Source organism: Rhinoderma darwinii, chromosome 6, assembly GCF_050947455.1.
Source record: "Rhinoderma darwinii isolate aRhiDar2 chromosome 6, aRhiDar2.hap1, whole genome shotgun sequence".
Taxonomy (NCBI): Eukaryota; Metazoa; Chordata; class Amphibia; order Anura; family Rhinodermatidae; genus Rhinoderma; species Rhinoderma darwinii.
In genome coordinates, this window is record NC_134692.1 from 106,219,119 (window position 1) to 106,280,066 (window position 60,948).

At 42.8% G+C, this 60,948-nt stretch overlaps 1 protein-coding gene across 1 annotated transcript; it reads left to right on the forward strand.

Annotated features, from left to right (window-relative positions):
• Nucleotides 1-29,816: 29,816 nt before the first annotated feature.
• LOC142656402 (lipopolysaccharide-induced tumor necrosis factor-alpha factor homolog) lies at nucleotides 29,817-60,416 on the forward strand. The gene is made up of 5 exons (XM_075831328.1): nucleotides 29,817-29,885; nucleotides 38,435-38,503; nucleotides 44,637-44,729; nucleotides 47,379-47,505; nucleotides 60,105-60,416. Exons 1-5 carry the CDS (start codon nucleotides 29,819-29,821, stop codon nucleotides 60,211-60,213), a joined length of 465 nt encoding a protein of 154 aa, XP_075687443.1. The 5' UTR covers nucleotides 29,817-29,818; the 3' UTR covers nucleotides 60,214-60,416.
• The last annotated feature ends 532 nt before the right edge of the window (nucleotides 60,417-60,948 follow it).

Below are 60,948 nucleotides of genomic sequence, written 5' to 3' on the forward strand. Positions count from 1 at the left end.
TCCATTATGGCGAGCGTGGTGGGTGAAAAATATCCTCCGGTTTATTTTGTTATTTGGATTCCATTTGGGAGGCTTACAGGACGAATGGGGGAACTGCTTGGCTAAAATATGATGAGCAGTATAGACAGCGGATGGCGGTACGGGCATTGTTGCATTGGGATCATAAGGACATAAACCTATGATGCGCCTTATGACTACTCCCAAAGGAGCTGGCCAGGTGGGCAACGTAGAAGTGTCTGGATTGAGTGATTCTATTCGTGCGTCACCCGGCGGATCTAGATCAGTGGGTTTGTACGGGGCTAATAAAAAGGGGTCTGCTGACTGTGTTGGGCCCCCCCCCCCCATCACTATGTGCAGCTACATACACAAACCCTAACATTACTACAGTGTCCTGATAATGAATACACATGACCATCCAGCCTGGACGTCATGTGTATTCAGAATCCTGACACTTCTGAATCTTTTCTTTGAGATTTCCAGCACGGGAAACAAAATCTCGTTTAGCTCCGTAATCTCGCGAGATTTCGTTTCCGTTGCTGGAATCTCGCAGAAAAGATTCAGAAGTTTCAGGATTCTGAGTACACATGACGTCCAGGCTGGATGGTCATGTGTATTCATTATCAGGACACTGTAGTAATGTTAGGGTTTGTGTATGTAGCTGCACATAGTGATATAACTATATCGCTAGTGAAGTGTAAATTAATGGAGAGGAGTGCATGATGCTGATAGGTTAGCGTCATACACTCCTCTGTACAACGCCCACTTGGTCGAAAGTAAAAATACGCCCACTTGGGCATTAAGAAAGCTCATTAGCATAAACCAAAATCGCTCATAACGTTGTGAAAATAGATCGTTTTTTTAAATAAAAAGCATTACTGTCACCTTCATTACAGCACCCATCTCCTTATGTAGGAGATAGGGCACTTATAATGTGGTGACAGAGTCTCTTTAAGTAAATAATGATATTGATGAGTCTATGAGTCCAGTATCTTATACTTCGTTGAGGCAATGCGTTTGGTAAGGATGGTGGAAAATGGGCGCTGATGGCGAAGGTGGATGTGAAAGCTGCGTTTCACTTTTGCCGGTACACCCGAAATCCATGCCCTTGAAGGGATGTTCGTTTGACTGCCATTTTTGCATTGATAGATGCCTCCCTATAGGATGCTCTATTCTTGTGCGTACTTTGAGGCTTTCAGCACGTTTCTGGAATGGGTGTTAAGGGAGTGGACCAGCTCAAGAGCAGTCATCCATTATCTAGATGACTTCTTTTGTGTGGGTCCGGCTGCTCAGCCGACATGTGCCCTGTTATTGCAGACGACAATTGATATTTTTGCAGATTTTGGTGTTCTTTTAGAAATAGAACAGGTGGAGGGACCGGCCACTACTCTTTGTCTTTTGGGAATTGAACTCGATTCTCAGGCAATGAAATGTAGGTTACCATGGAACATGGGAATTTTTTTTGTAGACGTCTTGCGCCAGCTACTGCAGGGGTTCTGCGTCCCCACCATTTTATCCGTCGTACCCGACATCGTTTACAATGTTGGAGGGCCTTTTGGTTAATTGGATGGGGTATCCTATTCTGATTATGAGTGTATTTTATCTAGACTTGCATTTCCTTGGGCCTTTTATGCTGCCTTTTCGGGTGGGGGAGTTAGTTAGTCCCTCTAGACGGGTACAGCGTGGAATTTAGTTGAGAGATGTAGTTTTCCGTGAGGGAGGTTGGGGAATTATGCTATACCATTCAAAATCAGATAAAAGGAAAGGGATTTGAAATTTGTTTGAGTGGTATTAGGGATGGGATGTCGTGTTCAGTGGGTTGTTTCTTGAATTTTATGAAGGTGCGTCCTCACGGGTTTTCCTCATTCCTGGTGCATGCGGATGGTTCAGCTTTGTCCAGATTTAAATTTATTTCTGTTTTCAAGAAATGTGTTCAGGGGTTCGGCCTTTCTCACCTGGACTACAACTCCCATTATTTTCGCATTGGAGTTGCTAACAAAACTGCTGATTTTGGTCTGGACGTTGCATCAGTTAAGAGGATTGGTCGTTGGGATTCAGGTAGTTTCCGGTCATATGTTAGGCCGCACTTCTTGGAGTGTTAATGAATTATTCAGAGGGGCGTGTATGTCTCGGGCAGTTGTTTAATGGTTTTTCTATTGCTTACTTTTTCCTTATTTTCATGTTCAGCAAAATGTGTGGTCTGGATTATTGGCCATTCTTATATTGATTGGGCAAAAATGTGGGCCCTCGGGTGTACAGATGGTAGGTATTGGTTTTGAACAGGGATGCAGTGGATTTCCTTTGGTTTGGTGTGCATGGGGCTGATATGGGATCAGGTAAGGCTTTTGTTCCAGGATGCAATTCGGTCTTGGGTTCCCATCTAGTATTTTAGTTGTGCATGCTGGTGAGAATGATATTGGGTGTTATCCTATGTGGAACAACATTGGAAGTATTATTTTTTACGTTTTTTGGATGCCCATTTTGATTTATTAATCGTTTGGTCGGGAATCATTCAGAGAGTAAAATAGAGGACTGCGATGCCTGCATCAGCACTGAATATGACCAAGAAAAAACCAAAAAAACAAGATGGTGGCTAAGTTTGTCCGGTTATAATGGGGGTTTCGTTGCTGTTGGAGACTAAGGGACTAAGGTTCCATTTTGGCTCAAGGAGGGCCTGGTGCTTGGTTTTCAGGTGTGGTGGCATGTGAAACCCAGCCTGTTTTGGCCTTCAGGACCCAGCCAATTTTTTCAAATCTGACATGTGTTACTTTATGTGGTAATAACGTTGGAATGATTTTACCTATCCAAGCGATTCTGAGATTGTTTTCTCGTGACATGTTGTACTTCATGTTAGTGAAAAAATTTTGTCGATAATTTTGGTTTTTATTTCTCAAAAACACCACAATTTAGAAAAAATTTGCAAAAATTAGCATTTTTCTGGCTGTGTCCATTTGTAAGTATGGCCTTTTTCGGTGGTTTTGTATATGTCCCCTTGTTTTTATCGGTTATGTCTGTACATCAGGAACATGCTGTTCCATTTAAGGAGTTAGGGACTCGCAAGTCTGGGGATCCTTGTCGTGGATTGCGAGCTTGCGTCCTTTTGGCCAAAATGATTACTAATACCCCAGGTATTTTTCATTACTACGTATATTCGCTTCTCTTAGACACAGCCGGGTCTTTGATGCTGGGAGAGCATGGTGTGTTGTTGTTTGGCATAGCAAGCAGGGTAGCCCGCTCTATGAACTTTCAAGGCGTCACAAATAGGCTTCTACCTGGCTATACACTTTGTGCCTCATGACGTACACACTATCCCTCCATGTTTCACACACTTGCACCCCATTATCCATTTATTTCTATTGAGGCACTTCACTCATTACTGCCCCCTATATTTCACTTATAGTATTACACTTGCACACACACTATTCATTTATTATTTCTTACTACACATTCCATGCACCACACACCACTCCCCTCAAGACCAGTGGGAGTGGCTATTATTATTTAAAGCACCTGCTCACTCCTTCATCAGTGTTTCTGACCTGGCTGTGTCCATATGTAAGTATGGCCTTTTTCGGTGGTTTTGTATATGTCCCCTTGTTTTTATCGGTTCTGTCCATTCTTATATTGATTGGGCAAAAATGTGGGCCCTCGGGTGTACAGATGGTAGGTATTGGTTTTGAACAGGGATGCAGTGGATTTCCTTTGGTTTGGTGTGCATGGGGCTGATATGGGATCAGGTAAGGCTTTTGTTCCAGGATGCAGTTCGGTCTTGGGTTCCCATCTAGTATTTTAGTTGTGCATGCTGGTGGGAATGATATTGGGTGTTATCCTATGTGGAACAACATTGGAAGTATTATTTTTTACGTTTTTTGGATGCCCATTTTGATTTATTAATCGTTTGGTCGGGAATCATTCAGAGAGTAAAATAGAGGACTGCGATGCTTGCATCAGCACTGAATATGACCAAGAAAAAAACAAAAAAACAAGATGGTGGCTAAGTTTGTCCGGTTATAATGGGGGTTTCGTTGCTGTTGGAGACTAAGGGACTAAGGTTCCATTTTGGCTCAAGGAGGGCCTGGTGCTTGGTTTTCAGGTGTGGTGGCATGTGAAAACTTAACCCCTTCAGGACCCAGCCTGTTTTGGCCTTCAGGACCCAGCCAATTTTTTCAAATCTGACATGTGTTACTTTATGTGGTAATAACGTTGGAATGATTTTACCTATCCAAGCGATTCTGAGATTGTTTTCTCGTGACATGTTGTACTTCATGTTAGTGAAAAAATTTTGTCGATAATTTTGGTTTTTATTTCTCAAAAACACCACAATTTAGAAAAAATTTGCAAAAATTTGCATTTTTCTAAATTTAAACGTATCTGCTTGTAAAACAGATAGTAATACCACACAAAATAGTTACTAGTTAACATTTCCCATATGTCTACTTTATGTTTGCATCGTTTTTTGAACGTCCTTTTATTTTTCTAGGACAAGGCTTAGAACTTTAGCAGCAATTTCTCATATTTGAAAGAAAATTTCAAAAGGCTATTTTTTCAGGGACCAGTTCAGTTCTGAGGTGGCTTTGAGGGCCTTATATATTAGAAAATCCCCAGAAGTCACCCCATTTTGAAAACTGCACCCCTCAAGGTATTCGAATCAGCATTCACAAAGTGTTTTAACCCTTTAGGCGTTTCACAGGAATTAAAGCAAAATAGAGGTGAAATTTACAAATTTTATTTTTTTTGCCGAAATTCATTTCTAATACATTTTTTTTTGTAACAGAAGGTTTTACCAGAGAAATGCAACTCAATATTTTATTGCCCAGATTCTGAGGTTTTTAGAAATATCCCACATGTGGCCCTAGTGTGGTAATGGACTGAAGCACTGGCCTCAGAATTAAAGGAGCACCCAGTGGATTTTGGGCCTCCTTTTTTTTAGAATATATTTTAGGCACCTTGTCAGGTTTGAAGAGGTCTTGTGGTGCCAAAACAGTGTAAACACCCCAAAAGTTACCCCATTTTGGAAACTACACCCCTGAAGGAATTTATCTAGGTGTATAGTTAGCATTTTGACGGCACAGGTTTTTCGCTAAATTTATCAGAATTAGTCTGTAAAAATGAAAATCTACCTTTTCTGAAAAAATATAGAAATTTTTAATATTTACAAGAGATAATAAAGAAAATGCACCCCAACATATGTAAAGCAATGTCTCCTGATTACGGCAATATCCCATATGTGGTATTAAACTGCTGATTGGACCCACAGCAAGGCTCAGAAGGGAAGGAGCGCCATTTGGATTTTGGAGCACGGATTTTGCTGGATTGGTTTTCGGTTCCATGTCGCGTTTGCAACACCCTGGAGGGACCAAAACAGGGGAAACCCTCCAAAAGTGACCCCATTTTGGAAACTACACCTCTCAAGGAATTTATCTAGGGGTATAGTTAGCATTTTGACCACACAGGTTTTTTGCAGAATTTAGTGGAATTAGGCAGTGAAAATGAAAGTCAACTTTTTTTTCTGAAAAAGCATAGAAATTTTAAATTTTTACAAGGACTAAAGGAAAAAAGAACCACAACATTTGTAAAGCATTTTCTCCTGATTACGGCAATACCCCATATGTGGTAATAAACTGCTGATTGGACCCATGGCAGCGCTCAGAAGGGAAGTAGCGCCATTTGGATTTTGGAGCACGGATTTTGCTAGATTGTTTTTCGGTGCCATGCCGCTTTTGCAACGCCCTGGAGGGACCAAAACAGTGGAAGCCCCCCAAGTTACCCCATTCTGGAAACACCCCTCAAGGAATTTTTCTAGGGGTATAGTGAGCATTTAGACTCCACGGGTCTTTTGCAGAATTTATTAGAATTAGGCGGAGAGAATTAATATCACAATTTTTTTCCACTAAAATATAGAATTTTCTCATTTTCACAAGGGATAAAGGAGAAATAAACAACCAATTTTTGTAAAGCTATTTCTCCCGGGTACGGAAATACCCCACATGTGGTCATACTTTTTTTTTTTCATTAGAAATGAATTAACCCTTTCAGGACTGATCCATTTTTTGCTTTCTTATTTTCGGTTTTTACTACCCGCCTTCTAAGAGCCATAACTTTTTTCTTTTTCCATCAGTGGAGTGATGTGAGAGCTTATTTCTTGCGTGAGGAATTGTAGTTTCTATTGATACCATTTAAAGTACCATAAAATGTACTGGGAAACTGAAAAAAAATAGGAAAATATAGGAATATAGGAAAAAAATCAGATTCCATTTTTTGGGGTTTTCGTTTTTACAGCTTTCGCCGTGCGGTAAAAACGAAAACTACAGTGATTTTGGCGGTTTAAATTATTTAAGTTTTTTTGCGGTGTTCACCGTGCGAGTTAAATAATGGTGTATTGTAATAGTTCGGCCTTTTACGGACGTAGCGATATCAATTCTGTTTATTTTTTTACATTACTTTTGAAGAAAAATGGGAAAAGGTTTTTTTTTTTTAACTTTAAACTTTTTTCTTTCTCTCTACTAATAACTTTAATTCTTCTACACATTTTATTAGTCCCCTTAGGGGACTTGTACTAGCGATCATTGGATCCGCGGGTACAATATGCTGCGATACTAATGTATTGCAGTGTATTGTTATTTTTACAGACTCCTGTAACAGCGCGATCGCTGTTCCTTTCCGTTAGTCCCGGGTGTCAGCTGTAATACAGCCGGCTCCATACATTAACCCCCGCACCATGACGTGCTATTAAGTCATAGTGCTCAAAGGGGTTAATGCACAGCGGATGGTGTGAATATTGCAATTTTCCACTGATATGCCATTTTAGTGCATATGTCGTGCCCAGTTTGTGCCCCTGAAGACAAATACCTCATAAAGCGTTAAGCGGGTTCTCCTGGGTATGGCGATGCCATATATGTGGGCACAAACTGCTGTTTGGGCACGCTGCAGGGCTCAGAAGGGAGGGAGCGCCATTTGGCTTTTGGAGCGCAGATTTTGCTTGGTAGTTTTTCTGTTTGCGGTTTTGCTGGTATTTCAGTTTATAATGTGGGGGCATGTGTAATCTGTGCTGAGAACATCAGGGCATAATAAGAGGGTATAAAAATGCGGTAAATAAATAATAATTCATAGATATGGCGCCGGTGTCGCACTGATAAATGGTGTCGGATCTTATCCGCTTTTAGAAAACACTGCACATTTTGCATCACAATATTCTGGGAGCCAGAACTTCTTTATTTTTTCACCAACGGAGCTGCGTGAGGGCTTATTTGTTGCGGGACAATCTGTACTTTTCATTGGTACTATTTTAGGATACATGCGATTTTTTTGATCACTTTTTATTACATTTTTTTGCAAGCCGGGTGACCAAAAACAAGCAATTCTGACAATGTTTTTTAGTTTATTTTTTGCGGCGTTCACCGTGCACTATAAGGGCGGGTTCACACGTGGCGGAATTTCACTTAAATTCCGCTGCGGACACTCCGCAGCGTTAATCCGCAGCGGAGCCGTTTCTCCATTGACTTTCACTTTAATTTAGCAGTGTTCGTTTAGACGCTGCGTACAATTCCGCTGCGGAGCATAGGCTGCGGAGCGGAATGTGGTGTCCGCAGCATGCTCTGTCTGTTGCGGAGCAGTGGCGGACTGGTTGCGGACTCATTGCGGAAGTTCTCCATTCACTTCAATGGAGAATCGAAATTCCGCAATGAAGTCCGCAGATGTTATGTGTGGTGCGGAGCGTATTGGTTTTACTACCATGACATTTCTTCATTCTGGCTGGACCTATGTATTTCTAGGTCTACAGCCAGACTGAGGAAGTCAATGGGGCTCCCGTAATGACGGGAGCGTTGCTAGGAGACATCTGTAAATAGTCACTGTCCAGGGTGCTGAAAGAGTTAAGCGATCGGCAGTAACTGTTTCTGCACCCGGGACAGTGACTACCGATCTCAATATACATGTATCTGTAAAAAAACATATAAGTTCATACTTACCGAGAACTCCCTGCGTCTGTCTCCAGTCCGGCCTCCCAGGATGACGTTTCAGTGTAAGTGACGGCTGCAGCCAATCACAGGCCAAGCACAGGCTGCAGCGGTCACATGGACTGGCGCGTCATCCAGGGAGGTCGGGCTGGATGCCGAAAGAGGGACGCGTCACCAAGACAACGGCCGGTAAGTATGAAAATCGTTTACTTTCACTAGGGAAAGTGCTGTCCCTTCTCTCTATCCTGCACTGATAGGGAGAAGGGAAGCACTTTTCCCGCAGTCCGCAGCAGCTAGTCCGCATCAATGTACTGCACATTTTGTGCAGATCCGCAGCAGAATCTGCAACGCAGATTCTGTGCGGCATTGATGCGGACAGTTGCGGAGGAATTCCGCCACGTCTGGCCGTGCCCTAAATGACCATTATATTTTATTCTGTGGGTCGGTACGATTACGGCTATACCATATGTATATAGTTTTTTTTATGTTTTGCAGCGTTTGCGCAATAAAATCACTTTTTTATAAAATAATTTATTTTCTGTGTCACCATATTCTGAGAGCCGTAACTTTTTTATTTTTCAGTCAAAAAAGCTGTGTAAGAGCTTGTTTTTTGCGGGACGGGTTGTAGTTTTTATCGGTATTATTTTCGGGTACATGCAACTTTTTGATCACTTTTTATTCTCTATTTTGGGAGGGGTGGTGACCAAAAAATAGCGATTCTGGTGTAGTTTTTTATTGATTTTATTTGGGGTGTTCATCGTGCGGGAAAAATAACATTATAGTTTTATAGTTGGGGTCGTTAAGAACGCGGTGATACCAAATATGTGTACTTTTTTTAACGTGTTAATTTTTTTCCTATAATGAAAGACTTATTATAGGGAAAAAAACGCAGTGTTTGTTTATATAGCTTATAACTTATTTTTACTCTTTTTTTAAAACATTTTTATTATCTTTTTTTTACTTTTTTCACTTGTCCCAGTAGGGGACACTTAGACTTGCAGCTTTGATCGCTGCTAGAGTACATTACACTACACACGTAGTGTAATGTACTCCAACTGTCATTGTGACGTAACTGTCACACTGACAGGAAGCCTCGGAGGACCGGCCGGAGGCTGCTCCTCCGAGGCTTCCGTACATGGCAACCCGGAGGTCATTGTCTGACCTCCGATTGCCGTGACAAGCATCGGTAGCCCCCACGATCACTTTGTGGGGGCTGCCGATGTGCTTCAAACCACGTAAATGCGGCGACAGCAATCCGTCGCCGCATTTATGGGGTTAATTGCCGAAATCAGCGGCGATGGTCCGCTGACCGGCAAGGCTGGAGTGTCAGCTGTCAGGGACAGCTGACCTCCCGGTTCCCGGACACTGTCCGTTAGGACAGTGTGCGCCGGGAACTACTCCGCAATAGTACGTCTGGATGCGGGAACTAACCCCTCTGCAGGACGTACTATTGCGGAGCAGCGCGGCAAGAGGTTAAGGAGTCAAGTTTTCATGTTGTGGCGGGTCCTTGGCAACGGTATGTTATTTTTATATCTTGCTGTCTTGGACACAATATATTGGTTTTATTTTAAAAGTTATGATGGCGGTGGATTTGGGCTTCTCTAACGCGCGGACCCTGGGAAGCGTGGGGTTTTTGAATACCGTGGTGACGCCACCGTAGCTTATATAGTCACGGCTGTCACGATGCAGGTGTGGACCCACTGGGCCGTACCGTGTAGCGGGATGGCAGCTGGCCAAACAGGTATAGTACAGAATCTATAGTCCAGAAAGGTTACCTGAGGCAATGTAGACAGTAGCAAGGCAGGCTCGGCTGGGACCAGGCGGCAGATAGACGTCAGGCGTGGTGTAGCAGAACAGGCGTGGAATACAGCTGAACACGACAACAGCTCAGCATGGCACTAGACCAGGATAGCACGGGATACAGGATACAGTAGCATTTTGGGCTTGATTGCAGACTTCCATTATTGCAGACTTCCTGCAATTATGTGTGCACTGGCCCTTAAAGGAACAGTGTCATCGCAAATAATTTTTTTATATGTTAAAGATGTTAGTGCTTTAATAAAAACGTTTATATTCATTTGTGTGTTTGTGTTTTACTGTTTCTTATTTTTACACTTTTTCTTCCCTATGGGGGCTGCCATTTTTTGTTCCATTTCTGTGTGTGTCGATTAACGACACACACAGACATGGAATACGGCAGCCACAGTCCCATAGGGACTGCGAACGGCTCCCGTCCCATTGACTGCCGTGTACGGCGTCTGTGTGGGAACTGCGCATGCGCCGCTCCCACACAGTCCTATTCGAAATTGGCGCCGTCCGGCGCCATTTTCCTGTGGACCGGAAGTCGCGGCCGGACAGTAATATTACTACTTCCGGTCGCGGCTTCCGGACTTGTGCACATGGAACAGCGGCAGCAAAGGGAGCGGACGGGCCGGAGGGAGCCGCGGCGGCAGGAGCAGGTAAGAGATTTCAATGTATGTTAGTGTATGTGTATGTTTCAATGTATGTTAGTGTTTGTATGTAAACCTACTACACTGTGGGTTACCTCAAAAAATGGCGACACACAGTGTAGGAGGTTAAACCTTTCAAACCCCTCGTTTATCCCGGCACTAGCCAGGATAAAGGAGGGGGGGATGCTGAGAGCTCACTAGAGCGAGGGCTTTTAACCCAATGTTGCAATGCTGCAATTTGGGAACAGCCCCATCTAGTGGCCAAAAATGGGTAGTATTATAAATTAGAAATAATTTATAATATTTCCTGGCTCGTGCCAAAAAAAAAAAAAAAATTTGAACAATGTTTAATCACCCACACACTAAATGTTTAATTTTTAAAAAAAAAACATGTTTTTCTGGCAACACATTCCCTTTAAAGACCGTGCACGCGCGCTCCCTCCGGGAGACAGTCTCGATACCAGGAAGTGAGTGCCGACGCCTCACTGGGGGACGACGCTGCAGGGAACACACATGTCCATGGCCACGGCCGTCGAGGGGTAAGTCAGAACGACGGGCCGTGGCCATAGACCTTACAACGGCTATTGGTTTAACCCCTTAATGACCAGCCTATTTTAGACGTTAATGACCAAGCTATTTTTTACGTTTTTCAATCGTCGCATTCCAAGAGCTATAACTCTTTCATTTTTGCGTCGACATAGCTGTATAAGGTCTTGTTTTTTGCGGGACAAGTTGTATTTTATAATAGCACCATTTTAAGGTACATATTATTTATTGATTAACTTTTATTAACTTTTTTTGGGGGGGAAATAGAAAAAAATCTGAAATTACGCCACTCTTTTTTGCGTCCTAAATCTACGCCGTTTACCGTGTGGTATAAATAACACAATAACTTTATTCAGCGGGTTGTTACGATTGCAACGATACTAAATTTGTATAGTTTTCGTATGTTTTACTACTTTTACACAGTAAAAACGCTTTTTTTTCAAAATGATTTGTTTTTGTGTCTCCATATTTGAAGAGCCGTAACGTTATTATTTTTTCGCCAATGCAGCTGTATGAGGGCTTTTTTTTTGCGGGACGACTTGTAGTTTTTAGTGGTACCATTTTTGAGTAGATGCGACTTTTTGATCACTTTTTAATCAGATTTTTTTAAAGTCAGGATTCACAGAAAACAGCAATTTTTCCATCTTTTTTTATTTAATTTTTCACGGCGTTCACCGTGCGGGTTAAATAATATTATAGATTTATAGTCAGGGTCGTTACGGACGCGGCGATACCAAATATGTGTAACTTTTTTACTTTATTTTGGTCTTTTCATAGTAAAGCAGTTTGTAAGGGGAAAAAGTGGGTTTTTCATTTTTTTTTCACATTTTTTTTTTATTAACTTTATTAAACGTTTTTTTAAAACTTTTTTACTAGTCCCACTAGGGGACTTTAATATGCGATTCTGCGATCGCTATTTTAATACACTGCAATACTTCTGTATTGCAGTGTATTATGCCTGTCCGTTTAAAACGGACAGGCATCTGCTAGGTCATGCCAGAGGCATGATCAAGCAGGCATACACTACAGTAAGACCTGGGGGTCTTTATTAGGCCCCCCGGCTGCCATCGCAGACACAGACACTCGGCGATCGTATCGCAGGGTGTCGGTGGGAGAGAGAGGGAGCTCCCTCCCTCTCTCCAAAACCACTCAGATGCGGTGCTCGCTATTGAGCACCGCATCTGAGGGGTTAAACGGGTGAGATCGATACTAATATTGATCTCACCCGGCAGAGCAGGGACGCTCCCAGCCCTCAGCTGCCTCTAGCAGCCGAGAGCAGGGAGATTTGACAGCTCCCTGCTCTGTTTACTTATTCCGATGCCGCGACGTAAAAAGTCTATGGCATCGGAATAAGGCCCGTTAGTGACCGACGTAGAAACACGATGGGCCGGTCACTAACGGGTTAAGGGTATTGCTTTATTTATACTGGATATTGTCAAGGACTTAGCCACTTATTGTTAATATGTTAACTATGTTTATAATATGTTTATACTTGTTTTTTGATATCTTACAGGTTATGTTAAAAAAGAAAAAAGAGAACACTTAATAAAGCGGTCACAAGAACCTTCCAATTTTACTTATCGGTGTCATTGTGTATTTATTAGATAGGAGGGTGTTTGTATGGTCCCTTGTCGCCCATTGTGCCTTCATGGTGTTCAGTGCACAATACCCTGTCCCTGGTGATCTAGTGATCCCTGTCTCTCATGATCTACTTCATCCAGTCCGACCTTCCTGTATGACGCGGCAGTCCATGTGAACGCTGCAGTCTGTGATTGGCTGCAGAGGCAGTCACATGTGATGAAGCGTCATCCCAGGAGGCCGGCCCTATGACGTCATCCAGTCCGGCCTTCTGTTATGACTTTTATCCCATGTGACCGCCACTACAGCCTTTGATCGGCTGCAGTGGTGACATGAGATGAAACGTCATCCCAGGAGGCTCGACAGGAGGAAAAAGCAGGGAGTTCTGGGTAAGTATGAACTGATTTTTTTATTTTTTATTTAATTAGAATTGTATTTTGCGAGCGCCGACTATGGTCATTCTTCAGAGTTAGTCACTGTCCAGGGTGCTGAAAGAGTCACCGCCGATCAGTGCAGCCGCCCATTAACTCTTTCAGCACCCTGTACAGTGACTAGCGCTGAACAACCATGCTCTTTCAGCACCCTGGACAGTACCATGCTCGGAAACGGAAACCACACGGATAACAAAACGGGCACACGGATCCGTCAAAAACGGCCGATAAAACTGTGAAGGAAGTGTGCATGAGGCCTTAGAAGTTCATTATTGTTATCTGATGTGTGTTTTGAAGGCCGTGATTCCATGACAGAATTTTCTGTTGATTTACTGTATATAGTAATTTACTGCCATCTAGTGGTAACAATTAATATCTATGATCATCTTATTATTTGTGCATCATCATCACCTACTCTACTTGAGATATCTAAAAATGAATATAGTGTTATTGTCATCTTTATCATGCTATAATTATTGTAGCTATGCAGATATAATAATTTACCTTGGAACAGAACAACTTTTTTTTTTATTGGTAAGGCTGCATTCACACGACAGTGAGAAAAAAATGGCCATTAAAAACTGATCAACTGTCAGTGTGTCTCCAAATTTTCATCCATGTCCAGTCCGTATGTCTGTTTTGCATCTGTTTTTCATGGGTGTTAAAAAAAAAATGATGAATTTCATTTGTCAGGCTCTTTTTGTCCCAACACCCTGAAAACACCCAAAGGGAGGTCACATGTTCACCTAGACACTATTTACAGCCTCCCTGTAGATGATGCCACTCAGCCTCCCTGTATATGCCACACAGCCCCCTGTAAATAATGCCACACTGCCCCCCTGTATATGATGCCACACAGTCTCCCTGTATATGATGCCACACAGTCTCCTGTATATGATGCCACATAGCCTCCCTGTAGATGATGCCACACAGCCCCGATGTAGATGATGCCACACAGCCTCCCTGTATATGATGCCACACAGCCTCCCTGTAGATGATGCCACACAGCCCCCCCCCCCTGTATATAAAACGCCTGAATTACATCCGTAAATAGGGCGTGTGAACATACCCTTACTGGCAGAGAATAGGGCTAAGATAATAGCAGGCCTAGGAACAAAAAAATGTACACTGTCCCTATCTTCATCCTGGATATTCAATCCTGTTACTGATCCTGTCCACTTAGTGGAAAAAAAGCACAATGACCTGTCCCTACAATAACAGACCCTAAACAGAACCCTAATTCCAGCTATCTACTGGGTTTTCACAAACTGTCAGTTCTGCTTTTCTATCTTCTGTACCTTTTTGGCTAGCGTCATTAAAGTCTTTGTACTCCTTCGCAAACCAATTTGTTTTTATTTCTCCGATTAATTTAAAATTAAATCAACTTTGAAAACAGCCTTCATTAATATCCTGCTGTTTGTGTCTACAGCTCCTATGCAGACCTATGCATCTCCATGGTAACAGACAACAAAAAAAACTGTGTAGTCAGACGCTGCAGTCATACTCCAGTGTATCTGCCCTCTACTTCCTCCTGACATACACTATATGGCCAAAAATATGTGGACACCTGACTGTCATCCAAAACAATGGCGTTAATATGGCATTCACTTCCCTTTGCGGCTATAATAGCCTCCACTGTTCTGGCTCTACACAAGATTTTGGAGTGTGTTTGTTGGAATTTGTATCCATTCAGCCAAAAGAGAATTTGTGAGGTCAGACGCGGATGTTAGACGAGAAGGTCTGTTGACAATCGGTGTTCCAATTCATCCCTGCCTCCACACCAAAATTATAGTCACAATTACCCCAGCACTCACGAGAAAGCAAGAAAATATATTGCAAGTTGAATAGATTCATTTTTTCACAAAGCTGTATATCATACACTATTTCATATGTAATCAGCCTTTTTATATGAATACATATACGATTCTTCACTACATTTTCAGGTAATTTTTATTCTATCCTCTACTCTGCCGTTATTTTATGGTATGGTCTTCCATCTGCTGCAACTACACTTTTGGATTTGCATAGCCAAACCTCAAGCCTGGTATAAACTGTCAATGTTAGGAGTTTCATCATTGTTTAATCATGCAATATTTCCAATATGAAGATTTCTTTCTTTATTCCTATGCACCGGATGTTCCTACTTTATGGATTTCTGATACATTATGCCATATACATTTTATGGATCTCTATCTCTATTTTATAGACGTCTATTTTCATACGAATACCATGATTATTTCTGATTTAAATACATGTACGCTATATTAAAATTAAATATTTATTTTCCACAGCGACAGTGATATAGGCCGTGGATTGGCCGAAACTTCATTATTAAGTCGCTTCAACTCATGTATTCATAAAAAACACTGATTACATATGAAATAGTATATGATAAACAGCTTTGTGAAAAAATAAATCTATTCAACTTGCAATATATTTTCTTGCTTTCTTGTGAGTGCTGGGGTAATCGTGACTATATATATATATTGGGACTTCATCCCAACCCCTTTGCACCACACCGTCAACATAGGTGTGCATCCATATACATTTTTTCCACACCAAACTTGTCAAACCGTCTTTATGCAGCCAGTTTTGGGTTATTACCTGTAATTTCTAATATCCCTGTTGTAATTTAGTTTATTATGACTAGAGATGAGCGAACTTTTGAAAAGTTCGGTTCGGCTGGTTCGCCGAATTTCTTGAAAAAGTTCGATTCGGACCGAACTAGTTCGGACCGAACTAGTTCGGACCAAACCTGTAATTCAAGAAAGCCCATAAAAATCATGTATGGAGCTCCCGTAATGACGGGTGGCTACATGTGTGCACCCGGCATTACGGCAGCGCTGCTAGGCGACGTCAGTAAATAGTCACTGTCCAGGGTGCTGAAAGAGTTAACTGATCAGCAGTAACTCTTTCAGCACCCTGAACAGTGAATTCCGATCACAATATAGAGCAACCTGTAAATAAAAAAAAAAAGACGTTCGTACTTACCGATAACTTCCTGCTTCTTCCTCCAGTCCGGCCTCCCGGCCGTTGCCTAGGTGACGCATCCCTCTCGACATCCGGCCCAACATACCTGGATAACGTTTCAGCCAATGTGACTGCTGCAGCCAATCACAGGCCAATCACATGCTGCAGCGGTCACATGGACTGCCGCGTCATCCAGGGAGGTCGGGCTGGATGTCAAGAGAGGGATGCGTCACCGTTGCCTTGGTGACCCGTCCCTCTTTCGGCATCCAGGCCGACCTCCCTGGATGACGTTTCAGCCAATGTGACCGCTGCAGCCAATCACAGGCCAATCACATGCTGCAGCGGTTACATGGACTGCCACGTCATCCAGGGAGGTCGGGCTGGATGTCAAGAGAGGGACGCGTCACCGTTGCCTTGGTGACGCGTCCCTCTTTCCGCATCCAGCCCGACCTCCCTGGATGATGTTTCAGCCAATGTGACCGCTGCAGCCAATCACAGGCCAATCACATGCTGCAGCGGTCACATGGACTGCCGCGTCATCCAGGGAGGTCGGGCTGGATGTCAAGAGAGGGACGCGTCACCATTACCTTGGTGACGCGTCCCTCTTTCGGCATCCAGCCCGACCTCCCTGGATGACGTTTCAGCCAATGTGACCGCTGCAGCCAATCACAGGCCAATCACATGCTTCAGCGGTCCCATGGACTGCCGCGTCATCCAGGGAGGTCGGGCTGGATGTCAAGAGAGGGACGCGTCACCGTTGCCTTGGTGACGCGTCCCTCTTTCGGCATCCAGCCCGACCTCCCTGGATGACGTTTCAGCCAATGTGACCGCTGCAGCCAATCACAGGCCAATCACATGCTGCAGCGGTCACATGGACTGCCACGTCATCCAGGGAGGTCGGGCTGGATGTCAAGAGAGGGACGCGTCACCGTAGCCTTGGTGACGCATCCCTCTTTCGGCATCCAGCCCGACCTCCCTGGATGACGCGGCAGTCCATGTGACCGCTGCAGCCTGGGATTTGCCTGTGATTGGCTGCAGCCTGTGATTGGCCTGTGATTGGCTGCAGCGGTCACTTGGACTGAATCGTCATCCCGGGAGGTCGGACTGGAGGAAGAAGCAGGGAGTTATCGGTAAGTAGGAACTTCTATTTTTTTTACACGTTGATGTATATTGTGATCGGAAGTCACTGTCCAGGGTGCTGAAACAGTTACTGCCGATCACTTAACTCTTTCAGCACCCTGGACAGTGACTATCTCCTGACGTCGCACACCGGAAAATCAGTGACTCATAAGCCGGGTTCGGTCAAAACGTGTTTGGCCGAACCCGGTGAAGTTCGGATTCGTTGCAAACCGAACTTTTCACGATGTTCGGACCGAAACCGAGTTCGGTTGTCCCGGTTTGCTCATCTCTAATTATGACATATGACATTATAAAAGCTGGACTTGTTGCTATTCTATGCTACCTTGCATGCTGAAAAAAGAGGATCTGTTTGGAAAGTTACAGAGCACTTCTAGTGCCCAAGCTTCATCATTTACATTCATAGGAAAAAGAAAATACAACTTAGGCTTCGTTCACATCTGCGTCAGGGCTCCGTTCTGGCGTTCCATCGGAGTTTCCCTTTAGAACCGAACCTTGACTCACACTGTGAATCGCTGACACGTCCGTGTCGGCGATTCAGTGTGAGGAGACACAAATGAAGGGAAAGTAGTGCTCCATAGATCAAGTAGATCAAGATGTCGCCCAGATAAACCCCCACGCAGACATACAACAGATCCCGGAATATATCGTTCACGAATTCCTGGAACACAGCTGAAGCATTACACAAACCAAAGGGCATCATGAGATATTCATAGTGACCGTCTCGGGGGTGTTGAATGCGGTTTTCCACTCGTCACCCTCGCGGATACAGATCAAGTTCTTAGCACTCGGAGATCCAGCTTAGTGAAAATCTTGGCTCCACAAATACGGTCGAAGAGCTCCGAGATGGAAGGAATACTTGTTTTTGACAGTAATCTTATTTAGACCACGATAGTCTATGTGGGGCCAGAGGGATTCATATTTTTTCCCTACAAAGAAATATCCAGCTCTGGCTGGAGACGTTGACTTAGTAATAAACCTCCTCTCTAGTTTTTTTTTTTTACATATGCCGACATGGCTTTGGTCTTTGGCAGAGAGAGAGGATATACCCGTCCACGAGGAGGTGAAGTCCCAGGAAGCAACTCAATTGGACAGTTGTATGGGCGATGCAGTGGCAATGTCTCAGCCACCTTCTTGCTAAATGTTATGGAATAACTGGTTGAGCAATTCCCAGGGTAAAGGTTTATGGAATTGGTATGTGAGTGATTCCCCAAAGGCTGCTGGAAACTGTCAGGAATGAGCGTATAAGTAAATCCACAAACCCAAATCCGTCACAACTCTGATCAACAGAGTCTAAGGCTACTTTATGGTTTTTGCCACAGTCCGCCGCGAGGCAGTTTGGATTTTGCAGCATAGAACCCAGGTTGCTTTAACAGAGCTCGGTGTTGGATAGAGGTTAAGAGGTGCAATGCAGGCAAAACCAGAATAGACAACAAGACAGAGGGTAAAAAGAAAGTCCAAATAACAAAGCTAGGGAATATCAGGAATTGCAGAGGTCAAAAATAGCTAGGAACAGAAAGTCCATATCAGTAAGCAAAGGGTAATCCAGAGACAAGCCGTGGTCCAGTTCCAAAAACTCCACATAGTCAAAGGTACAGGGTATAGTCAGAAGCTTGATCAAACACATGCAGCAAGAAAAATCACAAGCAGAGAAAAACAGAACCAACCCAGCTTTAAACACTTCACCCTTGTAAAGGATCTGCCAGGCACAGCTTCTGTAGCAACGCCCATAAGTAATCAGTCTGCACCTGCTTCTATGTCTGTGAGACTGACTCCTTCTTCCACCACTCAGGATGGCAGGCTTAGGAGTGGGAGAGCCTATCGCAGGCTGGTCAGATGGAGCTAGCTCCCGCCCTCTGTCTATTTATACCTAGCTTTCCTGTTCCTCCTTGCTTGTGATTCTTCTCGTTTGGTTTCCTGGCCCTGCTGCAGCTTCTTTAACTATTTGTCCCTGCTTCATATTGACCCTGGCTTACTGACTACTCTCCTGCTCTGCGTTTGGTACCTCGTACACTCCTGGTTTGACTCGGCTTGTTCACTACTCTCCTGCTCTGCATTTGGTACCTCGTACACTCCTGGTTTGATTCGGCTCGTTCACTACTCTTGTTGCTCACGGTGTTGCCGTGGGCAACTGCCCCATTTCCCTTAGCTTCTGTGTACCCTTGTTTGTTTGTCTGTCGTGCACTTATTTAGCGTAGGGACCGTCGCCCAGTTGTACCTTGTCGCCTAGGGCGGGTCGTTGCAAGTAGGCAGGGACTGAGTGGCGGGTAGATTAGGGCTCACTTGTCTGTTTCCCTACCCCTATCATTACAACCCTTCAATCAGATAGGAAGAAAGACAGAGATGTGGGATAGGCTCAACAATTCAAACCAGAACGGCCCAGAAGCTAGACTAGTAGTCATGGTAATCTTAAAGGGCGTTTCCAAACAACACGTCTGTATAGCAGGCATATGGCAGAGATAGACCAGTGAGTGACTGAGGCACTGGAGGTTGCACGGAACAAAAAACAGACAGACAGTTGAGGTGACAGTGAGGTCCCCACTGAAGAATTTCTCCAATATTCCAATTTAGCACTGGAGCGTGCTTGCGAAGACAGGGTAGTCCCAACAGAATTGGATTAATAGCCACAGGTAAAACATAGAAGGCTATTTGTTCAGAGTGTAGAGCACCCACTTGTAACTTCAATGGCTCAGTGATGAACAGAATTGAGTCTGGCAACGTATAACCATTCACGGAAGCCATCGCTAGAGGTTTCTTTAGGGGAGTCGTGGGCAAGTGGAGGATTTTACTGAAGATATGGGTTCACCTAGAGTAGTGTCTCCTATCAACCCAAGGTGCTGAAGTTTCCCGGCATCTCAGGACACCGATGCACAAAGTGACCCTTTCTCCCATAGTACATATACAAGTTAGAAGCGAGTCTGTGCTGCAGCTGCTGGTCCGATGTTCTGACCTGGTCAACCTGCATAAGCTCTTCAGAAGCAGAAGTGGAAGGATGCCGCAGTGGTCTTTGAAACTTAGGAGCCAGTCTAGAGAACTTTCTCTCTTGGAGGGCTTCTTGGCGGCATCCTGGAACCTCAGGTCTATGCGGGTGGCCAGCAGAATCAGGGCATCCAGAGAAGATGGGAGATCACGACCTAACAACTCATCTTTGATCCTACTGGCTAATCCTTGCCAGAAGGTCGCCACCAGTGCCTCATCATTACAGGCAAGCTCTGCTGCGAGAGTACGAAATTGGATGGCATATTCTCCCACAGTCTAACCTGTCTGACGTAGAAAGAGAATGGTATCGGCGGCTGAGGATGTATGGCCTGGTTCCTCAAAGACAGTACGGAAGGTGTCCAAGAAGAGCTGCAGATTAGTGGACTCTGGTCCTTCACGTTCCCAGAGGGGATTCACCAATGCCAGGGCCTTGCCAGACAACAGGGAGACGATGAAGGCTATTTTCATCTGACGGAAACAGATGAGAATGCAGTTTAAAGTGGATTTTACATTGATTGAGGAAGCCTCGACAGGTTTTGGAGTTCACATCATAGCGGTGTGGTAGTGGCAATTGAATTCCGGCTCCGAAGCTGACTGGAACTACGGCTGGCTGAGGAGTAGATGTAGCTACAGCTTGTGGAGCTGCCGGAGTAGGAACAGGAGCTATGTCCAGGTGACTGGCTATGGTATTAACTGGCTATGGCCTGCAGTAGCTGATCCTGGCATAATCAGAGGTCTCACACATCATCTTGCATAACTTGAACCGCCATCTTGGGTTTGCCAGCAGGGTCCATGGCGGTGGGGGGCACAGTCCTGCAGTCGCAGCTGCCGGTCAGTGGGGAATGCCGGAAGTAAGCGACCGCGGGCATTACAGTCTCAGTGTCTTAAAATGTCTTGATCTCTTGTTATGTTTGTGTCTTTCAATGTCTTGGTGTGAAGCAAAGTCTCTATGTCTGGCGATGTCTTGGTGTTTGTGATCCAAAAAAAAAAAGATAATAATAGTTTTCTCTAATCCTTTGATTAGCTATTTTTAGGCCATGTTCACATGTACCAGAAATGCTTTGAACTTCCCATCAGGATATGCTGACTGAAAAACTGCAGCAGGATTCAGTAACTGCAAGGTGGAAAAAATCTGCAGAGAACCTGCATAAATTGATCTACTGGGCGTTTTATGGGAGCACGGCACGAAAATGCGGCCCGCGGCCATCGGCGGCCGGCTGTGCCTGCAATCTCCATGATTAAGGGTATGGCCATGTGCATGAGGCCTAAGACTGGCGTATGAACCAGCATTTATAATAAGTATCTCCCCTTAGGGCTTACCCTACTATACCTATCTATTCTCCTCAACTGTGCCCCCAGGCTGACATCAATCCCCACCAGATGTGGCAAATGTTACTAGCAGACATTACCTTCTTTCAGGGCAGAATCTGATTGGCTGATTCCCCTCTGTGTACCTTGACCTTTTTAAAAAAAGTGACATGTTCTTTCTTGCCGCGGTTTCCGACTCTGGGGCAGAAAAATTTCTGAGCATATGTCGCAGGGTTTTTTGCCCACGAAAAACTTTGCGAAAAACGCAAATAAAAAGCGCAGACAGCTCAAAATCTTCTTTAAATTTCCTGAAGGATTTCTGAGGCAGATTTTTTCTCCACGTTGCGTAAATACTGCAGATTTTCCACAGCGGAATTCGTTGGAGAAAATCTGCAGCAAATACAGTAGTAACAAAGTGGATAAGATAAAACAAATCTCATCCACACGCTGCGTAAATACTGAGAGGAAAAAGCGCTCAGAAATGAACCTGTGGTGCAGAATTTTATTCCGCAGCATGTCAATTGTATCTGCGTAAAAGCTGTTTATTTGTTGCAGGATTTCCCCATTGAATTCAATGGAAGATAAAACCCGCAACAAATAGCAATCGTTGTGTTTTTTGCAGCGGGTTCGCGATTCCACCTCAAAAAAACGCAAATCCGAAAAAAATAATATCTTATACTTACCCAGGAGTCTGTGTTTCTTTCTCCAGGCCAGCCTCCTGGGATGACACTTCATCCCATGTGACCGCCGCTGGAACCAGTCACAGACTGAAGCAGTCTGGGATAAAACGTCAGGCGACATGCTGCAGTTTTCCGCAGCGGACATTCTGGGCTAAAAACTGCACCACATGAAAAAACTGGCAGAAAATAGGTAATGAGAACACACCCTTAGAAATGCCAGAAAAACAAATTTACAACATAGCACTAAATAAAAAGCCCATCACGTTTTTTTACATGCATTTCAAAACCCAGGGAAAAAAGTGTGTGTGTGAAGGAGGTCTAAAAAGTTAGTGATATTAAACTGCAGCAAAGCAATGAGTATTCTTTGCCTCCGTATAGAAATTATAATGTGCAAGTCACATATTGATGTGCGAGTACAGTCGTTTAAACTTTTTTAGGCCTTATTCACACGGACGTGTCGGTTTTGCGCGCTCTAAAGGTCCGTGTGGCATCAGCATATGGTGCGTGGCTGCGTGATTTTCGCGCAGCCGGCATCATTATGACACTCCCTTTTTATGTGACGACACCGTAAAGAAGGAGGGGTGCTTTTCTGTTTTCATTCATTTATTTTACTACTGTAGCGCGAATCACGCGCGGCACCCGGAAGTGCTTCCGTGTGTCGAGCGCGATTTGCAAGCACCCATTGACTTCAATGGGTGCGTGCTGCGCGAAACACGGCAAATACGCTGCGTGAAATTCACTGACCATCTGAACGGCCCCATTCGCTAACAAAGGTCTGTGCGACGCGCGTGAAAATCACACGCGTAGCATGGACGTATAACACGTTCGTGTGAATAAGGCCTTAGTGTGTGATTTACATGTATTCATGGCAAAACTGCAACATTTTTGTCAAAACCCACAACAGAAAAAAAATAAAATCTGCTCTTAAAAATAATGTGTACCCAAAAAACACAAATGGACCTGACCATAGTCTAATTGGCTGAAGCAGTAAATAGCCCTCCAGACACTTTCCCTGATTCACCTGTGTGAAGCCCTGCAAGGCAGAAGGATTTTTTTGCTCAAGACCAAACACATCAGGGGAGCTGAATGCACATGTAAGGTGTGGATGTACGACTTTTTATGTGTACTTGTAGAAAGTTTTTAAAACTTCCCAAATGTTAATGAGATTTAGTTGCTCATTTATAATATAAGAAGTTTATAGTGCATTTTGTAAGGAAGAAATGTGAGATGAAGTCACCTGTTGCATATTTGCATTTCCCATATTTGCGTAGACATCGTATATGAAACTTTAATAACATGACTTTTATGAAAGTCCACACACAGAGTACCTATGAGTCCCTATTAAGCCAGGTTCACAGCACGTATTTGTTGCAGAATCCACACAAAAAATTTTCAACAATGTGGCTTGCCCTATCTGTTGTGGAAATGCCTCTGATTTTGATTGTAGATTTCATCCATATCAATGTGATGGGTGAGATCCATGGCTAAAATCTGCATCAAAATGCTCAATGAAATCCGCTTGTATCAAATGCAGGTTCAACAGCGTAATACTTGCTCTATGTGTGAACCCAGCCTTACAGAATGTAATGCCTTGTGATTTAGATCAATCTGCCCATTGATTGTTGTTCTCCTTCCCCTTTTTGTTTTTTTTTTGCAGTGCTGAAAACTGCCTCAAAACACCATAGTATTAGGGTATGTTCACACGGCAGCATCCGTAACGGCCGAAATTACGGGGCTGTTTCCAGGAGAAAACAGCCCCGTCATTTCAGCCCTAACGGCATGTGCAGGCGCTTGAATGCCGCGTCCATTACGGACGTAACTGGAGCTGGTTTTCCATGGAGTCCATTGAAAACGGCTCCAGTTACGTCTGAAGAAGTGACATGACACTTCTTTGGCGCGGGTGTCTATTTACGCGCCATCTTTTGACAGTGACGCGTAAATATACGCCTCGTGTGAACAGACAAACGTCAGCCCATTGCTTTCAATGGGCAGATGTTTGCCAACGCTATCGAGGCGCATTTTCGGACGTAATTCGAGGCGTAAAACGCCCGAATTACGTCCGTAAATAAGCAGTGTGAACATACCCTTAGGCTGGGTTGCCATGAAACGTAAACGCTGCGGAAATCCGCAGCGTATTGCAGTGGTAGCAAAGTGGATGAGATTTTAACAAACCTCATGCACTCGCTGCAGAAAAGATCAGCTGAGAAAACGTTCATAAATTGACCTTAATCCACGGCATGCCAATTATTTTGCGGAATCGCTGCACTTCTGTTGCGATTTTTCCCCTTTCAATTCAATGAAAAGTTAAAAGCTGCGACAAAAGCCAAATGTTGTGATTTTTGCGGCAGAAAAGCTGTGATCCCGCCGCAGAAATCGCAAGTCTTCAAAAAAAAACAACTCTTGTTTAAATTTAATAAGAAAAAGTCTAAAATCCTTGTTTCTCAAAATATGCAGAGCGTTCCAAAAGCGGATAAGATTGGGCACCATTTATCAGTACGACACTGGCCACATATTTGCGGATTATTTATTTACCACATTATTATGCCCTGATGTACTCCGCACAGATTACATATGCCCCCACATTATAAACTGAAATACCAGCAAAACACCAAACTACTACCAAGCAAAATCTGCGCTCCAAAAGTCAAATGTGTCTCCCTCCTTTCTGAACCCTACATGGTGCCCAAACATAATTTTATGTCCACATATATGGCATCGTCATACCCGGGAGAACTCGCTTAACAGTTTGAGATATTTGTCTTCAGTGGCACAAACTGGGCAAAACATATTGTGTACTATATCACTGGAAAATTGCAATTTCCACTTTGCACCACCTGCTGTGCATTAAATCCTAATGAAAAAACACCTGTGGGTCCAAATGCTCACTACACTACCCGCTTAAAATGCCCTAAGGGGTGTAGATTCAAAAGATGGTAAATTAAGTAAGGAAAAACATACCCATGATAATGTTCCTCCACAGGATGATGCCACCCCAAAGAATACAATTAATATAACAAAAATAAATTTAAAATAAAAGCAGATTAAAAACAATAAGACCCGCTAGTCAGAGGTCACAGAAAAGGAGCGAAGCGCAAAGTTTCATTTACACCTAAGGATATGTTCACACGGCTTATTTTCTGCCGTTTCACGGGCGTAACCGGCCGAAAAATTGGGAGCAGAACGCCTCCAAACATCTTCTGTTCCGACGGGCCGCTTTTTTACGCGGCCATTTTTAAAAGCGGCCGTGTTAAAAAACGCAAGCGAAAAAGAAGTGCATGTCACTTTTGGAGCCGTTTTTCATTGACTCTATAGAAAAATAGCTTCAAAAAATGGCGCAGTAGCACACGCAGTAGCAAAATACGTCTGAAGTTACGGAGCTGTTTTCGCCTGAAAACAGCTCCTGATTTTCAGACGTTTTTGTAACTACTCGCGTATTTTACGGACGTTATTGGAGCTGTGTTTCAATGGAGTCAATGAAAAATTGCTCCAAAAACGGCCCAAGAAGTTACATGCACTTCTTTGATGCAGGCGTCTTTTTACGCGCCGTCTTTTGACAGTGACGCGTAAAATTACACCTCGTGGGAACCGAACGTCGTAAAACCCATTGAAAGCAATGGGCAGATGTTTGTAGGCGTAATGGAGCCGTTTTTTCAGGCGTAATTCGAGGCGTAAAATACCTGAATTATGTCTGAAAACAGTGCGTGTGAACATACCCTTAGGGCTTATTTAGACTAACGTGTAATACGTCCGTGCAACGCGCGTGCCTCGCACGGACCTATGTTAGTCTATGGGGCCGTGCAGACTGTCCGTGAGTTTCACGCAGCGTGAGTCCGCTGCGTAAAACTCAAGACATGTCCTATATTTGTGCGTTGTTCGCGCATCACGCACCCATTTAAGTCAATGGGTGCGTGAAAATCACGCACAGCACATGGAAGGACTTCCGTGTGACGCGCGGGATTCGCGCAACAGCAGTAAGAAATATGAATGAAAACATAAAAGCACCACGTGCTTTTCTGTTTACAAACAGTGTCATAATGATGGCGGCTGCGCGAAAATCACGCAGCCACGCATCATATGGTGATGACACATGGAGCTGTTAAGTACCTTTTGCTCGCACAAAACGCCACGTTTTTTGCGCGCGCCAAACACACGCTCGTGTAAATCCGGCCTTATTGTGTCTAGCCACCGGTTTTAGATTTTCTAGGTGGTCTTCCTGCTGTGCTCCAGTAATGTCTCTAAGGCCCCATGCACACGAACGTGCTTTTGCGGCCGCAATTCCCCCGAAAATCCACAGGAGAATTGCGGCCCCATTCATTCCTATGGGGCTATGCACACGACCGTGGTTTCCACGGTCCGTGCATGGCCCAGGAGCCCGGACTGCAGAAAGAACGGGCAAGTCTTATTACGGCCGTGTTCTGCGGTCCAGGCTCATAGCATAGGTGTTGCGACCGTGTCAGGGCCGCTCCGTGTGGCCGTACTCTTGGATGTGATCCATAATAGCAGCATTCATACTAATGATCATTCCCCTGTGTAAACGGGGTAACGATCAGCCGATGGATGAACAATTCATTGGCTAATCGCCTTGTTTATGTGGCCAATAAAATGGTTGCTAGTCGGCAGCATATCTCCCTGTGTAAATAGGGAGATGTGCTGCCGACCTGATGGAAATGTATGGGGAAGAGCGATCGTAGTAACCATCGCTTATCCCCGGTGGCGTAGTTATAGGGGTTGCAACGGTCGCAACTGTGACCGGGCCCCTAAGCCTGGGGGACCCGCAGGGCCCCGTTGCCACACAGCGCTGACCGCGCTGGTCGTGCTTCCAACTTAATCTGCATTTGCAGGACACGCTTTCAGTTGGGTTCAATGCAGGAGCCTTGCTCCAGATTTCACTGTGCCACATATCTCGGCACAGGCAGGCGCGATTTAGTGACGTCATCGCACCTGTCTCCGCCGAATCCCTCACAGCACAGTGCAGAGGAGGAGAAGGATCTCCTCCACCTGTTATGAGAACGGGGATAGGTAAGTAATTGTTATAAAATTTTCTATTCGGTACATACATATGGGGGCATTATACTGGGTACGGGAGGGGGGGGGGGCTCTTATGGTAGCTCCCGAGGAGGCATTATACTGTATGGGACAGCCATGGGGTGGTGAGGGGTAGGGGGGCCAAAGCTGAATTCTTGCACCAGGGCCCATGAGCCTTTAGCTACGCCCCTGCTTGTCTCCATACATAACCAATCATTGCTCCCTGTGTAAGGAGAAAAAGAGCGCCGATCTAAGAGTTGTCTCGTGGATCAGCACTCATTTTCACAGCACTTGTCGGGCATTAGTTAAAGGGGTTTCTATTTTGCTAAATCTTGCATGTGCATATGATATACTTACATTGCTGTTTCTTGGCTGTCCACCATTGATGATTTTCCTGGGTCCCCTGATGCTCCTTTTATTTATAATCTGGGGTCATATGTATTCTATTACAATGCCGCATCACACTGTGGTAATGTGGGATTGTTATGGATGATACTCAATGGCGCTAGGTTATATATATAAAAAAAAAAAATATGGCAACAGGGGACCCAGAAAACCATCAGTGGTAGAATAGCCAAGAATCCGCAACGTAAATGTATGACTGACAACATTTCTTATGTGTTCCAGTTCTGCTAATAGGAGCTTTAAAAAAAAATATATATATATATATATATGTGCGATCTCGCCACCGTCTCTTGATGACGGCTGGATTTAAAACCCAGTTACCTATGCCGCCTTTATACGGCAGGTGGAGGCAAACCAATTTAGGATGTGGCGCTACACCCATTTAAAAGTTTGAGGTACTTGTTTACAGTGGCAGAAGCTGGGCACAATATATTGTGCACTAAAATGGCATATCAGTGGAAAATTGCAATTTTTCACCATCCGCTTAATTTCTAGTAAAAAAATAAATAAATACCTGTGTGGTCAGAATACTCACTACACCCCTTAATAAATAACTTGAGGGGTGTAGTTTCCAAAATGGGTTGCTTCTTGGAGATTTGTTTTTTACTATTTGACTTCAGAGACCTGCAATTGTGTGCCAAAGCTGTGAAAATCACCAAAATAGACCTCAAATGGTCATTTCCTTTCACTCCTGAGTTCTGTCGTATTTCCAGGCAAATGATACATTTCTTGATGGGTGTAGTTTGCAAAATGGGGTCGTTTCCATTGTACTGATACCACAGGGACTCTACAAATGCGATATGGCTCCCAAAAAACAATTCAGAAAAATCTGCATGCCAAATAGCGCTCCTGCCGTTCTAAGCACTACCGTATGTCCAAACAGCCGTTTATAACCACATATGGGGTATTGCCGTACTTGGGAGAAATTGCTTTATAAATATTGGGGTGCTTTTTCTCCTTCACCCCTTCGTGAAAATGAAAAAATTGTACATTACAAAAAAATATTTTTTACGTTTCCATTGTTTTGGTCCCTTAGCAGCTTAATGGCATCTGAAAACCATTCCAGCAAAATTTGGGCTCCAAAAACCTGCTGCGTGTCCAAGCAGCAGTTTATGACCACGTGTGGAGTACAGCTGTATTCTAGAGAAATTGCACTACAAATGTTGGGGTCCTTTTTTTTCTCCTTTTATTCCATGTAAAAATTGTAAAAAATGTGAACTGAAACCAAAATTTTTTTCACAAAAAAAGTAATTTTTTTTTTCATGGCTTAATTCCAAGAAATTTTGTAAAAAAAAAAACAAAAAACATGTAGGGTCAAAATGCTCACTATACCCATAGATGAATTCTTTAGGGGTGTAGTTTCCAAAATGTTGTCTTTTTGGGGGGTTTCCACTGTTTTGCTCCACAAGATCTCTTCAAACCTGACCTGGTGCTTAAAATATATTCTAATAAAATGCAGGCCCCAAAATCCAGTAGGTGCTCCTTCTTTGATAAAACCTTCTGTTACAGAAAAAAAAAAAGACTAGAATTTAATTTCTGAAAAAAAAAAGACATTTAAATTTCACCCCCACTTTGCTTTAAATACTATCTAACGCCTAAAGGGATAAAAAAAAATATATATATATATATATATTTATATTAAATGCGGTTTTGAATACTTTGTGGGGTGCAGTTTTTAAAATGGGATGATTTATATGGGGTTTTCATTATACAGGCCCCTCAAAGTCACTTCATAACTAACTGAACTCTTCCCTAATAATAAAATAGGTTTTGGAAATTTTCTTGAAAATGGGAGAAATTGCTGCTAAAGTTACAATCTTTGTGACGATCTAGAAAAATAACAGGATGTTGAAAAATTACGCCAACATTAATTATACATTTAGGAAATGTGAACTAGTGACTATCCTGCGTGGTATTACTATGCCTTTAAAATCAGATACATTTACATTTTAGAAAAAAATAATTATTCTACATTTTGGTGTTTTTCCACAAACAAATTTTACCACTAACATAAAGTGCTATGTGTCACAAGAAAACAATTAGTGAATCGCTTGGATAAATTAAAGCACTGCAAAGTTATTAGCACATAAAGTGAGACCTGTGAACACAACCCCTTTTTTCAAGTCTGACATGGCCAAAATTGTCTGTCTCCAAGGGGTTAAAGTGAGTTGTTGTTTCAGAGGCCTTTGATAGACCAGAGTCACATATGTGCTGAAGTTTATCAGGATGGGAAGATGACTATAAAAGTCTGCTTAGTTGATTTCGATCCTATATTGCAGAAACCACAATCATTAATTCATTTACTATTTATCTCATTTTGGTATTTCTGTTAACCTATAATTTTTTTTCAGCCCATAATGCTGGACTCCAAGATCCCAAGCACAACTAATATGGATAATGATCCCCCAGCCTACCAGCCTCCAGGTACATTATATTTGTATGATCTTAATATTGCAGTTTGAAGCAGTCTGTCTAGACCAGGGGTGGGCAAACTTTTTGACTCGCGGGCCACAATGGGTTCTAAAATTTGACAGAGGGGCCGGGCCAGGAGCATTTGGAGGGAGTGTTTGGGCCGGATATACTAAAGCATTAAATGTAGTGTGTGCAAACCTCATAGCACAGTAAGAACACTACAACCCAATTTATTAACTGTCTTTCAAATGTGAAAAATAGCCCTTATCAGTTAATAAATTTGTCTCAAGGAATATGCAAGATATGGCATTTACATACTATTTCGCAGATACTGGGAGGAGGAAATGTAAATAGATTAAAATAACATACGCACTGTGATTTATCAAGAAAAAAGTTCTGTTGACTCTGTAAATTAGCTGCCAACCTCTGAGCAGTAGCCGCCCGTTCTTGTGTTGACTGCTTGCTAGCATAGTTTGCATGCTTCGTGGCAAAGTAACGGCTGATATTGTACTCTTTGAAAACCGAAGGGCTTAATGGTGACGTGAAACGAAGTGAAAATTAAAGTGAAATAAAGAGAAATACGCGCCACATTAACCCCTTAATGACCGGGCCATTTTGCACGTTAATGACCAAGGATTATTTTTTGTTTTTTCATGGTCGCATTCCAAGAGTCGTAACTTTTTTTTTATTACGTCGACATAGCCGTATAAGGGCTTGTTTTTTGCGGGACGAGTTGTATTTTGTAATTGTACCATTTTTAGATGCTTACAATATATTGATTAACTTTTATTAACTTTATTTTAGGAGAGAATTGAAAATAAGCAGCTATTCCAGCATTAATTTTCACGTTATAAATTTATGCCCTTTACTATGCAGCATAAATAACATGTTCACTTTATTCTATGGGTCGGCAAGATTACGAGGATACCAAATATGTAAAGGTTTTATATGTTTTTCCTACGTTTGCACAATAAAAAGCCTTTTAGAAAAAAATTACTTGTTTTTGCATCGCCGCGTTTCAAGAGCCGTCATTTTTTTATTTTTCCGTCGATGTGACCGTATGTGGGCTTGATTTTTGCGGGCCAATGCGTAGTTTTCATTAGTACTATTTTGGGGTACATAGGACTTATAGATTAACTTTTATTTTATTTTTTATGGGGGGAATGGGAGAAAAGAGAGAATTTTGCCGTTGTTTTTTGCGGGTTTTTTGGACGCCGTTCATCCGGCGGTTTAATTAATGTGTTCATTTTATTGGTCAAGTTGTTACGATCGCGGGGATACCATATATGTGTATGTGTGATTTGTTTTGACACTTTTACTGAATAAAACCACTTTTTGGGCAAAAAAAGTAGTTTTATTTGATTTTGACTGTAATTATTTTATTTTTTTTCAACAAACTTTATTTAACTGATTGACATTTTTTTTTTAAGTCCCACCAGGGGACTTCACTATGCGATGTGCCGATCGCATATATAATGCTTTGGTATACTTAGTATACCAAAGCATTATTGCCTGTCAGTGTAAAACTGACAGGCAACCTGTTAGGTCATGCCTCCGGCATCGCCAAACAGGCAGTTGCGGAAGACAGACCTGGGGGTCTTTGTTAGACCCCCGGCTGTCATGGAAACCCGACGGCGACCCGCGATTTGTTTGCGGGGGCGCCGATCGGGTGACAGAGGGAGCTCCCTCCCTCTGTCAAACACATTAGATGCCGCTGTCACTATTGACAGCGGCATTTAATGGGTTAAACTGCCGGAATCGGAGCGCGCTTCGATTCCGGCAGTTGCAGCAGGAGCCAGGCTGTGTATAACAGCCGTGCTCCTGCCGCTGATCGCGTGGGTACACTGGCAGTACCCGCGCCATCACAGGACGGATATATCCGTCGTCCTGCGCGAACTAGCAGCTGCTGAGGACGGATATATCCGTCCTTCGGCGTTAAGGACAACGGTCAATGTGTTTTGAGTGCGCCATCTATTGGGAAAACGTGGGCATTGCAGGGAAAGGGGAAAAAAAAAGGAGGTTTTTACTATGATTTGGACAAGTTCGGCGGGCCGGATTAAAAAGCCTAACGGGCCGTATGTGGCCCGCGGGCCGTAGTTTGCCCATGTCTGGTCTAGACTATGCCCTCCATCTATAATGCTTTTAGGGTCTTAAAAAGAGTAAAAATTTATAGACTGGGTGAGATTATATCTTCTTCCTTGAATGTTTTAAATTCCATAAATTAGGTTTTTCAGTATGTACAAATATAAAGTGGAAATTTTGCCTATATCTAGCAATCCGATTCCAGCTTTAATTTTTTTTCAATGCAGGTTAACAATGAAAGCAATAATTTGGTTGGATATCGCAACTGCTCCAGTTTTGTATGAGCTAATTCCTATATGAGTTTGTTTTTGTTTCTAAGGCCGGGTTCCCACGTAGCGTAAACTCTGCGGAATTTCCGCAATGGAAATCCCGCTGCATTTACAGTAGCAGCAAAGTGGATGAGATTTTAAAAATCTCATGCCCACGCTCCGGAAAAAAAGCGCAGCGTAAACGTTAATATATTGACGTGCGGTGCAGAATTTAAATCCGCAGCATGTCAATTTATTCTGCGTTTTAGTGTATTTTCCATTGCGGGTTTTCCCCATTGAAATCAATGGGGATGCAAATCCCACAACAGAAAGCCAAGTGTTTCGGCGTATTCGCAGCAATTACGCCGCAAGAATTGCAACAACAAAAACATACTAACCCAGAAATCTGTTTCTTCGTCCAGTCCAGCCTCCTGGGATGACGTTGCATCCCATGTGACCACTGCAGCCAATCACAGACTGTAGTGGCGGTCACAAGAGGCTGGGATGACGTAATATGGTGTGATTTTTATTTTTTATTTATTTTTTTGGGGCGGAACGTACTGCGGATTCCAGGTTGGACACCGGTTATCGCCACGACCGTAACAACCTGTACAACAAATGTCTAACATTATTTATGATCGGTATATGGTATAAAAAAAACAAATAAAAACTGCAGCGGAACTTTTCCTTTTTTTTTTTTTTTTTTCTGCAATTTTGCCCAAAAATATTGATATTTTTTATTTATTTTTTTAAATATATAAATGAAACAATAATTTAAATGTACCAAAAATGGCACCTACATATAGTACAACTCGTCCCGCAAATAAACACAGCCTCATACAGCTACATCGAGCAAAAAATAAAAAAGTTATGAGAGCTGGGATGCAAAGATGGAAATATAAAAAAAAAATGTTCCGTCCTCTAGGTCAAAATTTGCAGTGTCCTTAAGTGGTTAATTGGCAAAGGATCCACTAGTGTGTCAAAATACTTCGATTTAGCTCTACATCAGGCTTACCTATTCTCCTAGAACGTCCGGGAGACTCCCGTAAAAAAGAGAGATCTGGGCACTCGGAAGAGCAGGCTTTTCTCCCTCTGCTTGTGAGGCAGAACCTCCATTTCTCCAATCATTGGTTGTCACATCCTGTGCTTCTAGGCTCTGCAGGAGGAGTCTGTATCAGTCAGTGATACGGTGCTATACACGGCCACTTTGACATGCAGTGACATCATATTTGGGATCTATGTGATATGGATCTCAAATTTGTTTGTGTGCAGGGGTGTGTGACCTGTGCTGTCATCCCTATTGAAGGGGTGCTACCACCCTTTAAATAATAATACTTTACAATTGTGGGGTTAAAGGAGTATTCTCAGAATGGACATAAAACACCTAGCCCCAAAAGTGATGTCTGATCGCTTGGGCCACACCGCTTGGACCCCCACCAAAGCCACCCAGTCCTCTAAATTGCAGTGAGGAGGAACGAGGGGGTTGGGACACCCATTCTAGCGATCGGCCAGGTTACAGCGATTGTTGCAACAGACACTCACGCCAGGAACTTTATCTAGCGTCCTAATCAGGAGATTTCATACCGATATATTACGAGAGAGGAGAAAAAACAGACTCTGCTGGTATGCTCAAAATACTCCTCTGGGGGTTTATTGCCGAACAATTACAATAATATCCTTCAAAAGTGGTGTAGGCTTGAGATTAACCAATCGGAGGCAATGTGATATTTCTTCAGCCAATAGCAGACCATAAGAATATTTCAATTACATAATTCTAATTCTTCATTGAAATGTTAACATCAGGTAACACCTGGAGACAAACCTACAATGGGGTGTTGTTAACTGTTCTATCCCATGAGGGAGTTTGTTGCGATAACGAGAAGTGGTTGCATTTTATGTCTGGGCATTCAGCCAACCCGCTAGCATAGATGTATGAGCAGAACTATGTAGAGGAAAGGTAATTTTAAATCAAGGAGAAAACATATCTTAGTACTTTGGCATCCTGCTTGATAATTCATAATGTAATTTGATACAGAGAATATGAGCAAATAAACCATCCTTCACAGTGGTAACTGTGCATTCTGGGAATACTCCTTTTAAAGTATTTTATAGCACTGTTAGATGATTTTATGTATAGAGCTGTTATTTGGTCACTGTATGTTGGTATTATTTGAGCACTGTATGGTGATAGTCACTTAGGTTCTGCATGGCACTGCTGCTTAGCACAACATATTTTTGTAGTGTATGGTGGTGGCACCACTGTATAAGATTGTTATTTAGACAACGGTATGGATGTTATTTGGCCAGTTTATGACCGTTATTTGGGCACCATCTTAAGACGCTGATAATTAGGCTCTGTGTGTTAGTTATTTGTTCATTGGATGACTTTGCATTTTCCAAGGGGGGCCGTAAACTGGGTACCGCACATGGCGCCATTGCGCGTTAGGCCGGCCCTTTAGCAATTTAATTAAAAATACCAGTAAATGAACAATTACAAGAAAATAATATGACCGAAAAGCACAGCATGGAACTGATCAGCCCAAAAAGAAGTACACTGCGGCTGTCAGCAAGCAAGTAATCGGGTGTAAGCTAGATCCTGGGGCGTGTACCCACAAAAGCATCCAAAGCACGAATATATATAACCTAAAAAAGAAGATGCCGATAGACTAGAGGTATAAGAAATTGAAAAAGTACTTTATTGAAAATGACATATAGACGTACTATGATAAAAAACGAATCCATAAACCAACAGGTTAAAAGGACATACAAGCCATGCAGCTCATGTAGTAAACGGATAGTATACGTTTAAGGAATAAATAAGTAAAGAATGCCTGGTTGTATACACTATCACCATGAGTGTTAACACGCTAAGTCCTGCCCACAACAGTCTGAAGCAACATCAAATGGACACGTGCCACATAGAGTAGTTAAAGTAACAAATATGTATGAAGATGGCAGGACAAAAACATTGCTAACAAGTGAAACAATATTGGAACAAATTGCGATAGTTAAACATACCCATGGTAAGTCCAGGACTAGATGCACAGCAAGATGTCCACCCCAACGCACGTTTCGGCGCAAATGCCTTCGTCTGGGGGTAGTGCTGGACAATGCACATGCCACTTTAAATAGGGGGAATCGGCCAATAATAATAAAGTATCCAAAATGAGGAATCCCGAAAATAAAAGGTGTACATACCTCACTGTATGATTACAGGTCGCTGCCTCGAGGTGAAGCAAGATGGCCACGCCACCGGAAACGCCGCTCATGAGGGGCCGGAACCGGAAACACGTCACCGCGTCAGCAGACACGGTCACGTGAGTCCGAGATCCGATACGTCACAAGCGACGGAACGGAGGCCCGTCACTCGTCCACCAATCAAAGTAGCGACACAGCGAGAAAGGGGTAACCCAGGATACAACAAAAGAATATATTGACTGATTTGTAAAACATTGGATAGTATTTATTAATTTGGCCAGAATAATCAATGGGACTTTGCAAAGCAAGTGCTTGATATAATGACATAAATTTGTGAAAAATAGTGAAGAAAGATATATATGTACATAGCATAAAAATAAGTTATACATAACACAATAAAATCCCGCAACGATAAATAACGTGATCATACATACAATAATGACATGTGAGAAACAGATTGAAGTGATGAATGTGTGTGGTGGTGTTTTCTTCCACCACACACATTCATCACTTCAATCTGTGTTTCTCACATGTCATTATACATATATATCTTTCTTCACTATTTTTCACAAATTTATGTCATTATATCAAGCACTTGCTTTGCAAAGTCCCATTGATGATTCTGGCCAAATTAATAAATACTATCCAATGTTTTACAAATCAGTCAATATATTCTTTTGTTGTATCCTGGGTTACCCCTTTCTCGCTGTGTCGCTACTTTGATTGGTGGACGAGTGACGGGCCTCCGTTCCGTCGCTCGTGACGTATCGGATCTCGGACTCACGTGACCGTGTCTGCTGACGCCGTGACGTGTTTCCGGTTCCGGCCCCTCATGAGCGGCGTTTCCGGTGGCGTGGCCATCTTGCTTCACCTTGAGGCAGCAACCTGTAATCATACAGTGAGGTATGTACACCTTTTATTTTCGGGATTCCTCATTTTGGATACTTTATTATTATTGCCCGATTCCCCCTATTTAAAGTGGCATGTGCATTGTCCAGCACTACCCCCAGACGAAGGCATTTGCGCCGAAACGTGCGTTGGGGTGGACATCTTGCTGTGCATCTAGTCCTGGACTTACCATGGGTATGTTTAACTATCGCAATTTGTTCCAATATTGTTTCACTTGTTAGCAATGTTTTTGTCCTGCCATCTTCATACATATTTGTTACTTTAACTACTCTATGTGGCACGTGTCCATTTGATGTTGCTTCAGACTGTTGTGGGCAGGACTTAGCGTGTTAACACTCATGGTGATAGTGTATACAACCAGGCATTCTTTACTTATTTATTCCTTAAACTTATACTATCCGTTTACTACATGAGCTGCATGGCTTGTATGTCCTTTTAACCTGTTGGTTTATGGATTCGTTTTTTATCATAGTACGTCTATATGTCATTTTCAATAAAGTACTTTTTCAATTTCTTATACCTCTAGTCTATTGGCATCTTCTTTTTTAGGTTATATTATTACAAGAAAATATCTGAGTCACTGAATATCCCTCAAAAGATGTATGGCAGGGAGCACCCACTGTTCAGGAGAACTGCTGAAGAGACAAATGTCTCACCCCTACCAAATATAATTCTCTGGCATATCTCATTATTCAATTAGATTACCGCCCAAACTCTTTAATGGGCAACCTTTAGCCCATACCCATATGTTGTAATTGTTTGTATTGAGCTGCACATTGAGAAGCTATTAACCTTTGGTTCTTGATTCAGATTATCTGACTCTTCCATGTCTGTTTCTCTGTACAAGTCTAACAACCCTTCACTTGGCTCCATCATCCAATAGCCAATTACCAGCACAGACATTGTGTTCAGTCCCAGTTTTCTATCTTATGCTCCACCATCTGAAGACTTTAAGGCTGGATTCACACGACCATGTTACGTCCGTAATGGACGGAACGTATTTCGGCTGCTAATCCCGGACCGAACACACTGCAGGGAGCCGGGCTCCTAGCATCATAGTTATGTACGATGCTAGGAGTCCCTGCCTCGCTGCAGGACAACTGTCCCGTACTGTAATCATGTTTTCAGTACGGGACAGTTGTCCTGCAGCGAGGCAGGGACTCCTAGCATCATAGTTATGTACGATGCTAGGAGTCCCTGCCTCGCTGCAGGACAACTGTCCCGTACTGAAAACATGATTACAGTACGGGACAGTTGTCCTGCAGCGAGGCAGGGACTCCTAGCATCGTACATAACTATGATGCTAGGAGCCCGGCTCCCTGCAGTGTGTTCGGTTCGGGATTAGCGGCCGAAATACGTTCCGTCCATAACGGACGTAACATGGTCGTGTGAATCCAGCCTTACAACTACCGCTCTGGAACAATTCATAAGTGCAGCGGTTTTGTTTCTGTTCTCATCACTGATACACAAACAATCATACCGTGGTCAGTTTTCGAGTACACGTTATTTACCCATTTTCTGGTAGATGCTAAATGATTTCCCCTCCTTAGGCTGGGTTCACACACCGTTTTTTGCAGGAGGAAAATTTGCCTCAAAATTCGGATTGTAATTTTGAGGCAGACCCTCCTCTGCCTGCATGCTGATTTTCGTGGCGTTTTTTTCGCCCCTGGCCATTGAGCGCAGTGGGCATAAAACGCAGTGAAATATGCTTTTTCTGCCTCCTATTGATGTCAATGGAAGGTCAGAGGCATAAACGCCCCAAAATAGGGCATGTGCCTTCTTTTCCCCGCAAGCCAGTTTTTCCGCTCACGGGGAAAAAGCGCCTCCACCTCCCATTGAAATCAATGGGACGCATTTTCGGATGTTTTTTGGTGCGTTTTCCGACGCGTTTTCCGCGTAAACAAAACGTGTAAAAAAAAAAAAAACTGTGTGAACTGGCCCTTATACCTCCTAGTGATCTTATGTCATCAATATATGCACAAAATGTCTTAGTGCTCATAATAAACTGCCCACTAAGTGTATATACACGCATTGGCTTTTTCGCAGGCACAAATCAAATGTTATTATTTTAAAACTAATCCTAAACTTTGGTAATAAACTACATTTACTGGAATTTAATTTCAGCCCTCCCTTCATTTATGTCTACCCCACAATACTGCATGCAGCCCGTGCCCACCATGACACAGCTACAAGGTAAGAAAAAAATGGAGCCTTTCTTAATGATCTTTAGAATTGTATGGTGGGTTTTACATGATTTAGGCCATGTTAAGGACTGTGTGTCGAACCAGATACAAACATAAAATATAGAACATTTGTCCGTATTTAGTGCTGTATGAACGTCAATATAGATATCGCTAACTTCCTGCTCTTCTTGTCCTCTCTGCTAGTAGTTGAATGCAAATTGTAGAGCACATGGATGTAAATATGCATCACATGTATTATTAAAAAAATTTTAAGGCTCGTTTTATTTTGTGTGTTTTTTATTTTTTGTGCAGCAGGCTATATTTTATTTCGGGTAGGATTCACCCACCATTAAAATTTTGATAAAATGTGGCTAGTGGTTTGAGTGTCCCTTTAATGAAAGGAAAGCTGATGGGCAGCACATGACTAGAGTCTTGCTGTATGCTGTCAACCATTTCCTGTTTTCATATTTGTGCATCACTACCATGCACCGAGAACCTGCACCTATCCGAAATTTATGATATATATATACACTACCGTTCAAAAGTTTAGGGTCACTTAGGAATGTCTTTATTTTTGCAAGAAAAGCACAGTTTTTTTCAATGAAGATAACACTAAATTAATCAGAAATACACTCTATACATTGTTAATGTGCTAAATGACTATTCTAGCTGCAAATGTCTGGTTTTTAATGCAATATCTACATAGGTGTATAGAGGCCCATTTCCAGCAACCATCACTCCAGTGTTCTAATGGTACATTGTGTTTGCTAACTGTGTTAGAAGGCTAATGGATGATTAGAAAACACCTAAAAACCCTTGTGCAATTATGTTAGCACCGCTGTAAACCGTTTTGCTGTTTAGAGGAGCTATAAAACTGACCTTCCTTTGAGCTAGTTGAGAATCTGGAGCATTACATTTGTGGGTTCGATTAAACTCTCAAAATGGCTAGAAAAAGAGAGCTTTCATGTGAAACTCGATAGTCTATTCTTGTTCTTAGAAATGAAGGCTATTCCATGCGAGAAATTGCCAAGAAACGGAAGATTTCCTAAAACAGTGTGTACTACTCCCTTCAGAGGACAGCACAAACAGGCTCTAACCAGAGTAGAAGGGGAAGTGGGAGGCCCCGCTGCACAACTGAGCAACAATACTAGTACAGTGTCAACGTCTACAGTGAAGAGGCGACTCTGGGATGCTGGCCTCCAGGGCAGAGTGGCAAAGAAAAAGCCATATCTGAGACTGGCTAATAGAAGGAAAAGATTAATATGGGCAAAAGCACACAGACATTGGACAGAGGAAGATTGGAAAAAAGTGTTCTGGACAGACGAATCGAAGTTTGAGGTGTTTGGATCACACATAAGAACATTTGTGAGATACAGAACAACTGAAAGGATGCTGGAAGAGTGCCTGACGCCATCTGTCAAGCATGGTGGAGGTAATGTGATGGTCTGGGGTTGCTTTGGTGCTGGTAAAGTGGGAGATTTGTACAAGGTAAAAGGGATTTTGAATAAGGAAGGCTATCACTCCATTTTGCAACGCCATGCCATACCCTGTGGACAGGGCTTGTTTGGAGCCAATTTCATCCTACAACAGGACAATGACCCAAAGCACACCTCCAAATTATGCAAGAACTATTTAGGGAAGAAGCAGGCAGCTGGTATTCTATCTGTAATGGAGTGGCCAGAGCAGTCACCAGATCTCAACCCCATAGAGCTGTTGTGGGAGCAGCTTGACCGTATGGTACGCAAGAAGTGCCCATCAAGCCAATCCAACTTGTGGGAGGGGCTTCTGGAAGCATGTGGTGAAATTTCTCCCGATTACCTCAACAAATTAACAGCTAGAATTCCAAAGGTCTGCAATGCTGTAATTGCTGCAAATGGAGCATTCTTTGACGAAAGCAAAGTTTGAAGGAGAAAATTATTATTTGAAATAAAAATCATTATTTCTAACCTTGTCAATGTCTTGACTATATTTTCTAGTCATTTTGCAACTCATTTGATAAATATACAGTAAGTGTGAGTTTTCATGGAAAACACAATTGTCTGGGTAACCCCAAACTTTTGAACGGTAGTGTATATATAATGTCTAAGGCTGTGTCCACATATGACAGTCTCCGTTAATTAAAAGTCTCAATTGCAAATCCGTTAAAAAATGCTGCTCTATTTTGTCCAGTAAAATGACGGACACCATGACCGGAACCAGATGGAATCAATTAAAGTCAATGGGTTTCCTTCGGGCACTGTTGGTGTCCGCCATGCGATGGATCTAACGATCTTATAACAGAGCAGAACAATGAAAAAACAGAATGCAGAGATGAACAAAGCCTAAAATGGGAATAACACTTTGACTAGAGAATAGTACAAACAATACAGCCACACTAACTGAATGTCACAATACAGTAATTTAATAATACTGCGTTATGGTTACTGAATAATACCACTATACAGTGACTGAATAAAATTGACCTATCGTGATGAAAAAGGGCTGGTGTCACACCATCTTCGGGAGATCTGCTATGCTATAAGTTTGGTTAAAAAAAAAAAGAAATCGAAGAAAAACATTTTTTATGGAAATGTTAGGGAATGTTTCGGTTCTTTGTTGTTCAAGCTACTTTTGATTTAATAAAAGACGTTCTGAATATCTCCCAAAAGTGATGTGACATCGGCCTCCTACCATACAGTGCATATATAAAATTGCCACACCGTTAAGTGGTTAATGGTATCAAGACTGATGCCTTCTTCCCTGGCCGACTAAGGTAATGGTGAGGTTAAATGCGTTGCATGAATCCGTAGTGAAAGCGAATATAAGACAATTTATAGTCTCTCTTTTTTAGAGAAAAATGTATCTTTCTCCACTTAATTTGCTCAAGACAAGACTGACTGTTGGCTCACTGGATCAGGTTACAACTGCCCATAAAAGTCTATGGAAAGGAGGAACGAGAAGAGTAAGGCTCCCTGCACACGACCGTGCCCGTAATCACGGTCCATGGGTACGGCCAGCTATGGACAGCCACCCGCACCCACATTACGGTCCGTAATGGCGGACTAAATCTACTGTCGAGAACATGGGGCCTGAGTGTTTTCCAACGGATTCAAAGATTGCGCAAATAAATAGGTCCGCAACACAATTACTAAATGAATAGTTAATTGACTTCTATAACACCCAGAAGTTTCAATGAGAGTAGTATAAGAGTCCTGTTTTTGTCAATCCAATGTTTCTAATTAGCCTGACTGTTTCTAGTTTCCCCATACGCAACCCATGACAATCCCCAGGATCTAGACGTTTCAAGACTACCCAACTTTATACATTCTTGTGCATGCGTGCTATTGCTCTTAGGAATCTATAATGTCCTTGTGATATAGTACTCCCCAACCCCCCTCCCCACCCTCCACCGGTACATTTTTGCAACATTAGCTCAGTGGTAGAACCCACAAAAGTTAATTCTTTGCATACAGAGAGGGACGGACACACTGCATCCGCTTTCTAGTTAGTGTTCTAGCTAACCCCAATGCTGAATTATCACCTACACTGCTCAATACTTCTGTAAAATCGCCCCCATGCTGCTACTGCTTTTATATAAATTGGATAGATGGAGATGGCAGAGCAGGATTCTCCTTTAGGGTATGTTCAAACGGCTTATTTTCTAACCAAAAAATCGGAAGCAGAACGCCTCCAAACATCTGCCCATTGATTTCAATGGGAAAAACGAAGCTCTGTTCCGACGGGCCGTTTTTTTACGTGGCCGTTTTGAAAAACGGCTGCGTAAAAAAATGGCCGCGAAAAAGAAGTGCATGTCCCTTCTTGGGACATTTTTGGAGCCATTTTTCATAGACTCTATAGAAAAACAGCTCCAAAAGCGTCCGTAAAAAAGGCAGCGAAAAACGCGAGTTGATAAAAAACTTCTGAAAATCAGGAGCTGGTTTCCCTTGAAAACCGCTCCGTATTTTCAGACTTTTTTGGGCTAAGCGTGTGAACATACCCTTACTCTTTTGTACAGAGTATAGAAGACATGACCGCAGTAAGGCTGGATTCACACGACCAGGTTACGTCCGTAATGGACGGAACGTATTTCGGTCGCTAATCCCGGACCGAACACAGTGCAGTGTTTTCAGTACGGGCCAGTTGTCCTGCAGCGAGGCAGGGACTCCTAGCGTCGTACATAACTATGATGCTAGGAGCCCGGCTCCCTGCACTGTGTTCGGTCCGGGATTAGCGGCCGAAATACGTTCCGTCCATTACGGACGTAACCTGGTCGTGTGATTCCAGCCTTAGGCTCCACTCACTAGCTCAGAGAAAACTGAGAATTAGGCCTAATTCAGGCGAGCGTGTTCGGTCCGTGATATACGGTCCGTGTGTCGGACGCATTTCCCGGACCGAACACACTGCAGGGAGCCGGGCTCCTAGAATCATCGTTATCTATGACGCTATGTGTCACTGCCTCTCCGTGGAACTACTGTCCCGTACTGAAAACATGATTACAGTACGGGACAGTTGTCCCCCAGCGAGGCAGCGACTCCTAGCGTATATCACGTACCGAACACGCTCGTCTGAATTAGGCCTTAGAGGGAGCATGCAGGGGAGAAAACTGCTAAAAAAAAATACAATATACAAGTCATATAATGGCCAGAAATAATTATTCCTCATGTACACACACATGACCGCTTATTCTGAAAAGTTAGGTACGCTTTTAATGCCTATGGCTTACTTGCTTCCATGGCTCCAAAAAGTCCTGTTTTATCTTACTTAGAAATAATTTACCCTTCATTCCTTGCACACAGATCCTAAAACGCATAAACTTGCAATGGGAAGGGAGACACTTGTTTTTCCTGTCCTAGTTTTGTATCCAAAATATCCTGACTCAAGGGGAATAATAGGAGCAATCATTAACATGTAGAGACACTTCCATTATCACTCCAGGAAAAGGTTATGTTCACACACAACGTAAAAATGACCTTTTGGATCGGCCTTAAAACCTGCACCAATGATGAAAGCCACATGTGTTGCATGCAGATGGCGTTGCAGATTTTGGTGAGGATATAGCCACGAATTTCACTCTTCGCATAGCAATAAATGAAATCCAGGGAAAATCCGCAGCATGCTTAGAATCTGCTACAAATTTTTTACGCTGTGAGTGAATGGGGTTTGTTAACCCCATTTACTTACATTGTACTGTACTTTGTTGCAGAATTCCTTTCTGGATTATGTAACTGAAATTCTGCAACAAATATGAAATGTGTGAACATAGCCTAAGAGTAATCAAACGCAGCAATTTTTAGCATTCAGTATTCTCATGACTAGGACATTTAAAGCTACAATTAAGGGGGAGGGGGGGGGTGCTTTGAATTGGATCAATTAAACCTATCTGACTGCCCTTTTGGGAGCAGGCAGGATTTCCTCCCACTCGCTTCCGTGAGAAAAATCTTCCTGGGGCTTCATTTTGCCTATCTCTGTTCTGCTTGCTCTGAAAAAGTTTGAATTGTGGAACTTACGTCCTTTCACATTTAAACAAAGTAGAATACTTCCGTATAAATAAAGACTAAGTTACTATGCATTCAGATTTTGACTACAGAAAATAAGACTGAAAAGTATTTCCTACTAATAAAAACTTCCCTGGCAGTCTAGGGGTTTATATTATAATCACTGGCGGTCTAGGGTAAAATAAGGAGTTAATACCTGGTGGTTTACGCTCCTCCCCAGTCTCCAGCGATTGTGTTCTGCATTTTCTGTCTGGGTGTCCTGTCAGACCGGAAGTGAAACACAATGTGTCTATTGAAGTAAATGGGGCTGAGCTGCAATACCTCACACAACCTGTAGATCGATGTGGCACTTTTTTTTTTTTTTTTTTTAAGGAAGCAGCCATACCTTTCTACTCCAGGACAACCACTTTTAAGTGGAAAACTTAAAAGTGGAGTGAGGACTGCTTTGCTAGAATAGGTAAATAAAAGAAGCTCTCTGAGCTTTCAATGTGAATGAGTAGAGTTGTGCGCCTGCCAGTTTCTATATATGGTATATTTTATATAATATTACATTTATCCTATACACAAATGATCTTTTGTGTTTAGAACTATAAATTAGATTGGTTGGTTCACTGCGTCTGAATTATTGTATGCATTAAACCTATCTTCCAGCCTCCTATTTTTGTTTAGCTATTTCTGAAACTGTCACTCCGTGTCAACCTAAAGTCATTTATCACCAACCGGTTCCTGTCTGCATTGTAGAGACTGTAACGTGTCAGATCAGTAAGTGCTGTTTTGTTTTTTTTAAAATAGTTTTTATGTGTTTTTTTTTTTTTTTTTTTTATTTCAATTTCAAAGTCTATATTGTGCAGAATTTATTGGTCTTATTTTGTTTATAGTCCTATTTTGGCATGATGAGTAACATGTCCTATAATTTTAGCAATTACAGCAGCATCATTGAGCTGTTAGGCCTTATTCACACGAACGTGTCCGTTTTGCACGCGTAAACGCAGCGCTTTTCAAACGTTGCATTTCCATGTGGCATACGTGTACGGTGCACATCTACGTTTTGTATGCACGTATGTCATCCGTATGACATGTGTTTTTTACGTCCGCAAAAAAAAACTTAAGGTGTTTTTTTTTTTTTCCTCATCTCTTTAGCAACTGGTGCGTGAAAAACATGGACAGCACACATTCGTTTGGTGATATTCACGCACCCATTGACTTCAATGGGTGCATGATGTGCAAAAACAACGCAGAAGTATAGGACATGCAGTCAGTTTCACCCAGCAGACACATGCTGTGTGAAAAACACAATGTCTGAATTGATCCATTGAATTGTATAGGTCCGTGTGACGTCCGTTGTTTTAACGCGTGTAACACGGACGTGAAATACACCCATGTGAATAAGGCCTTAGAGGTACAATGATTTTTAAAAAAGGTTTCCACGTGAATTGGTAACCACAACAAAGTCTAAATATTCACTCTGGACTAAACTCACTCTTGCAACTTTCTACATGTACTACATCACATATTTTTACATATGGTTTAGGTCAGGAGTCTCAAACTCTGTTGGGTAAATGGGCCGCACATAGAAAAAGTGTGAAGTTGATGGGCAATTTTGATGTAAAATACAACTTGATGCAATACAAAATTATTGTTTAATCAATTTAGTTATTTGAACTACTAGAACAATACTACATTACTGTAATAACACCGCTAGGTTAAACTTACCGGAAATTTGCGAGTTTACTCCACGTGCCTATTTTAACAATCCAATTTTTTCGCTAAATGCAGTCTGGCTGCTCAGTTGGCAGCGTTTGGCAGACACGAATGTCAAGATTGGGCAACCCCTTTTTGGATAGTGCGACAGTGCCCACTTTAGATAGTGCTCTCTGTAGATAGTGTCACACCCCCCTTAAGATAGCGCCCAACACCCCCACCCAATTGAGCTATCTACAGGGGATGGCATGATCTACAGGGGTCTGTGTGGGGCACGATCTACAGGGGAGGTGGCACTTTCTACAGGGGGGTTTTGAGGCACTTTCTACAGATGGGGGGGGGGGGGGTCGCACTCCTCTTTCGGCCTGCTGTCCCGAGGATGTCTCAGGACAATCAGTGCCCCGCGGGCCGCAGATGACCGCCTCGGGGCAGTGTGCTTGAGACCCCTGGTTTAGGGGGTAGCAATGATATTCCTGTAAAATCCCCAGGGGTCTAGAGCAGTGTCTCCCAAAGTGCACATGACCTGTCCATCAGCGGTCATAGTCGGGCCTCAGAGTATGGTGTGTGGCGCGACTGGCCGCTGATGTTAGGTCATGTGACCCATCCATCAGCGGTCATATCCATAAAAACAACAGCAGGATGCACTCCTGCCCTGTCCGCATCCATCACTAAGCGCCAGTGAGTACTAATGGAAAAAGCTGGCGCCTGTTTTCACCAATGATAAGTCTTGCTCTACATGTGACTTTCCTCCTCCCTTCCTCCTTTGATAGTTTATTAAATCAGTCCACACCGACATTAACAGTGCTGACTGTAGTGTGTGAAGTCATATTAAGAATACCTTTCACAGTAGCCGAGGATAGATAGCAGTATATAAGAGGACATGAGAATAGAGGCTGAAAAGCCAAATGAATAGAGGCCCATCTGCTCCTCAGCTCCCTGCTTCAGCATTAGTTCAGAGCAGACATTCCTTGCTTCAACTGTATCTGCATCCTGAGTGTGCAGATACAGTTGAAAGCGGGGCATATCCCTGGCCTTCCGGGACAGCGGGACACAGCCAAGAATAAGGGGGTGTCCCGCTGGATGGTTCGGAGGTATGGCCCAGGTGGAATGGTAGCGCTATCTACAGGGGAAAGGGTGTGGGGCAATATCTACTGGGGGCTAGGTGGCCATTGCTCAGCTACCACCAACGGACTGCGCTCCTTCATGACGTCCTGTAGGAACGCCGGCTCATTCCTCCATCAGCCTGCTCTCTCCTCTCCCGCAGGAGCTACAGTGCAGTGAGACCCCTGCCTTAATGTGTAGTTTGTGGAGAAGTGTTGTCACAAACCAGGAGCAGCTCGCCTTTAAAGGTGTAGTCTCACCAAAAAAACCTATTCGGGTGTATTTACATCATAAAGTGTAATCCCCCACTCTGAGCCAGAGTGTAGAGCCACTCACTTAATTTGAGGGGCCAGCATGTAATGTTACATCTCTGCTGCAGGGGTAGAATTAGGGGGGCTGTTGGGGCATCTGCCCCAGGTCCTGGCTGCCAACAAGTCACTTTGCCTTTGCCAGGGTGTTTATTTAGCTACAGGGATGTGGGAAGCAAACAGAACCTTTGTCCCTGGTAAAAGCTTAGCTGTGGTTTCTAAGACGCTAATTTAAAGACCACCAATGTGGCTGCGCTTGCTGTTGTCTTTTAAAGGTCTAAAATCTTTTGGTTTTTTTTAGGTGGAAGTCTGGTTGATTCTCCAAGTCCAACAATGTGTCCTTCATGCCATGATAATGTAGTGACAAGAGTCACCTTTCATTCTGGACTACTTACCTGGCTTTTATGTATGGCCATTATGTGTTTGGGGTAAGTTTTATAATAGTTTGATAAATTCTTATAATTCTATGTAATGGAGTGAACTGTTGTACTGTGTGTGGGGATATGAAGTGTTTTACTTTATAAATGTAGATGGTCAACCTGGCAGTATCATAACTTTTGTGCCTAGGCTTAGTAATCCGTGTTGGGAGGGTCATGTAGCCATTTTTAATCTCTCTCAGCAGAATACAGACACCATCTCAACCCAGTGAGAACACCATTAACAGAATACAAGATTCCATAATTACATAGCTGATAAGGTTGAAAGAAGACACCGGTCCATCAAGTCCACACTCTAGTGTTGATACAAAGGAAGGCAAAAACTCCTATGAGGCATTTGCCCATTGCCTCATATTGGGGGGGGGGGGCCGACAGATTACTCCCCAACTCAAAATAGGACTCTAAATGGCGTTGCAGTTCCCTACATGAGGGCGGGCTTTCCACACTACACAATACCTGTACCCTTAGGGTATGTTCACACTGCTTATTTTCAGGCTGATTTTGGAGTGTAAACGCCTTGTTTTATGCACCAAAATACACTTGAAATTCGTCTGCAAACAGTTTCCAATTGATTTAAATGTGAAATACACTTGATGTTCACATAAGGCGTATTTTTACGCTACTGAATTTAAAAAGAAGCCTCATAAAAACTTGCATGTCGCTTCTTGAGGTATTTTTGTAGCTGATTTTCCATTGACGCTATGAAACGCTTTAAAAGAAGCTTCAAATTAAGGGTAAGTTCACAGATTTTTTCGATGCGAAAGCCGCGTCGGAAAATGCGCCAAAAAAAACGGACAAAAATGGCTCCCATTGATTTCAATGGTAGGTGGAGGCGTTTTTTTTTCCCGCGAGCGGAAAAACGGTCTCACGGGAAAAAGCGACATGCCCTATCTTCGGCCGTTTACATCTCTGACCTTCCATCGACATCAATAAGAGGCAAAGAAAGCGTATTTTGTGGCGTTTTTTGCCTGCGGCACTCAATGGCCGTGGGTAAAAAACGCAGTGAAAATCGGCGTGCAGGCAAAGCAAAATCTGCCTCAACATTCCAAACGGAATGTTGAGGCTGATTTTTTTGCCTACGAGAAAACTGTGTGAACCTACCCTAAAAGAAGCTTCATTTTCAGCTTCAAAAAACTCCTTTAGGCTATGTTCACACGGGGTATTTTGCCGAGCTTTTTGACGCGGAAACCGCGTCGCAAAAACGGCCCGAAAATGCCTCCCATTGATTTCAATGGGAGGCGTCGGCGTCTTTTTCCTCGCGGGAAAAAGAAGCGACATGCCCTATCTTCGGGCGCTTCCGCCTCTGACCTCCCATTGACTTCAATGGGAGGCAGAGAAAGCGTATTTCGCGCTTTTTTATGCCCGCGGCGCTCAATGGCCGCGGGCGAAAAACACCGCGAAATTCGGTGTGCAGGGAGAGGAAAATCTGCCTCAAAGTTCCAAATGGAATTTTGAGGCAGATATTCCTCCCCAAAATATACATAGCCTTAAATCGGTTTTCCCTTGAAAACTGCTTCTGTAGTTTTCAGCCACTTACTTTCTACGTGTGAACATACCCTTATGCTTTCCCTCCTGCGTAGTGGGGCAGCCTGTGCATTCTGATTCCTCCTCCCTTGTTTCCTTATTTCTGGAGGACACAGGGGAGTAGAAATCACGATGCACAGGCTGTGGCACACCGTGCTGCGCATGGAAGAGGGCATATAGAAGGTGGCCTACACAGATCGACATCAGGCCTCTACCGCGGCGCATAGAAGGCCCTGACGCTGAGCAGCATCAGGACGATGTTGGAGAGGCAGCACACAATGTCCTGGCGTAAGGACCTTCTATGCACCATGGCACAGACCTTGTTTGTCAGGGCCTAATGTGGGAGCCTGGTGGACGGGTCTTGAAGACCAGGCAGAGGCAATCCGTAAATGTGTCTGATTTAAGCGTTCATGCTGTGGGATGGCCCATTCAAAAGTGTGGCAGGGTCCCTTATCTCTCTGCAATCAGAATAAATCCCTGGATAAAAAAAAAAACTCCTCTCCAGTAATCTAGTGGCTATAATTTATAATATTCTATCATTCAAGAAAGGCATCAAGGCCCCTCTTGAACTTGTTTAATGACTGAACCATCACAACATCCTGTGCCGAGAGATCCATAGTCTCACTGCTCTAACCGTAAAGAATCCCCATCTGTGATGATGGTAAAACCTTCTTTCCTTTAGAAGTAGAAGATGCCCCTTTGTCATTGTCACACGCCTAGATGTAAAAATATCATTAGAAAGATCTAATTACAATGTAAAAAAATATATATAAATGAACAGTACAGAGATCACCCCTAAGCTGTCTTTTTTACAAACTGAATAACACCAAGTTTGATAACCTTTCTTGTTAATGCAATCCACACGCTTAATTATTCACAATATTCTGTGTTTACTCCAATTACTACCAAACTTTGCATTGTATAGGCTGGGAACATATAAGCAATAAAATGCCCTCCTTACATAGCTGATGGTATACTCCAACAATACATATCTACTCCAAAGACACGCTATCTCCATAAAAAAAAAGACCATTTATCTTTATTAATTACAATGCGACTATACACGGTTACATTAACCCATTAGTAACCGCACATAGGCATTTTTACGGCAGTCCCTAACGGGCTTTATTCTAATGCATATGCCTTTTACGGCGCTGCATCAGAATAAAGCAGCACCAACGGGAGCAGTAAAAGCTCCCTGCTCTCAGCTACCGGAGGAAGCTGAGGGCTTGCAGCAGATCTGCTCAAGTGGGCGGTATCTAAATCAACATCAATCTCGTCCGTTTAACCCCTCAGATGCGGCGGTCAATAGCGACTGAAGAATCTTAGTGGTTTTGAGGTGCCAAAGTTTTCTTTGGCAGCAGGGGGCCCAACAAAGCCTCCAGTTCTAACTCTAGTGAATGCCCGTTAGGCTATGCATCTGGCATGGCCTAACTGTTTTACACTGCAATAATACAGTACAGTATTGCAGTGTATTATAAAGGCAATCCAGTGATCGCACAGTAAAGTCTCCTGGTGGGAATAAAAAAAAAAAGTTACCAAAAAGTTGAATAAAGTTAATAAATAGATAAAAATCACAAGTAAAAGAAAATAGAAACCCACTTTTTCCTCTTACAAACCGCTTTACTATGGAAAAAAACAAAAGTTACACATTTGGTATCGCTGGTTTCTGTTTATCCGGCCTTCAAAAAATGTGATTGAGAAGTGATCAAAAAGTCGCATGTATTCCAAAATGGTACAAAAAAAAACAAAACTACAAGTTGTCCCGTAAAAATGTTGCCCTCATACACAGGGGTGGGACTTAAATTTATGTGCGGGGGGGGGGGGGGATGCGGAGTATTGCGCCATGGAAAATGATTCTAATAAAACCATTACAATATTCCAAATACACCCTGTATTAAAGTGGACTCTAAATAAACATTCTGGACAGGGAATTTCTTTAACTGGATTTCCAAGCCTTGTATATATCTATATAAGTGTACACCCCTACCTTTCCACAATCACTATATTAAATTCACCGATTACGTATAGACCTATATGTGCACATTCACTATCCTATGTGTGCTCAACCTATTTAGTTACACTGCGTGAGAAGGATTGAGGACATTGCAGCGTGTGCAGTAAGCCACGACAAATCTCCCAGCTAATGCTCAGATACGGTTCCAGAACCAAGCTCAGTACATATATACAATGCCAGAACCAAGCTCGGTACATAAATACAGCACCACAACCAAGCTCGATACGTAAATACAGCACCACAACCAAGCTCGGTACGTAAATACAGCACCACAACCAAGCTCATTACGTAAATACAGCACCACAACCAAGCTCTGTACATGTATATATGTTTTGAGCTTGGTTGTTATGATGTATATAACTCCAGAACCAAGTCCCGTACGTATATACAGCCCCAGAACCAAGCTCCGTGCATATCTGCAGAACAAGCACAAATACAGTACAGAGATCATTTGCAAATTCTATTTGACCCCTGTTGTATAAGTTTGTACGGCATAAAGCTACAGCTCCAAGTATAGCCAGAACAATGGTAAGGATATGCTAGGAGTTGCTATTTCATAAAAAAGAACGATACAACAATCATTTAGCTGCGTATCATACAGTGACTACAGTACTGATCAGTCACAGGGAGAATAAACATTTACAATTAGTGACTCTCAGGTGACTTCTTCTCAGATTGGAGTCTTTTCTTTTCTATCCGAATCAGACCTCTATGATGACTCCTCCTGGCCACGACCTATTTCTGCAGAGTTTGCCGCTCGGATGTCTTCAGAAGCTCACTTTTCCAACATTTCCACACCTATAAACAAAAATAAAATTCTCATGGTGCCACACTATATGCCCCTGAATATAATAGTATTATACACTGTGCCCCTGAATATAATAGTGCTACACACTGTGCTCCAAAATATAATAGTACCATACAATGTGCCCATGAATAAAATTGGAAAACACTGTAAAGTAATGCAACACACACACACACACACACACACACACACACACACACACACACCGTGCCCCATGTAAATGGTGGATAGCATCCCCTGTGGATATTGCCGTCCATAAAGTCCCCTGTTGATAGTGCCTCCTGCAGATAGGGCCCCCTGTAGCTAGATTCCCTATAGCCCTAGCCACCTGTAGTTAGGGCCCCCAATGCTTTCACTGTAAAATAAAAAATATATATGCTTACATGTCCCCATTCCCGCGCCATCCTCCAGTGACGCCGGGCATCCTTCAGCGGAATGATGTAGCAGCCCGATGATGTCATCGCGCCGACTGCATCATCGCTAAAGCTCCGAATGGCGATGCATCCTGTGGCTCGCCAGGCAGTGCTCGGCAAATAAATGGTATCTCCGTCCTAAGGATGCGGATACGATTGAGTGCAGGGGACCGATTTCCCACTTCACCCCGATTCTGCGAATCTGCTGTAATTTTAACAACCGGTTTTGGAGAACCGGGATGAACCGGCTGGATCCCACCTCTGCTTATACAGCTGCATCGGCGGAAAATTAAAGTTATGGCTCTTAAAATATGGCGACACAAAAACAAATAGTTACTTTCAAAGAGCTATAACTTCTTTGTTTCTGGCTGTATAAGGGCTTTTTATTTTTTTTTGCAGGACAAGTTGTATTTTTTTTAAATAATTTTTTTTTTGGGAGGGGGTTAGAAAAAAAACCTGCATCTTCGCCACAATTTTTTGCATCATAAATTTACACAGTTTACCTCTGCGGCATAAATAATATAACTTTATTCAGCGGGTCGTTACGATTGTGACCATATCAAATTTATATCGTTTTTTTTATGTTTTACTACTTTTATACCATAAACACTTGAAAAAAGTGTTTTTACTGTGTACAAGTAGTAAAACATAAAAAAAACGATATGTAACGACCCGCTGAATGAAGTTGTTTATGCCACACGGTAAATGGCGTAAACTTAAGATGTGAAAAAGTGTGATGAAATTGCTGGGATTTTTCTACTCTCCCCACCCCCCCCCCCCCCCAAAAAAGTTAATAAAAGATAATCTATAAATTATATGTATCCCAAAATGGTGCTTTTTACAATAATACAACTTGTCCTGCAAAAAACAGTCCTTATACAGCTATGTCAATGGAAACATAAAGTTATAGCTCTTTGAATGCGACGATAGAAAAAACGTAAAAAATAGCTTGGTTGCTAAGGGGTTAAAACCACATTGTCAACTTGAGTCCAAATTGAAAGTCAAACACACTGACAAACAATACCCTGGTAATTTCTGCTGGTCCGTGTATAACTACACACGATTAAGCATATAACCTTTTAATTATTTTTACCGTGTTCTGAGTCGTGATTTCCAAGTAGACACAATAAGTTGTAATAGCCTATAATCGTACCTTCAAATGACAAATGCTTTGTGTAGACTTTCGAATTCCCTCAGGTATAAACTTATCCCGTTGGTAGAGCAATGTAAATACACTATACTAGGCCTCATGCACACTTCCATCACCGTTTTCACGGCCGTTTTTCACAGATCCGTGTAATTGGATCAGTGTGGTTCCCGTGTGTACACAGTGTACACTAACGTGTTTCCGAGCGCCGCTCATGGTATTCACTGTCCAGCGGTAGTCACTGTCCAGGGTGCTGAAAGAGTTAAGTGTTGGACAGAGAGAAGTGGTAGCACTGATCGGCAGTAACTCTTTCAGCACCCTGGACAGTGACTACCGCTGAACAGTGAGTACCATGTGCGGCGCTCACAATATAGATTTATAATGTTCCCTACAAAAAACCCAACTCAGAAAAAAAATAAGTTCATACTCCCTGCTTCTTCCTCCAGTCCGGCCTCCTGGAATGACTTTTCATCCCATGTGACCGCTGCAGCCAATCAGTCTGCAGCGGTTACATGGACTGCCGCGTCATCCAGGGAGGTCAGACTGGATGTCAAAAGAGGGACGCGTCACCAAGACTACGTGTATGGGTCCCACGGTCACGGAATCTCGGACCAAAGTAGGATGGTCTCTACTTTTGACGGAACGGAACAATGGGGGGGACAGTCAAAAAAACTGAAGTGTGCATGGCCCCATTAAAATGAATGGGTCAGGGTGCTAGCACCCTGAAGGAAAAAAATGGAAGTGGGCATGACGCCTTAGGCCTTATTCACACGAACGTGATAAACGTCCGTGTGTCGGCCATTGAAATAGCGGACGTTACACAGACCTATATAATTCAATGTTGTTTCAACGGACCGTGTGAATGGTCCGTGAGAAAATAGGACGTGTCCTATTTTTTTTTTCACGCATCCCACCATAGACTCTAATATATGGCAGATGCGTGACATCGTGTCCCGCAGAGCATGGATGCATCTCGGACGTGAAAAATTCCTGTTTTTCACGTCCGAGAAGCGCAGCGCTTGTGTGAATCCAGCCTTAGGCTGAGTCCACACGTTGCATAAATACTGCGGTATTTCCGCAACAGAATTAATTGCGGAAAATCCGCAGTAAATACAGTAGCGGCAAAGTGGATGAGATAAAATAAATCTCATCCACACGCTGCGTAAATACTTAGCGGAAAAAATGCTCATAAATTGATCTGCGGTGCAGAATTTTATTCCACAGCATGTTAATCGTATTTGCATAAATACTGCTTATTTATTGCGGATTCGCAGCAATTCCGTCACAAAAAACGCAACTCCTAAAAAAAAAAATCTTACCCAGAAGTCTGTGTTCTTCCCTCCAGATACCCGGATACACGTGCTTTTACGCAGCGTATCCGCCCTGTGTGAACTCAGCCTTATGGTAAAATATGCCCCAACAAATGTCAATAGTACATACCCCCTGAGGAAGCGAGCAACGCAAAATATGCGAAGGGGAGTCCCTGCTTACACTCATAAGGATATAACTTCTGCCATGGGCATGTACTATTGACCAGTTGTTGTGGCATATTACACAGTGTTCCAAATTATTATGCACATTGGATTTAAGTGTCATAAACATTTAATTATTAGTTTTTCAATTAAACTCATGGATGGTATTGTGTCTTAGGGCTCTTTGGATCATTGTAATCAATCTCAGACACCTGTGATAATTAGTTTGCCAGGTGTGCCCAATCAAAGGAAAACTACTTAAGAAGGACGTTCCACATTATTAAGCAGGCCACAGATTTCAAGCAATATGGAAAATAAAAAGGATCTTTCTGCTGCCGAAAAGCGTGAAATAGTGCAATACCTTGAACAAGGTATAAAAACATTGGATATTTCAAGAAAACTTAGGCGTGATCATCGTACTGTGAAAAGATTGTGGCTGATTCAGAGCACAGACGGGTTCGTTCAGATAAAGGCATAATTAGGAAGGTTTCTGCCAGACAAATTAATAGGATTAGGAGAGCAGCTGCTAAAATGCCATTGCAAAGCAGCAAACGGGTATTTGAAGCCGCTGCTGCCTCTGCAGTCCCGCAAACCTCAAGGTGTAGGATCCTCCAGAGGTTTGCAAGTGTGCATAAAGCTATTATTCAGCCACCGCTAAACAATGCTCACAAGCAGAAACGGTTGCAGTGGGCTCAGAAAGACATGAAGACTAATTTTCAAACCGTGTTTACTGATGAGTGCCGTGCTACCCTGGATGGTCCAGATGGATGGTTGGTGAATGGCCACCATGTCCCAACAAGGCTGTGACGTCAGCAAGGAGGTGGCGGAGTCTTGTTTTGGGCTGGTATCATGGGGAGAGAGCTGGTAGGCCCCTTTAGGGTCCCTGATGGTGTGAAAATGACCTCTGCAAAGTACGTAGAGTTTATGACTGACCACTTTCTTCCGTGGTACAAAAAGAAGAACCATGCCTTCCGTAGCAAAATTATCTTCATGCATGACAATGCACCATCTCATGCTGCAAAGAATACCTCTGTGTCATTGGCTGCTATGGGCATAAAAGGAGAGAAACTCATGGTGTGGTCCCCATGTTCCCCTGACCTCAACCCTATTGAGAACCTTTGGAGCATCCTCAAGCAAAATATATATGAGGGTGGGAGGCAGTTCACATCAAAATAGAAGCTCTGGGAGGCTATTCTGACATCCTGCAAAGATATTGAAGCAGAAACTGTCCAAATACTCACAAATTCAATGGATGCAAGAATTGTGAAGGTGATATCAAAGAAGGGGTCCTATGTTAATATGTAACTTGGCCTGCTAAGTTTTTTGGTTTTTTTTATTGAAAGAGCTTTTGATTTCTGTAAATATGACCTCCTGATGCTGCAAATTCAACAAATTACCATTTTAGTTCTCTTTAGTTTACAGTGGAGTTTGCAATTTGAAGGTACAATGAGGATATGTTCACACGGCCTATTTTCGGGCCGTAAACGGCCAAAAAATCTGAGGCAGAACGCCTCCGAACATCTACCAATTGATTTCAATGGGAAAACGACGTTCCGCTCCGACGGAGCGTTTTTCACTGCGTTTTTTTACTCGTAAAAAAACGGTCGCGAAAAAAGTGCAGGACACTTCTTGGGATCTTTTTGGAGCCGTTTTCCATAGACTCTATTGAAAAAAGCTCCAAAAACGGCCGTAAAACACGCAGCTAAAATCGCGAGTGGCACAAAAAAGTCTGAAAACCAGGTGCTGTTTTCTCTTGAAAACCGCTCCGTATTTTGAGACATTTTTTACTTTGCGTGTGAACATACCCTAATAGGCCATACTAATTTATTTTGTCTACTTGGAAATCACGACTCTGAACATGGTAAAAATAATTAGGTGTTACCGTATATGGTTTAATCATGTGTAGTGATGCATGAACCAGCAGAAATTACAAGTCTATTTTTTGTTTGGGTGTTTGTCAACTTGAGTCCAAATTGAAAGTCAATGTGGTTTTCATCTAATTGTGTATATTCTAATTATAATTAATAAAGAGAAATTGTCTCAGAGGTGGAAACCGCTCCAAGAAAGAGCATGATGTTTTTTTTGGGGGGTTTTTTTTCCATCTATGAACGGTCAAAAGCCATCCGGGGAAAAAAAGTACTGTGCCACCCATTAAAATCAATGGAGGGCGTTTTTTGGCGTTATGGTTTCCGCATCAAAATCCATGCCAAAAAATGCTGTGTGAACTGAACATAATCGGGCATATGGACATGGGTATTCTTGATGAGACAACCATTAATACATTTCTCAAAAACAATTATAAGGCTGGGTTCACACGAGCATGTTACGTCCGTAATGGACGGAACGTATTTCGTCCGCAAGTCCCGGACCGAAGATACTGCAGGGAGCTGGGCTCCTAGCATCATAGTTATGTACGACGCTAGGAGTCCCTGCCTCGCTGCAGGACAACTGTCCCGTACTGTAATCATGTTTTCAGTATGGGACAGTAGTTCCACGGAGAGGCAGGGACTCCTAGCATCGTACATAACTCTGATGCTAGGAGCCCGGCTCCCTGCAGTGTGTTCGGTCCGGGACTTGCGGACGAAATACGTTCCGTCCATTACGGACGTAACATGCTTGTGTGAACCCAGCCTAAACAAAGACCAATTATCAACCCCTCTCCGAAATATTCTTTAAGATTGGACAACTTTTTAATAGGAATCTCCAGACAGCAAAATTTTATTCTAATAGCAGATTTGGAAAAGTGAGGTGATGAAAACATTTGGAAAGCAGTCCAACGTTCAGTAGCGTTAGTCCATTTGTACCAGTAAGACCAGGACAAAGTAAAATGTCACATAAAGCACTGCTGTCTGGGGTGGCAGAAGACCTTTGATAAAAAAAAAAACAGACACAGCTTGTTTTTGTGTGTTTTTTGTTTGTTTTTTTAGTATTTTTGAAAATGGGCAACATTGGGAAATCCCAGAAAAAAAGGAGAATCTTATTCCTTGTTCACACAGTCCAGGTTTGATGCAGATATTGCATGTTTTTTTTTTGTTTTTTTTTACGCCAAAACCATAATTGGATAAAGGCCATTCTATATGTATTTCTTCTGTTTTAGGTTCACTTTCTGGTTTTGGCTTAAAGAAAATAAAATATTATGAAAAAATCTGCACTGTGTGGACAAGACCTTACAAGTTACCATGTAGAACTGTGATCTCATTTTATTTTTTTTATTAGATGTACCTGAAAAATGTGATATTCAAGGCTACATTCACATGAATGTGGCTGACCTGGGACGAGGTGCACCCGCGCGGGACGCGTTATCACGCATCTTCCATAGACTAGAGTATATGGCGGGATGTGTGAAGTGCAAAAAAATAGGACCTGTCCTATTTTTTCTTTCACACGCTCCATTCAAACAACGGTCGTGTGAACCGCCTCATTGAAATACATAAGTCCGTGTGATGGCCATCACATGGATGTGATACACGCTAGTCTGAATGAGCCCTAAGGGTATGTTCACACGCTGTGGTTTCAGGCATATTTAGGGGCATTTACGCCTCGAAAAACGGAAGCTGAACGCCTACAAACATCTGCCCATTGAAATCAATGGGGAAAACAGAATTTAGTTCACACGGGGCGTCTTTTTACGCCTCTGTTTTAAAAAACTGATCGTAAAAAGTAGCATGTCACTACTTGAGGATGTTTTTTGGAGCTGATTTTCCATTGAACACTATGAAAAACACCGGAAATGAAGCCTCAAAAGAAGCACCAAAAAGAAGCTTAATTTTCACCTTCAAAAATGTATTTTCAGACGTTTTTGAAGCTGAAAATGTATTTGGCGCGTTTTTCATAGTGTTCAAAGGAAAATCCGCTCCAAAAAGCGCCTCAAGAAGTGACATGCTACTTCTTTTTACAGAGCGTCTATTTACGCTCCGTTTTTTAAAACCGCGTAAAAAGACGCCCCGTATGAACTAAATGCTGTTTTTCCCATTGATTTCAATGGGCAGATGTTTGTAGGCGTTCAGCTTCGTTTTTTTCAGGCGTTTTTCGAGACGTAAACGCCCCAAAATACGCCTGAAAACATTGCGTGTGAACATACTCAGGGGGGATTCACACGAGCGTGTATTGGGTCCGTGCGGGCCGCGTGGTTTTCACGCGCCACGCACAGACCAATACAAGTCTATGGGGCAGTACAGACAGTCCGTGCTTTTTGCACAGCGTTTGTCAGCTGCGGAAAAAGCGCGACATGCTCAATATCTCAGCGTATTTTGCGCATCACGCACCCATTGAAGTCAATGGGTGCGTGAAAACCACGCAGGTCGCACGGAAGCACTTCCGTGCGAACCGACTGAAACAGCGCACCAGCTGTCAAAAGGATGAATGTAAACAGAAAAGCACCACGTGCTTTTCTGTTTCCAAACATCCAAACGGAGTGTCTTTGAGATAAGCGAACCCGGACAACCGAACCGAACTTCAACGGTTCGGCCGAACTCGGCAAAAAAATTTCCGGTACGCGATGTCAGGAGACAGTCACTGTCCAGGGTGCGGAAAGAGTTAAACTGTTTCAGCACCATGGACATTGACTTCCGATCTCAATATACATGAACCTGTAAAAAAAAACGAAGTTCTGACTTACCGATAACTCCCGGCTTCTTCCTCCAGTCTGACCTCCCAGGATGACAATTCAGTCCAAGTGACAGCTCCAGCCAATCACAGGCCAAGCACAGGCTGCAGCGGTCACATGGACTGCCTCGTCATCCAGGGAGGTGGGGCCCGATGTCAAGAGAGGCGCGTCACCAAGGCAACGGCCGGGAGGGAAGTTCTCGGTAAGTACGAACTTTTTCTTTTTTTTTTTTAACAGGTTTCTCGATGTTGTGTTAGGCATTCACTGTCGAGGGTGCTGAAAGAGTTACTGCCGATCAGTTAGCTCTTTCAGCACCTTGGACAGTGACGGGCGTCGACTAGCCTCATCTCTATGATGGCGGCTGCGCGAAAATCACGCAGCCGCGCATCATACACGGATGACACACGCAGCTGTCAAGTGGTTTTTGCGCGCGCAAAACGCCGCGTTTTTTGCGTGCGCAAAAACGCAACGTTCGTCTGAATCTGCCCTCAGTGTAATAACAGCCAGATGGCTCTTTTGTTCTGTAAACCACATTAACCATTTCAGACGATGTGGGGGTTTTTCATTGTGATACTAAATAATTGCTTGAATTTGACCCGACTCTAGGTTTGTAGTTGGTTGCTGCTTGATTCCCTTCTGTATGAACGCTACGAAAGATGTTGATCATTTTTGCCCACGTTGTGACTGTCACATCTTCAAGTACAAAAGGCTTTAATTCATCTGGAACTGGGACCAAACTCAAAAAAAGGACTGAATGGTTTTTTTTCTGGGCACTCCTGCATTATAAACACAAGCCACACAGAGTCAAGAACAGCGCTTGATCTCATTCATTGGTAATCAGACATCTGCAATGTCTTAATTTTTTTCATTGGAATACTTTTTGTTCATTTTTTTTATGTATAATATACACCTGTACAAACAGCACATTTTTTTTATATGTAACTTTTGTTTTTTGTATTTTTTTTCTAAAAAAACAAAACACTTTTATATCCTAAACTTCCTCCCCACTCCCTGTTGAACTCCGAGTCCTGGGTAATGTGCTTATCTCCGCTGGGTCACATATTAAGTCAATTAACAGTTTTGTGTGTGTGTGTGTGTAATAAATATATATATAATTTTTATTTTTTATTTTTTCTTTATTGTACAACTCAAGCTTGGTTTGTAATTACTGTGGGTAATTGTTTTTTCTATACATAAAATATTCCAATTGTGTTTAAGTCTATGCAAATGTAAACATTTGTATGTATATATTGAAAATGATTTTGTACTTTGCTGCGTATACTGCTTGTTCTCATTTGCTGGTCGTGTAAATAAAGAGAAATCTAAAGGCCCTGTTCACACAGAGTTTTTTTTGCAGGAGGAACATTCTGCCTCAAAATTCCATTTGGGATTTTGAGGCAGGTTTTGACATGCCTGTATGCCGTTTGCCGCGATTTTCGATCGTGCCTAT

What these genes read in the sequence shown, in the direction of transcription:
- LOC142656402 (XM_075831328.1), top strand. Translation starts at nt 29,819, where the DNA reads ATGCTGGACTCCAAGATCCCAAGCACAACTAATATGGATAATGATCCC. An exon ending in CCCAGCCTACCAGCCTCCAG is followed by an intron (nt 29,886 to 38,434) that starts GTACATTATATT and finishes ATTTAATTTCAG; the next exon opens with CCCTCCCTTCATTTATGTCT. An exon ending in ATGGCCATTATGTGTTTGGG is followed by an intron (nt 47,506 to 60,104) that starts GTAAGTTTTATA and finishes ACCCGACTCTAG; the next exon opens with GTTTGTAGTTGGTTGCTGCT.